The sequence below is a fragment of the Saccopteryx bilineata genome, chromosome 3 (genome assembly GCF_036850765.1).
Source record: "Saccopteryx bilineata isolate mSacBil1 chromosome 3, mSacBil1_pri_phased_curated, whole genome shotgun sequence".
NCBI classification, from domain to species: domain Eukaryota; kingdom Metazoa; phylum Chordata; class Mammalia; order Chiroptera; family Emballonuridae; genus Saccopteryx; species Saccopteryx bilineata.
This window is the reverse complement of record NC_089492.1, coordinates 55,811,014-55,883,102: the sequence shown is the minus strand read 5'-3', so window position 1 is coordinate 55,883,102 and position 72,089 is coordinate 55,811,014. Positions and strand designations below refer to the sequence as shown.

Below are 72,089 nucleotides of genomic sequence, written 5' to 3'. Positions count from 1 at the left end.
AAAGGAAAGAATTATATTTTGTGACACTGAACATTATATGAAAATCAATTTCATTGCCCATAAATGAAGTTGTATCAGAAGACAACCAATACTTATTTGTTTATATATTGTCTATGACTGCTTTCACACCACAAGATGGAGTTAAATAGTCACAACAAAGAATGTATGCAGCCTACAAAGCCTAAAATATAATATTTACTATTTGGCCCATTTGCCAGTCTTAAGTATAAACCATCTGGGTCTAATAGTTTTTCAAAGGTTTTGAAAATATCGTTAAGTTTATGAAAACCTGTGCCCCCTTGAAAGCCAACATTATTTAATGACTTTTTCACACTGAAAAAATAACATTGTTATTTTTTTAAAAATACACTTTTAACAAATCTTCATAATTTTCTTGTCACAAGAGCTGTCATCTGAGAATTAACAATCTTATTGCTGAAGCTGAAGGGATAATTGTCTTATCTCTGAAATCCATCAGTACTGACCATTGAGTCAGTCTGGAAAAAGAACTGCCACGTGTCTAACTTTGAAGAGTCCTAAACTATTACATAACCATAGGACAGGTATATCATGTAACTGAACCCATAACAAGAAAACAATTTTTTCTAGGCCAGTGTTCAGGTTTTGATCTGTAGTTAGAAATCTCTAGCTTTTTAAACTTGCTTGTTTTCCCATTGAGTACAAGCTCAGAAGAATGTCAGCAAAAAACAAAGCTTTTTTTTTAAAGAATAGAGAATTGCCATTCTGTTCGTGTTGTGAAATATTTCACTTTTAAAAATAAATGGCATAGTCTCAGCATTAACATCACAATTTGCAGAAATGAACAAAGAGCAGTTGGGTTATTTGATATCCTAAGAGAAAAAGTATGTGATTTTTTTTCTTCTAACACCTTAGAAAAATTACCACATTTAATGCCTCCTCAACAACGTGCTAGATTTTTTTTTTTATTTCCACATCTGATTCTGCATTTCAAATGTATAGTTGAGGACTGGCTTAGAACTCAGACTGCTCAACATTCAAATTCCTCTCTGGTACTTAAGTTGTGTGACTTTGGGTAACAGTAGATATAATGTTCTATATCTCAGTTTCCGGTTCTGTGCAATGAGGTTATACAATGCCAATGTCATAGTTTTTTATCTGAGCATTAAATGGGATATGACATGGAAAGTCCATAGCAGTGTCTGGCACGCAGAAAATGGCGAATAATATTGTCCAGGATTAAGAACTGTTATTGTCTCACTGGAGAGTAGATGGACCAATAGAAATCTTTCATTTTGATGCTGTAGCAAACACTATGACTGCATGTTTATAAAATGTAGACGTAGTGTCAGAGACGAACAACAGTCTTTGTCTGTCAGCAAAACCATCTGTCAGTGGATTAAGCAAATTCAAACAGAGCCTCTTCTGTTTATCAAGGCACAGGGCAAAATATATTAATTATATGGACAGCAACATTACAAGTACTAATTTAAGTCAATACAAATAATCATTTTGCATTAAGCTGTCTTAAACTCCTAGGAAATCTTAGAATTTATCCAGTTCAACTACCTGCCTAATTAAGTCCTTCTGCCCCATTTCACACTGTTTCTTAAAGCAACTCATTTCATTTTGAGATTCTTCCTCAGATTCTTCCTTCAAGATTCAATTCACTACACCACACAATTTGTGGGACCTTCACCACCCTCCCTGGCCACATATCCTACTGTGATGTAAGTGCAAGAACAACTCCTTTTTTTTTTTTAAGTATAACACAACTCCTTTCTTCTAAAAATAACTCACCTTCTTTGAATTCTTCCTTCCGGTAAATGAACAACTATGCAAATTCACCAGGGTGTGTACCTAGATAAAGTATTATAAATATATCCTCAGGCCCAGTCTTTGTGTTTAAGAGCAAAATTCAAAGAAAAAGTATTCGATCTCTTCATTGGGTTCTATTCTGGAAATCATACATAGCAATAATATTGAAAAGCATCTAAGAACTGGAAATCTAACATGCAGTGTCTAGATAATTTAAAGTGGGGTGTCTTGTTTATTTAGTTCTCCATGCCTCTAAATGGGTTGGAACAATATGGAACTGAACAGTTAAATAAATGTGCTTTTCCTTCCAACATCATGTCAAGAATGGTGAGGGGTCTGAGGTTTTACTCCACTTACAAGCTACCAAGAGAGCCTGCCACAGTGTCACAGATGCTGCCGGAAGACATAAGACTCCTGGGTCAGAGAAAAAGAAGCTTATTTTCCAAGACACAGCAAATAGCACGAGCATCATATTCCTGTTGTTTCTGCTTGTCCTCCATGTCCCACGGGTACAAGGTGGAATGGCACATTTAGATACTGAGAACTCAGTGGTTGGCATCGCCGCTGAGAAACCCTGAGCTTAAAATTCACTCGATTTTTTATTATGGGTTGCAAGCAAACTTACCCAATTTTTTTCCTGTAGGGTGATATTATCTTCACTTTACAGACAGCAAACAAACATGCCCTCTTTTCCAGTAGAGTCACTATCTCTATTTTCTAGGTTGTTCAACTATACAAACTTCCTTGAAAAGGAAATCTAAAACAAAAGCTATCAGTGCCTACGCTCCTGAGATGTATGAAGTACAAAAGACCAGTAGAGAATGGTCTTCACGTAGACTGTAGGATTTAATAAAATCCTGAATTTCTCTAGAACATTAAACTAATCAGTAAATATTTATTGAATGAACACTGTGTGCTTAGCCCTTTTGTAGGTATTGTGGAAGATGAAAAATCCATGGTTGCTAGATTCAAGAAACAGAATTTATCAAGAACTACTTGACCCAAAACAATAGGGATCAATACAAGACAAGCTAAAGTATTATTAGGAATAATTTATTTATTCACATACATAAATATTAAATTATTAGCATTAAGACTAAAATTTACAGAATGTTGACTGTATAATAGGCACTAATCAAAGACCTTTATACCTATTAAAACAAGCATATGCTTTATATCAGAATAATATTCCTGTTTTGCTGATGTAGAAATAGAGGCAAAACATGTCAGTACCTCATTCATAGTCACACAGCTAAGAACTTATCTTTGTGCCCAGACAGGGGCTCCAGAAACGGCAGGCTTACTCTGAACCCTCTACTAAAGCTAGAGCTCTAAAGTCAGGAGGGGGACAGCCTCTGTCTCCACAAAGCTTACAGTCTACTAACTGGGACACTTACTCATGGGTATTAACTTGATTGAAAGGTTGAGGAGATGGGCCCTGGCTACTTGGCTCAGTGGTAGAGTGTCAGCCTGGCATGTAGGAGTCCCGGGTTAGATTCCCAGCCAGGGCACATAGGAGAAGCGCCCATCTGCTTCTCCACCCCTCCCCCTCTTTCCTCTCTGTCTCTCTTCTCCCCTCCCGCAGCCAAGGCTCCATTGGAGCAAAGTTGGCCCGGGTGCTGAGGATGGCTCTATGGCCTCTGCCTCAGGTGCTAGAACGGCTCTGGTTGCAGCAGAGCAATGCCCCAGATGGGCAGAGCATCACTCCCTGGTGAATGTGCCGGGTGGATCCCGGTTGGGCGCATGCGGGAGTCTGACTGCCTCCCGTTTCCAACTTCAAAAAAAAAAAAAAAAAAAAAAAAAAGGTTGAGGAGATGTATTTGATAAGTAGATCACTTTTCAAGCAATCCCAATAACCCATGCAAGAAATGACAGCCAGACCAAGGGAAGGCATAGGAAATCAGGAAGAGGGGGCAGAAGAGGTGCAGTGGAAATAAAATGAATGAGATGAGTGACTAATTGGAGATTTAAAGTGAAAGAGAAAGAAGTGTTTATCAGGGTCATTTGTCTGGACTGAAAGCCTGCATGCCTATTATGTCACTGGACAAGATAAATCAAAGCAAAAGGAAGAAAATTGAGGGAGAGGGGGATTGATATCAAGTTGGACATGCCAAATTCGATATCCAGACCAAGGAGCCAAATAGACCCAGACCATGGATGATAGCTGCTACCATGCATGTGGGCGATGTGGCCCAAGGTGAGTCTGGAGCCTGAGGTGAGTATGGAGCCCAACTAAAAATCAAAAGCACACTTCGGGGACAAGCAGAAAGGGAGGAGATGATTTCATAGAAGCAAGAAATCAAGCAAGGCCTTAGAGGTCAGGAAGGACCCTGAGATATGGGCAGCCTGAGTTTTACTCTTATGTTTATTATTTCCTTTCTTTTGCTCTGAGTACAAGAATTCTAAAACCTTGAGAAATTATTACTGTACTTTGTCATAGGGAAGCATAAGCTAGTGTTAAGTTGTATGTTCAAAAGTTATTTGAAGCAGGTTTTAACAGAGATTAGATTGGTTGTCTGTTCCCCTCCTTAAGCTCCTAAACATGCAGTTGGATAAATTTGTAGCCACTTTCTCCTCAGAAAACTTTAAGGAAAATAACCTTTGACAGATCACAGAGCTAAAGGTCAGGAGAAGAAATGCTCCCTGCTTCACAATTTTAGAAGACATATTTTCATTTTTATTTTTTTTTATTTTTTTTCTGAAGCTGGTAACAGGGAGAGACAGACAGACTCCTGCATGCGCCCGACTGGGATCCACCCGGCACGCCCACCATGGGGCGATGCTCTGCCCACCAGGGGGCGATGCTCTGCCCATCCTGGGCGTCGCCATGTTGCGACCAGAGCCACTCTAGCACCTGAGGCAGAGGCCACAGAGCCATCCCCAGCGCCCAGGCCATCTTTGCTCCAATGGAGCCTTGGCTGCAGGAGGGGAAGAGAGAGACAGAGAGGAAGGAGGGGGTGGGGGTGGAGAAGCAAATGGGTGCTTCTCCTGTGTGCCCTGGCTGGGAATCAAACCCAGGTCCTCCGCCCGCTAGGCCGACGCTCTACCGCTGAGCCAACCGGCCAGGGCGACATATTTTCATTTTTAAAGCTTGACATTTCATTTTCATGTACATACCAAGAACATTGTTTTTCTTTCAGGAAAAATTCTGTGTTTTTTTTGTTTGTTTGTTTTTTTTTAATTTTTTATTTATTCATTTTAGAGAGGAGAGGGAGAGACAGAGAGAGAGAGAGAGAGAGAGAGGAGAGACAGAGAGAGATGAGGGGAGGAGCTGAAAGCATCAACTCCCATATGTGCCTTGACCAGGCAAGCCCATGGTCTCGAACCGGCAACCTCAGCATTTCCAAGTGGACGCTTTATCCACTGTGCCAACACAGGTCAGGCAGGAAAAATTCTATATACATATTTCAAAATCACAAGTCAGGGATTTTGTCTTGACCAGTTAAAGTAATCACTTCATTAAAAAAAATACTATTGAAGAAAAAATTGCTTAGGGCAATGTGTCATCTATTAGTTTTATTGCGTGAACCACTTAAAATGATCAAAAGAGAGAAGCAATATTTATTTTACCGACTACTGGCAAATTGTTTGATTCTAAAAAGGTACTCATTAAAAGAGTACTGGTATGTATGTGTGTGTGTTCCCAATTTTAGATAGTGGCCTGATTAGAGGTCATGCCTCCAAATGTTGGGAGCTCTTCAAGGTCTTCTGAGGCCTTTCTGCCCCTTTTAGTCTCTGCATAGAAAGAGTTCACTTATTGTGTAGCTGAAATCAGGAATAAGAATGACTTTCCCTAAAGTGAATAAATGATCTGCAGTAAATTAAAAATAATAATATCAACTATTAAGATATTTACATCCCACTTAAATTTAAAAATTACTTTCTGGATACCACTAATAGCAGCAATATTATTTACTCACCCTAGACTCTAGGGCCTAGAGTAAACACATTTTAATAAACAACGATAAGACAGTGCCATAATCATGTGTTAAGAATGACAAATGAATAGTAATGCTAAAATCATGCATTTTTATTATTATAAGTTCTCTTTAAATAGAAACTGAATCAATCTCATTCTGGGCAATGAATTTCTTACCCAAAACTGAAGTATCAAAATATTTTTGTAGTAGTATAGGATCTTTGGTTATTTTTAAACCTATATTAAATCCTTTAGAGATACAACAATTTCTTACAAATTCTGACAGTACATTTTAAGATGCTATAATTTGAAGGGTATCTCTTCATGATAAAGGCCACCTTGGATGTCATTACACACTTCTTTCTAAGAAGGTCTGAATGTATTCAGTGGTGCTCAAGCACTGCTATTGGGCTTTACTGAATATGCAACTTGCTCAGACTACCTTCATGTACCTGGCAATGGGAAAAGAGCACCTCAAGACCCCTTTTCCTGCCAGCCACAACTCTATCCATTGACCATTCTACCAACTCTGCCAGGAAAAGTTGTAAGTTACCCCTGAGTTTAGCAGATGATCACTGATGGCAAAAAGAACAGAAGTGCATCTTGGAAAAGGTTGGCTTAGCTGCTATTCTGGTGTTTCCTCCTAGGCTTGCTTCACAGAATTTTTTCCCAATACTTATCTTTGTTTGGATATTCCATTTTTATTTTAACTACTATAACTTGACAAAAACCAAGAAGAGAACTACAGAAAGATTACACCACAACAGAAATTTGAATGTTTTGGTCTTTGTCTTAGATAATCACAAATAATAGAATCTGTCAGGAAGCTATCTTTAAATTATATTCTTTCAAGAATTAAGATTAGCACCTATCATATGTCTTTATTAAAATACAGTACACTAAGAAACAGCATAGGAAAGTGGTGAAGAATATGTGTTTTGTTTCATGCGAACCCACGTTTGTACTCTGGCTTTTCCATGCACCAACTTTGTGTCCTTGGATAATTAGTTAACCAAAGGCTCAGTTTCCTCAGATGTAAAATAGGTAGAAGAATAATGCTTTATTCATACTTTAGTTATACAATAAGATGCCTGACAAGGAGTAGTACTCAATAAGAGTTAATTGTGCTTATTATATTTAGTCAATATTTAACTAACATATTTATGTATTTTAAAAATATTCACTGGGCATCTCCCAGGATCTAAAGACACCAGGGTACATAAAACAATTGCTGAGAGTTACCATGGTTTGACCATGTGCCAGGCACCGTGCTAAGTATACTGCATGCAATGACACATTTCAAACTCACAATTCATTAGTGTGAACATCATCATTTTATAGATGAAGAAACTGAGAAGAAGTTAGACAGCAATAGGAGTGGAGCCATGATTTGAATGTAGGTGCCACACCGTGAGAACTTACTCATCATGCAAGTTTTAGTGCATGAATCACATACTAAACACTACATGAGTGAGTAAATTCAGACACTAATCAAAGCTAGCAAGAAAATAAACCTCAGGATAAGGCAGTAGAGAATGAGGATGGACTAGGGGTGTGGAGGTCAAGGAAGGTATCTATGACAATGTGATGTCAGAGCAGAGGTCTGGTAACATGAAGAGAAGAGCCAGGCTGAGGTCTGCCAGAACAGCATTCTGAGGGAAGGAAACAGCATGAACAGGTAAAGTCCCTGTGGCAAGTGCTTCAGCTTCATACGAAAATTAATTTTCTGTCTAAATTTTCTTAAAACCCCATGCCTAATTTAGTTGCTTCCTCTTTCCCCAATACTTCCATTTTTCTTTATCTCCTTCACAGCCCCCCTTCTCTGTTTCTCTCTGCCTTCTTTTGCTAAGTTTGTACATTGCTCTCATGAAGGATGAGCATAAGGAGAGTGGATCAGGGAAAGGAATGAAGAAAATGTGAAAGGAAGACTTAGGATATGACAGATCAGACTACTGTGGGTGCTGCCTGCTGTCATATAACAAGCTTGAATTCATGTAGCCAGTATCTATCAGGAACCTTACACTCATCCCCTTCCTTTTTTCCCCAGCTCATAAGAAGCTCAGAGATGAGCTTTGTGCTCAGTCATAGAAACTTTCCTTAGCTCAGGTATTCTGCTATAAAGAGTTCTTAAAACCCTGTAACTTCATTACTGCAGTCTTATATATTAGATTTGTGCTTCTTTTACAGGTAAAACTTAGTATTTTGGGGTGCAGTATTAACAGAAAACATTTAAATGAATAGATAAGCACAGTACAGTTATTGCTTGCAAAGTGGCCACCATCTCTGTGGACAGGCCCACAAGTAGGGTCTCCCACACTGATTTTAGGGGGATTTCCATTTATTTAAATCCTTGGAACACTTTACCCCATATGAATAAACATGAACTAACTTCCTGGTGGAGGGTTCCAGTCTTTCAGCTTCTCTTACCATCCTGGGCTTTCAGATCCATAAGTGAGGCCATCCTTGACCCTCCAGCTAAAGCTGAGTTGGACCAGAAAAAGGCATTGTCTACCCAGCATCTAGAACAATGAGAAATAATAAATGTGTGTGTGCATTTTTTAATGCCACTATTGGAATGGTTATACAGCAAAAGCTAATTGAGAAAAGCAATAGTACTTTCTCCAGGTTAAATACTTGAAAGCAAATATACTGTCATAATCTAAAATATATTCTTAAAAAGCTACTTAACTTCTTACTAATGTAACTGGTTCATAATTTTTATTAACAAATTTTCCTGAGAGTTTAGAGGATGCTTATTAAATGTGAACAGGAAAGGAAATTGAGAATGATATTAAGATGAGATAAATATTTGAAAAGCCAAAATCATAAGATGCATCCAACAAGTTGAAATGTATTAATATCAAACATGGAGTCCTATTTTTTGTTGAATAGTATCTCCAGTATACATGGAGCATGGCTTTCTGTGTCTTGACTGAAGTATTTGAAAATAAACACTTAAGGCAAATTTTCTCCCTTGATGTAGAGGAAATGAGGAAAAAACACAAGAAAATACCAATGTCACCTAGAGAACATCATTGAACACTATATTAGTTAAAGTTGGCTAACTGCTCTAATACATAGATTCTAAAATATGTAATTGCTGACACACAAGAAGGAACTACTTACTGCTTATGTAACAGTGCTGGGAAGGTAAGCAGATTTGTGGAGTGGCCTTCCTCCATATATCCTTCAGGGATCTAGGCTGGTTGACTGAACTCTGCCATCTTCAGCATGTCCTTGTCCCCAGTATGTATGTATATATGTATGTATGTACGTATGTATGTATGTATTTATTTATATTTTTTTACAGAGACAGAAAGAGAGAGAGAGAGATAGGGACAGACAGACAGGAATGGAGAGAGATGAGAAGCATCAATCCTAAGTTTTTCGTTGCAACACCTTAGTTGTTCATTGATAGCTTTCTCATATGTGTCTTGACTGTGGGCCTTCAGCAGACCAAGTAATCCCTTGCACAAGCCAGAGACCTTGGGTCCAAGCTGGTGAGCTTTGCTCAAGCCAGATGAGCTTGTGCTCAAGCTGGCGACCTCGGGGTCTCAAACCTAGGCCTTCCACATCCCAGTCTGACGCTCTATCCACTGCGCCACCGCCTGGTCAGGCTTGTCCCCAATATTTAATTCAATCTGATATTCCTTTTCTATTTCAGCTTGCCAGAGGATCCTGTATGGGAGATACTTATGTGGCTTTGCAATAGCAAGCATTACTCTCTCATTCCATGGGTTAGAAAATAAGTTACATGACTAACTATAACAGAGGCTGGAAAGCCTAATCTAGTGATATGTTAGGAAGAAAAGAACAAAGAATTGATGAACAGTCAACGTTTGCTTCCCAGCATCTAAGTATGCACACCAGCCCACCATCCTTTCTCATCCTAATCTTCTGATGGATCCACTCCTTTCCCTGCCACAACTTTGCAGCTTGAGTAAGACACTGCCATTAATATGCAAGAGGCTACCTTACTCAGCTGAGTTGCAGAGAAAAAACTGTGAAGACCACATTAGCTCAGAGAGCTTTATTCAGTAGAAATCAATAGTGGATGTGAGTGCAAAAAAGCAAAAGGAGTTCTCTAGTATCAATATAGCATCTGGAATGAGAGAAATGATCAATTTTCTCTTCAATGATGATCTCAGGCATGAAGTATTTCAGTCAGTTGTTTATGTCACACCTGCAAAGGATAAGGTGGGTCAGGAAACCAAACCATAAGAAGAGGAGCTAAAAGAACTGGAGTTATTCAGATAGAAGACCAAAGAAGGATCAATGGGGAGGACATAATTGTCTTTTAGTTTGTATTTTTAAAAATAAACTTTTTCTGACTATAGTGTTGCCAAAAGGAAAAGAGACTTCATCCATACTTCTATCACCCAAAGACAAGCACTGTTAAACATAATTTTACTTATAGTTTCTTCTGGACTATTTTCCATGCACAGTCTTTTCAGATGTTCTTTTATTTGATCTATTTATCTAAATTTTTGCACACCTTTGTCATTTATATGTGCATAAGCATTTGCTCATGTTTTTAAAAGTCTTCATAAATGTCACATACTGTTTCATTGGGAAGACATTATCATAGCCACTGACTTGCTGCTGAAATTTAGAATACTTCTAAGTTCTCACTCACTATCATAAATACCATTGGGGTGCATATTGCTGTGCAGAAGCCTTTTTCCAATTAATTTAATCCAAGTGCTGTCTACATATATTGAGTCTCTTCATAAATATGTGAAACTGCTTTTTAATAGTTTTCTACCACTGGGAAATGGCTAAGATCCCATGGTTTACCAAACCTTTAGCATTTGGTATTATTTAAAAAATATTTTCTAATAGAGATGAAATTCCTATCTTGTTTTGTATAATCTGCATGGCTTTGATTATTAGTGAGGTTGAACATTTTTCTAAGTTTATTAATCACTTATATGTCCTCATTTGTAAATTCTTTCTTAGATAATTTGGCCAATTAGTTTTAGTGTTTTTCTTATTGACTTGTATAACATCATTATGCCAAAATTTTAGCATATCTGTCAAGTACTTTTTAAAGTTTCTTTGTCTTTGTTATTTATTATTTTGTCTATAGAAGTTTTAAATTTTTATGTATTCAAAAATTTAAACTCTCCTATTTTTTCCCAATATGTTTTAACCTAAGAAAATTATTTCTAATTTAGAGGATAAATAAATACACATTGATATTTTCTTCTGTTTTTTTAGGGTTTGTGGTTTTATACATTTAATTTCTTAATTAAGCTGTAACAGTATTTTGGAAATCTCAGGTTCTTTAAAGCTTTATTTCAAGCTTAGTAGTGACTATCAAATAGTCATCTTCAATTATTTAACAGATGTTATATGTGTAGAATGTGTGTTGGAAAATTAAATTGTCTTTGCATAACTCAGAGAGGAGTAGAGCCAATGAGTTAGGTTATAAATTTTGGTTTCATAAAAGAAAAAACATTCTAAATGGGGATAATATTTAAAACATTTAAAAACTGATATGCCATTTGCTTCAAACATCCAAGTGGATACCAGCTGTGCAGAACTGGTGATGGCATTGAAGTGTGACAGTATGCACATCAAGCCTGTTTAATTACCTGAAGAGGAAATGGATCACCTTGGGGTTAAAGGTACAATCAATGTAAGCCTCAGTTAGCTCAGGAGTTTTGGTTTATTGCTGTTTATGCTTCTATGACTTTTTAAATATTCTTTTTTTCTTTTAACACTTTCCCAATTTAAATAGCCCTGGTTAAATTGTACTCCTTCAGTGGAAGTATTCACCTAAAGTCTTGTGACTAACTTGGTGGGTATGGAATAAGAAATTCTGCATTTAATTATAAGACTGCTCTAGTGGTTTTCCAGGTCCTGCTGTTGGGTTCTTGCCTCCTCTGATACATCCAGCTGTGCCTTGGCTCTTTTATCCTCTCTACAGATTGATGCATACTTGTGGGACTGCATATATGCTACAGTCCTTGTAGAATATAGTTAAAGAAAAATTGTAAAGAAATGTTAGGCCCTGGCCAGTTCCTTCATAGTGGTAGAATGTTGGCTTGGCATGTGGATGTCCGGGGTTAGATTCCCAGCCAGGTCACACAGGAGAAGCGCCCATCTACTTCTCCACCCCTCCTCCTATCGCTTCTCTCTCTCTTCCTCTCATCCTCTCCTCTTGCAGCCAAGGCTCAATTAGAGCAAATTGGCCCTGGGTGTTGAGGATGGTTCCATGGCCTCTGCCTCAGGCATGAATAAAATGGCTCTGTTTGCAACGAAGCAAGGGCTCCAGATTGACAGAGCATTGCCGCCTAATGCGCTTTCTGGGTAGATCCCTGTCAGGACGCATGTGGGAGTCTGTCCTGTCTCTGCCTCTCCTCCTTTCACTAAAAAAAAATAAAAAAAAATAAAAAAAGAGAGAAAGAGAAGAAATCTTATTCTTATTGCTAGTAGTAATAAAGCATCCAAAATCCCTCTTTATTTCCACCATACTTATCTTTTGGCTTTTTTTTTTTTTTTTTTGTATTTTTTCTGAAGCTAGAAACGGGGAGAGACAGTCAGACAGACTCCCGCATGTGCCCGACTGGGATCCACCCAGCACGCCCATCAGGGGGCGACACTCTGCCCACCAGGGGGCGATGCTCTGCCCCTCTGGGGCGTCACTCTGCCGCGACCAGAGCCACTCTAGTGCCTGGGGCAGAGGCCAAGGAGCCATCCCCAGCGCCCGGGCCATCTTTGCTCCAATGGAGCTTTGGCTGTGGAAGGTGAAGAGAGAGACAGAGAGGAAGGAGAGGGGGAGGGGTGGAGAAGCAGATGGGCGCTTCTCCTGTGTGCCCTGGCCGGGAATCGAACCCGGGACTTCTACACGCCAGGCCGACGCTCTACCACTGAGCCAACCGGCCAGGGCCTCTTTTGGCTTTTATCCGAACGTTTGCCCTACAATAACTTTGTTTTCGTTATCATTGCCTACAACTGGGTTACATGACCACACTCTAGCTTTAAAGAAGCTGGAAACAAAAGGGAAAGTATTATTACAATTATTTAGAGGACTCATGATCCATAATGTAAGGGTTGGTACATATCTGTTCCTTCCTATAAAAAAATTGGGGTCCGTTAGCAAGGAAAAAGGAAGGACTGTGTTAGAAAGAAGTAGGTAATTTAAAGTATTGGCCACACTGTGCTGGCCAGTGGTACAGTTAGGGAATGCTGAACTACCTAGTTTAATCCCAGGATAGCTGGTTTGAGACTGGAGAGTGTATGAGAAGCAATCAATGGGTGCGCAACTAAGTGGAACAATGAGTTGATGCTTCTCTCTTTCTCTCCTCCTCTCCCCTTGTTCAAATCAATGGAAAAAAATAAAGTGTGGGCTACAGGGAGAAAGGAAATGGGTTAGATGAACACATTCTGAGTATATCAAGGTGACCAGAGGGTCAGGGGGGAGCACTGGAAGAAAAAAAACAGACAAATATAGCATTCATGAGGCCAATTAACCAAAGGAGAAATTTTACTTCTAATACCACTACTCTTTTCATAAGTTGAATTATAATTATATTTCCAAAGCATTCTCAAGATGCTTTAGTATCCCATACATGTGCGTACATGTGCATGTATGTGTGTGTGTTTGCCCAACTAGACAAGAGAGGTTAAGCATCTTGCCTAAGATCATACTGCCTGTAAGTGGTAGAACGCAGATTTCAATTTAGATAGCCAGCAATAGACCCAGTTTCTTAACTGCGGTCATAAGCTACAAAATGAGGTTTTGGTCAACATAACTGTTGGTCTCATAAATTATAATGTATCTGAAAACCTTTTGCCTAATTACATCATAGATGTCATAGCCATCATGAAGTCACAGCACAATGGTTCCAAAAATCAACAAGTTTGTGGCTGAGATGGCAAACAACTTTAACCTGGGTGTGGATAAGGATGACATTGAGGATAGAGGTTGTTCCTAAGGCACTGGTTAATAAGGAGTTGCTGGAACTGAAACAGAAATGCAAAGCTCAAGAAGAGGCGAGACAAAAATGAAACTGCAGGACAAGAAAAAAATGAACTCTCAAGAAAATTCACAATGAAGGGGTTAGCAAAAGTTTTTTCAGATATCAACAAACTCCTTAAAAAGTTTGGACATATAGACCCCAACACTGAAAGGTTTCCATAATAGAGAAGAATGTTCAAGGTGCATTATCTGCTTACAAGCAAGTCTAAGGTAAAAAAGAAAAAAGCAAATCACCGTAGACTTATTTCTGAAGAGGTACACTTCCTCAAGAAGAGCCTTAGGCAGTAATACACATGAAAACTCCATGTGTATGATTGCCCTTGAAGACCTTCCAGTGGGACAAGGTGTGGAGGTAGAAGCCACTCATATCGATGACCCTGACCCTGTGCCCAGTGTAGGCCTAGGATAACATATGTGTCTTAAATTTTTAACCAAAAAAGTTTAAAATGTAAAAAAAAAAAAAAATTAATAGAAAAAAGTTTCTAGAATAAGGATATAAAGAAAGACAATACTTATACAGCTATACAATATGCTTGTGTTTTAACCTGTGTTATTACAAAAAAGCTGAAAATCAAAAATTTTAAGAAAAAAGTTACAGCAATTAAGTTTAATTTATTGTTAAAGATAAGAAATATTTTTCTATAAATTTAATGAAGCTAAGGGTACAGTGTTATAAAGTCTACAGTGGTGCACAGTAATATCCTAGGCCTTCACATTCACTCACCACTTACTAATTTACCCAAAGCAATGTCCATTCCTGAAAGCTCCATTCATAAGTGTTTTATATAAGTGTACTATGCTTTATCTTTTATACTATATATTTACTGTACTTTTAAATGTTTAGATATGTTTACACACACATATATATATTTAGCATAGTGTTATCACTCCCTTCAGTATTCAGCAGAGTAACATGCTGCCATGCTTGTAGCCTAGGAGCAATAGGCTATACTATATGGCTTAGGTGTGTAGTCGGCTGTACCATCTAGGTTTGTTTAAGTGCACTCTGTGGTGTTCACACAACAAAAGCACATAACAATGCATTTCTCGGAACATATCCTCATCTTTAAGCAATGTACTCTTCTAGAGACTGGTTCCACTGACTCTAAGATAAGGGATCCATTTTGTAACAGCAGCTAACATCTAACAGGCAAGAACTGTGCAAAATTCTCTACATAGATTATCTCTCTTAATCCTAGAGAAAACTCAACTATTACCTTGCAATTATAAAGGGGACATTGAGATTCCCAGACTGAACAAATTGTCCAGGTTGTCAGTTCTATAAATAGCAGAGCTGGAATGTGTGCCTAATTCTGTCTTCCCTCAGTCTCTCTCCAACTGGCCTTGTAAAACTTTCTTTCCTCTTTCATTCACTCTTGCCTTTCTTCCTATTCTTAGATAGTCTATATAAACCCTTTCTGGAAAGAAGTTTTTTAAAAGGCCTTTAATTCTAAGACACCCTTCTTAGTACTCAAACTTACATTATATGTTTTCTCAGTAAGTACAAAAAAAGGTTTTAATAAAATATTTAAAATGTATTTTATTTTTAGATTATACACAAATTAGAAGAAACCTTCCTAATGAAATATGAATAAATATTGAGAGTTAAGAGCTCTGAGTCTCAGAATTTGTTGTCTAGATCACAATGTATTTAAACTAAGCAGGAAGTCAAGAACTTGTATTTCAAGTGAAGAACCTACTGGTGGGCAAGGGTGATGGTATATGGTTCTTACTATGGGGGCCAAGATGGAGACCAAGAACTCTACAGAGTACATCAGGAGCTGAGAGTCTAAAGCACAATACCATAGAATTGTCCAAGACCAGCTTTTGTTATAGTAATCAAGAAGCTACATGGGGGTAGCATCCACCACTGATAACATGAAGGCTTCTGCATAAAGCAAGTTGGGTCACCTGGAGTCTAGTCTAGACTGACAGCCATACTAAGTCAGACAATGTGTTTTGTTTAAAGCACACTGTTTGGACTTAAACCAGTTTCCTTTCTGCTTCAGTGACTGAAAGAAATAGTTCTCCAAGTTCAGGAGTTCCTGACCTCTGAATTTCTTCTCATTAGTGTTACCCTGTGAGGATTGTCCTTCCCACATGAAGTTGGACATGTAGCTAACAAGTAATAATATTACTAGGAGCCAATTTACCAAAGCAAATACAATGTCAAGAAAATGTTTCTATATTAAGGAAAAATACATTTTAAGAGTAGGTAAAGCCATCTGAGAATTTTAGAAGTTTATTTATGAGAAATGCATACATATACCAATAAGTACAAAGATAGTGACAGGGACTTTGAAAGAGCATGTCTCTCAGCCATGAAGAAGACAAATTCGTTCTCTATGTAGGTTTATGTGCTAATCAGGTGTTTCCCTTTAGCTATAACCATTCACCATCCTTTTTGTGTGTATTTATTAATCTTGTGATTAGTAGTGGATCATCCAGAAAAAATGAAACAAGTCCTGAACTTTCCACATTACTTTAAATATCAAATTATTTTTACTTTACTGATCACTGGGACTGTCATGATAACCTGGCCTCATTTTTGCTTTAGCCACTGGCCACCATGTTCCTGGTGTTATGGATTAAGGCTTAGTATGGTGCTCAAAATGTCTTCCAGTATTAAAGTGAAATATTTAGATTCACCAAAGCAGTTATGTTTAAAAAAACAAAGTAATAACTGATTTTGATAAAGATTCCAGTTCAATCCTTCCATGTTTAGTTGCAATCATGTTAAATAGGTCTGCTGGGAAGTACCACTGCATATAGTGAGGCCCAAGTCATTAGCTGAACCCACCATTGTTAGACATCACTCTCTCTTCCTACCCATCTCAGTTTCTCTTTCTTTCTCTCTGTTGCTCACTTTTGCATTTCTTCCTATTCTGAAGGTAGTATATATAAACATAAATAAAAGTGCACATGTAAACCTATATGTTTACAAGTTTAAATATATATTTGAAATATGTGCCTGCCAAATATACAAATGAAACATAGACAAACTAAAAAATGTCTGTCAAAGGAAGCATTTTTTGTGTTTAGTTGACTCTCCAGTCCCCACCTTTGAGGACAGCCTCAGGCCCAGACGCCCACCGGGAGAAGGAGAGGCCAGGCAGTCCCACTCCTCTGACACTAGCTAGGGGCAGAGGGAAGAAGAGTAGTGGCATACAGAGGTGGGACACAGCACTGTTCTGATTGACTGCTGTTCTCTGCGTGGTGGGCATTTCTGTTGGTTCTCAGTAGCCTTCCATAATCCTTATTCTCCTGCTGGGCACATGTGACCCTAGTCCCCTATCATGTATGATGTTTTCCAGCCTCTGTCTTAGGAAACGTTTTCTCCCAGAAGACCAGTCACCTTGACCTGGCAACCAGGCTGTCCTCGTGCACAGTATCTCAAGAGAGCCCTAGGCTGTCTACCTTCTGGGCAACTGCTTTGTCTAGCGCAGATATCCAGCCCAACTTAACTGTGAATTCAGGTTACTTTATGTAGGCCTCTCTCTTGATTGTATTCTCCCAGGTGTCATCTATCAACCTCTTACCTTACACACTCTTCGACTCCCTGTGCCCTCACATTCTAGGACAATGTTTTTCTTTGTGTGTGTGTGTGTGTGTGTGTGTGTGTTTCTGAAGTTGGAAATGGGAGGCAGTCAGACAGCCTCCCGCATGCGCCCAACCGGGATCCAACCAGCATGCTCACCAGGGGACGATGCTCTGCCCATCTGGGGCATTGCTCTGTTGCAACCAGAGCCATTCTAGCGCCTGAGGCAGAGGCCATAGAGCCATCCTTAGTGCTCAGGCCAACTTTGCTCCAATGGAGTCTTGGCTGTGGGAGGGGAAGAGAGAGACAGAGAGGAAAGAGAGGGGGAGGGGTGGAGAAGCAGATGGGCACTTCTCCTGTGTGCCCTGGCCGGGAATCGAACCCAGACTCCTGCACGCCAGGCCAATGCCAACTAGCCAACCGGCCAGGGCTCTTCTTTTTTTTTTAAGTAGTTTCATCCAAACCCTTATCCTTCTGTCTGAGGTACAGATGGGGAAATTATGGTGAGAACAGCATCTAGCAACCAGCTTTAAAGGACTCCTCACTCACCCCTCTCTACTGATCATGCTCCTGGTCTCTGTGCAGGTGGAAGGGAAGGACTGGCTGGGTGCCTTTGGGGATCCTGACAGTATGTTTGAGGAGATAGCAGGTAAATGACTCTCTTGAGAATACAGTATATGGAGTCTTCATTCTTATTGTTCTCAGCTTTTGAATCTCAGCCCAAACTCCAAGACAGTGAGCAAAATTCCACCTAATACCCTGTGGCACACAGTTAATGAAACTGGGCACCCACTGCCCCCATCATTTTTCCCAGTCATAAGTCATCTCGTAATCAATCAACAATTAAATCTGGCCAGAGCTTGTGCCAGGCGCTCAGAAAGTTATGTAGGAAGACTAGATTATAAGTCTTTGAGAACTAACTAATCAGTTCAATAAATAAACAAATCACTTCAATTTAAAACACATTTAGTCAAAAGCAAACCAGCTGGCACAGCCCAGTTATAGGTTGGTCAGACCAGGCACATGTAAACTGGGGTAGGGAGCTGGCTGCAAGTCCAGAGCTCCTGGATGGAAGTGGTGGGAGGTGATCTCATCTTTGCTCATGGAGCATTCCTGAAGAATCACAGGACAGTGGCCCAGGGGCCAATGGCAAAGGGAGAAAGCATGGGGAAGGGAAGCAAGGGCAGCCCACCCTGCCCTGCAGGATAAATTAAAGTGTTCAAATCCAGGGAGCCCCCTGGTCTCAGCCAGTCCAGAGTCCAATAGGTCATGGCAGCCTGACCCAGAGTCCCTTGTCCTCAGGAAAGAACCTTTCTCAGCCAACTAGCCAAAGAAGGCCAACATGCACAAAGTATCTGAGGAAAGTAGATGGAAAAGTGTGACCATCATAGTGTATGAGAAATGCAAATAAAGAATGAGCATTTGAGGAAAACAACCTTTTGGTTGCTGAATTGTGTTCTTTGATTGCATGAGACTAGATCATGCTGGTGGAATGTAGTGAATATTGTGCATAAATAATTAAGAAGACAACACAGTGCTTAACTGAATAGTAAAAGTTTGGAGCACAAGAGACATTCAGAGTGGACTGATGAAAGTAGGCTGGAGTGGGAAGAAGGCCAACTCCATGGGCTCTGCCTGCTTAGACTTGGCCAGGCAAAGAAGGGCAGAGGGTGGAGCAGAAGGGAAAGCAGCTTCAGCTACCAAAAGAAACACCCATTGTTTAAAGTTTCTAACTGTTATTAAGGGAAAACAAAACACTCCACATTTCTGCTGCATCTTTGTTTTCTCTCTAGCCTCAGCCTCTGGATCCCTTTCCTAGACATCTAAGCTTTGGCTGAAGCCTGCCTAAGTGCTCCAGTTAGGAAGCATGCAGAGTGCCTTTCCAAGTTCTTTACTGTGCATCTATCCCTCCTTTTCTTTCTTTCTTTCTTTCTTTCTTTCTTTCTTTCTTTCTTTCTTTCTTTTTTTTTTGTGACAGAGAGAGGGACAAATAGGGACAGACAGACAGGAAGGGAGAGAGATGAGAATCATCAATTTTTCGTTGCGGCTCCATAGTCTCCTTAGTTGTTCATTGATTGCTTTCTCATATGTGCTTTGATGGGAGGCTAGAGCAGAGTGAATGACCCTTTGTTTAAGCCAGTGACCTTGGACTCAAGCCAGTGACCATGTGGTCATGTCTATGATCCCACACTCAAGTCAGAGACCTTGCTTTCAAGCAGGTAAGCCCATGCTCAAGCCAGCAACCTTGGGGTTTCAAACCTGGGCCTTCTGCACCCTAGTCAGACGCTTTATCCACTGTGCCATTACTTGGTCAGGCTATCCTTCCTTCTGTTGTAGCCTTGCTGTGATAGATATTGATATGTGACTTCACTTTTAAAAGTTGCCATAGTTTTTCTCATCTAGGTCAGTCTTTCAAAGACCTTAGGTCACAAATCCAGCCAGACTGGGAACCTAATTCACCCTCATGATTTATATTAATTTTCCGTGTGCCCTGTCAAAAAGAACATCGGTTTGCCCATCTCCTAGTCATATGCATTCTAGTCTGACTAATCGAAGGGTTACCTTTTTTCCCTTGCTTATTGATGTTTATTTCTACCTTCACAAGTCAGTGTGGAGAATGGGCTTGCAGGCTCTGCTAGACAGAAAGAGAAGACATTTCTTATCTTTTAAAAACAGTACAGTAGGATCATCCTGTCGAAACATGCAGTTAATTGTAACATTGCATAATCACAGCAGCAATGCAGATATTAGCTCTGCCCCTCTTCTCCAATTTGTTCCCTGAGAGTTACATCAACATTACATACAGAATTGGTTTCTTAACTTGGTTTCTTCCTTCCTTCCTTCTTTCCTTCCTCCCGCCCTCCCAATCTTCCTTCCTTCCTTCCTTCCTTCCTTCCTTCCTTCCTTCCTTCCTTCCTTCCTTCCTCCCTTCCTTCCTTCCTTTCTTGTTTATTTCTTCCTTCTATCCTTCCTTCTGTCCTTCTAAAAAATCAGTTTTTTGAGGTATATTCTATGTACAATAAAAATTCACTGCCTGACCAGGCAGTGGCGCAGTGGATAGAGCGTCGGATTGGGATGCAGAGGACAAAGGTTCGAGACTACGAGGTCGCCAGCTTGAGCACGGGCTCATCTGGTTTGAGCAAAAGCCCACCAGCTTGAACCCAAGGTCACTGGCTCCAGCAAGGGGTTACTCAGTCTGCTGAAGGCCCGCAGTCAAGGCACATATGAGAAAGCAATCAATGAACAATTAAGGTGTTGCAACGCGCAACAAAAAACTAATGATTGATGCTTCTCATCTCTCTCTGTTCCTGTCTGTCTGTCCCTGTCTATCCCTCTCTCTGACTCACTGTCTCTGTAAAAAATAAATAAATAAAATTTAAAAAAAATTCACCAATTTTAAGTGTTCTATTTGCTGAATTTTGTCAGCTACACAGAATCAGGTCAGCCCTCCCACCAGCATACCATAGAATACTTCTGCCTCTCCAAATGCTCCCTCAGCCCTTCTTGCAGTCAGCTCCCTCCTCCTAGCCCTGCCCCTGTCACACTTGGGCTCTTTCTTGAATATGAACAGGGATGTGAGCATAGACATATAAATGTGCTCTAGGGTTTCTAGTTTTTAATCTACAGTAATTGCACCTTTCTCATTATTTCCTAATAGGTATCCTAAAGAATTAGGAATCATTAAAAATCTGTTTACTTTTTGCTCAGTTATTAGAAGCCACCAGATAACTCATCATCTTTGTTGAATTGCTCCATGTATATCAAAAACATGTTTACTTCATCTTTCCAAAGATATTTCACTATCATTGACATCACCTCAGAGGCTGAAAGACAGAAGTCTAAACTTAAGGAGAAGGAGATGCACAATTGAAATTAAATGTAGGCTGACCAGACGGTAGTGCAATGGATAGAGCATTGCCCTGGGATGCTGAGGACACAGGTTTGAACCTCTGAGATCACTGGTTTGAATGCAGGCTCATCCAGCTTGAGCGCGGGCTCACTGGCTTGAGTATGAGATCATAGACATGACCCCATGTTTGCTGGCTTGAGCCCAAAGGTTGCTGACTTGAGCAAGGGGTCATTGGCTCAGCTGAAGCCTCCCTGTCAAAACACATATGAGAAAGCAATCAACAAACCACTAAGGTGCCACAACTATGAGTTGATGCTTCTCATCTCTCTCCCTTCCTGTCTGTCTTTCCCTGTCTGCTTGTCTATCTGTCTCTCTCTCTCCTTATGCACTTTATATATAAAAAAAGAAATTAAATGTAATGACAATCTCTAGGTCCTATCTTTCTTCCTATTACCTTCAGAGTAGATACTGATAAGTTTTTGTGTCTGAGAGACAAACTTGTTTTATTAACCTATGGTAGTCAGAAGAAATAAGAAGTAATAAATGAGGTTCAGAAAGGAGTCAGGCTGACAAGCAATAACACTGCAAATGTGGTAGGGTGAATAAAATGTATTATAAGCCACTTTTTGAATATGAGTCAAGCATAGTGCTGGGTTCTGGGATACCACACCAAAATAAGCTGGAGGTCTAGCCCACAAAGAGCTTATAAATCCAGTATGGAAGGCAGTCAGGTAATCGGGCACTGACAATACCTTGAGATGTACACAATGACTGTTTGCTCTTAGAGCACACACAAAAAACATGAAACCTAGTCTTTGGTCAGGAAGCCTCCTGGAGACTGTGATCTGAGACCAGGGTTGAAAAACAGGCAGAGTATAAAACCTGAGAATTTGTTTCTCAGTATTGTTTATGGTAAAAAGGGATTCATAAAGTAGAAGTTAGCGATTATTTAAAGGTAAGTTGTATCATTCAAAAGCATCAAGAAGTGATAAAAATTAAAACTGCAATGTGAATCAGATCATACACAAGTATAAAGTGATTCAATTGACCTGACACAGAGAACATGCCACACCATGGAAGAGACACTTGACAGGTGCTGAAAGCCCAGGCCAGTACTCTTGCTGCTTTTCTAAGGAGGGTTATATTGCCTACATCTAAGCATGTGGTGAGAATCATGCTGAACAAAAAGTGAGAGACCAGGGTTCTTAATCTTGCTTTGGGGAACTCAATTTACTTGCCTATAAAGTCAAGAGATGGAGCTGAGTTATTTCACTAGTGCTTTTAATCTCTGGAATTTTCTGATTTGATGTTCACCTGGCAGGTATTTGTAGCTTTGTCATTAGGAATAAGGATGTTAAGATGTTACTTGAGGGATTTAATAGATGAGGCAATGATGGCTCTATCTGCTTTGGATGCCTGCAAAGGAAAACATCAGGCTATTCTTTTTCAAGTAGCTATGGCTTTTACCACGTGTAGAGTTCAAATGAAAGTAACCCTACTACCTTGGCTAAAATAACTCAGCCAGAGCCAAAGACACTCATGTAGATGTGCATGAGAACTATAGCATGAGATAAGGAACTTGGGATGAAACACTGCCAGTGTGAGTGATTCAATTAGAGTTCCCTGTGGTGGAATGAACATGAGGCACAAAAGAAATACTGGATCTTTGGGGCTGCTTTGTATTCTACATGACTATGAGTCATCCTTGAAGCACTTTATGATCTGCTGAACATTACAGTTTTAGATAGAAGCACTGAGACACAGAATGACTCTAAGTTGCTGAGTGTGTTCCTAGGGTTCCCCATTCCTGTGGGTATTCTTAAATAAACCCTTATCACCAGTAATCTGGGTATGTTTTGTCTTTTCTAACTGTGAAAACCTCAAGGACAGGCAGGAGGTTCTCAGACTGAATGAGGCTCATGGGTAAAGACATGAGTAAGGGATTTTGTTCTGTGAAAAGAATAAAAATGGAAAACCTTGTTGTGTAATCCAGTATTAGTATTAGTAAATTGATGCTGCAAAAATATTTTTTTATTTGCTTTGCAACTACAATGAAGAAATAAGTTTGTAAAGTTGGCTTTATGACTTAATAGATGATATGGGAATTGTGACTGTCAAGAGCTCTGAAGAGTCTAAGATTTCAATCGATTTGCAGCTCACATGCCTTCCAATTTCATGGATGCTGGCAGAAGACACAAGACTCCTGTCTCAGAGACAAAGCAATTGTGATATTCAGGGTGTTGGCATTTGCATTTGGTTCTCAAGCCCCAATTCCCACAGGGTGATCCTGAAAGGGTTTAGACTCTTGCACTTACAGTGGGTTGCATTACAGGAGAGGAACTTTGAGTGTGGGGACCTTGAATCTTTTATAATTGGCAGTAAGTCTGCCTGATATATGGGAAATAATGTGTCCCTTGCTCAGAAGGGAGAGACCATCCCTGCCATTCAAAGCTGTTTGCTATACAAACATTCTTGAAAAGGAAGCCAGTGTCTCTGCTAGAAAGAGAAGTAGAAACAGACTCATGAACTCTCTCCCACATGACTTATTAATAGAATAATGAAATCAATTTAGAAGGTTTAAAATATAAAAGAATATTTCATGTAGTAAGGGCAAGAATTGATTAGTGAAGCTTTTCTTTTATGCCTACATGTAAAAAATTTTACCCTTTTCTCAATGGCAAAAATTTGAGACACATTGGCTAAGATATTACCAAATATATAGAGTTCTTACATTCTAGGTGAATTATGGCTTATATAATACTCACATATGTGCAATAGCAATGTGCATTATGTTGGGGTTCTTCCATAACATACAGCCGACCCTTCAACAATATGAAGGTTATAGGTGCCAAAATCCCCACACAGTAGAAAATCTACTTTTGACTCTCCAAAAACTTTACTAATAGCCAACTGTTGACTAGAAACCTTACTGAAAACATTAATCAGTCAATTAACACATATTTTGTGTGTTGTATGTATTATATAAATATATTGTATTCTTCCAATAAAGAAAGCTAGAAAAAGGAAAATATTAAGAAAATTGCAAGGTTTGTCTACAAGTTTCTTTTAATTGTCACAAATTCCTTCCAAATTTCCAATATATGTGTTGAAAAAAATCCAAGAATAAATGGACCCACACAGTTTACCTGTGTTGTTCAAGGGTCAACTGTAAATTATAAATATATAAATAATTCCATAGACAATATATCGTATTTTTCACTCCATAAGATGCACCTGACCCTAAGATACACCTAGGATTTTAAAGAGGAAAATAAGAAAAAAAAATTCTGAACTAAATGGTATGTTAAAATATTTAATAAAATATCATATTTTACACTCCATAAAATGCACAGGCATTTTCCCCTGCACTTTGGGGGGGGGTAGTGCATTTTATGGAGCAAAAAATATGGTATTCTACTCATAATTAATGAATCAATTCAAATGTTATTCTTTGAAGGCTAGAAAATTTTAGATACTGTATTTTTTTTTAACTAAAAGGACTTTTAAAAAAATGATTTTACCTTAGGTTTTAGGTAGATAATGTGCAAAATATGCAATATGAATTTATACCACTTGAATTAAATGTGGAAAATTGTACATTATTAACTAAATCAATGCTTTGTCAAGCATCAAATTTAATAAAAAAGCACACACAAAAATAAACAAATATTTAACATCTTCACAGCTCCAAAGCAGATATTTATTTCAGCTGACTTACATGTTTGTGAAACTAATGTTTTAAACAGACAAAATGAATGTTGGGTTTTATATATTTGTTAAATTCAAAAGTTTTTAAAACTTTTTGCACAATAAACACAATTCTGTTAAAACTAGTTTTAAAAGTTCAATTTGCCTGATTAGGCAGTGGCGCAGTGGATAGAGCGTCGGACTGGGATACGGAGGACCCAGGTTTGAGACCCTGAGGTCGCCAGCTTGAGCGCGGGCTCATCTGGTTTGAGCAAAGCTCACCAGCTTGGACCCAAGGTCACTGGCTTGAGCAAGGGGTTACTCAGTCTGCTGTAGTTCCCCGGTCAAGGCACATATGAGAAAGCAATCAATGAACAACTAAGGTGTCACAATGAAAAACTAATGATTGATGCTTCTCATCTTTCTCCATTCCTGTCTGTCTGTCCCTTTCTATCCATTTTTCTGACTCCCTCTGTAAAAAAAAAAAAGTTTCATTTAATAAATATTTACTGAGTTTGTATGTGAAAAAAATCTGAGTTAGGTCAGAGGGCATAAAGATATGTAAAATACCTACCTGACTTCATGTTGTTCATATAGCTGAGAGTAATTATAATTTCAAAGGGTAAAAATGATATGTAGTTTTCTATTGCATATGCCTACAGCATTGCCTCTATTTAATAAGTATTCACTATTATTGTTGCTAAGATCAGGGCCACAGTAGAAGTTATAATGTTAACATAATTATATTACGTTAACTGAAAAAGCTACCCAATAGTGGAGTACTTCTAAATCTTGGGGAAAACAATTTTAAGAATAGATGTAGATCAAGATCCATCCATGTTGCAAATAGCAAGATTTCATTCTTTTTATGGCTGAGTAATATTCTATTGTGTGTGAATCATACCTTCTTTATCTTTTATTCACTCATCTATTTCAACCATATAAGTAATGTTTCATTTAGGATGACCAGCTTGGGCTCTTTTAAGTCAAGCCATTTTCATTCAGTATCTGTTAAACTTTCGATTCTTTTCTTTACAATCAGGTATAGTTTTTGCTCCAAACCTATTTTGATGGCAATTTTTGTATTTAGTGATTCACTTTATCAAGTCATCCAAAGCTTTCAGTTTTATACTTATATTCCTATTTGGTTGTTTTATAATATTTAAGTTAGATATATATTTATAATAATAACCACAATGGCAAAATGGGGTTGAAATAAAACTAACTCAAGAAGTATAGAAAGTTCTAGTAGTGGGATTGAAACAGAGCAGGTGCCCCAAAGCACTTAGCCTTCCTTAGGTGTGAGCACACAGATGATGGGGAGCAGTGTCTGACAAACCAGTTAAGTAGAAGGTGGTTAAAGAAGTTTCTACTGTATGTCAATTTTTATTGCTATTAGTATTTACAGAGAAAAAATATTAGGTACTCTTCATCTTCCCCAACAACTACAGAAAAGTTTATTTTTGAAAGACAAATTTGCCTCAATTCACAAACCACAAATTATTTTACATTTACTTTCATATAATTTTCACTACTATAAATACATATTTAAAGGTTCTGACACCTTGTTACTGAAAAAAGTATGTTTTTTTATTCAAATTTCTATGGAGGTTTTAAGACAATAATCATTATACCACATGTAACTAATTAAATTTTTTTCTTCTTGTTATGAAGTTGTTAATGATTATGTTATCTTTTATCAATTGTCACCTTAGCACTAGAGCACCTCTTGAAACTATGATCTTTACACTCACTCTCATTGGCATTTCTTGGCATTTTTCTCCCCTAGTTCTTAAATCCCTTTTTTGTAGTGTAAATGATCCAGAGCTTTTAGTGTCTGTCTCTCTAGTTGTCTCACTGAGGCTTTGCAGTGTATTAGTGATCATGGCTTGATATTCCTTTTCAATATCTTTGAAAAACAAAATTCCGTTTATTTTTACAAACTTCAGCCCAGGTTTTCCAATGATGTTTCTAATATTTTCATAACTACTATCTAACTCATACATTTTATTGATTTCATAGTACAGTTTTAGGTGATTCTGTTGAATTTACACTGTTATACTTCAACCCTTAAGCTATTTTTATCCTTGGATTTAGTGACCTTCACTTTGTTTTCTTCTCAGAGGAGCTTTGCTTACTTTTAAAAATAATCCCAAAAGCTGACATGGACAGTGCCATTTTCTTAAGATCTAGTGATTCTAACACTCCAGAAACTATTCTTTCATTGATTTGAATTTGCACTTGAATTTGTTCTGTGATTATTTTTAAAGTCCTTACAGATTGCTGGCAGGAAAACCAAGCAACCATACAATAATCTTTGTTTATTGTATCTGTATAATCATATGTTTATTGTATCTCTATAACTATGAGTACATTCTACAGATGCTCTGAACTCTAAGGAAGTGGTAAAGGTCAGGGTGCCTCTAATGACTTGCTTACCAATGGATGTTCATAATCCATTTTCTGTAGCTGCAGATTTTAAGGTTAATATTAAAACACACTTAAAACCAATGAGATTTGGCTATGAACAGTAAAATAGACTGCATTTTAAGTTAATTTTATTAACTATTTTAACATATAAGAATGATACTACACATTTTACTATTCACTCTTTTAAGATGGAAGATGTGTCAATACTAATTATAATACCAATTAAATTTAAGTATTCACCTTTCTTGTTAAGACAAGTGGCATAGTAGAAGGCAGATTTTTTATATTAAATGCTTTGTAAGTGCATTTGGAGGGCCTATGTTGACTCAAAGATTATATAAATATATTCTAGCTTGACTGACCATCCTAGGACAACCTTTATATCAAGTGGACTTGCTCAGGCAATTCCTCTCCCTCCTGGGGAGTATAAGTATCCTTGGAAGTGAGAGAAGACCAGAGTATATTTTCATTATGAAAGACCAGGATCAAGGCATGTTTTCAGCTACATACAGCAGAGATTTTCAAACAGCATGCCATAAGAATTTTTAAAACATGCAATACTTGACTATTTAGTCAGAGGCACTGACCTTTTTTATATTCATACTGTCAAATTTTTAAAAAAATGACAATAACCAACACAACGATAACCATCTGGTGAGAATGAATTAAAATTATAACTATTTTTTTTATCAGATTGGCATAAAATATATTTTTTGGTGTTCCTCAGAATTTTAGTAATTAGTTTATGTGTGCCATGATTGCTAACATATGTAGAAGATGGTTTATATACTGTCATGTGGAAGGGGGTGGATATCTAAATATACATACCAATATAAATGCATAAGCATTTAGATTACAAGAGATGCCAACAGAATAAAGAATGAGGCAAGGAAAATTCCTCCTGTCACCGGTCACTTCCTGCTCTGCCAGCAAGAACGCAGACAGGCGATTTAAAAACACGAGCGCTGATGAGAAAGACATACAAATCTCTATTAATATGGCTTTCATTTTCCTCCATTCTTCAACAGTCAGGACTGTCACCAGGGCTGTATTTCAGCCATACATTACCATTCAAAGGGAGATTAAATTTTCACAAGGTACTCAGTACCCTTCCCAGAGTGGAAACCAACTTCACCACATCCAGGAGTGATTTGAAAACCCAAACCAACAGAAGAGGAGCAGCCTGTCCAATACCCGCAGGAGTACTTAGCTGGTCGCTCCGCCCCCTGGACCCGCCCCGGGGGAGGAGCCCTCTCGCCCGCCCCGCCCCCTCGCGTAACCCGGATACACACCCACGCTACCCTTTCACCTCCCGGCAGTTGGCTAACGTGGACGTGAGACCCGCTGGCCGGCTGTGGGGCTGGAGCTGCGCTGCCCGGGGCAGTAGGGCACGCGGGGCGGCGAAGGGGTGCTTCGCTGCGCGGCTTAGCCTTTCCCGGGGAAAGAGCTATGGGGAGCGCGGGGGAGCGGGCGCCCGTGTAGTTCGTGCGGCGCCTGGCCGGGCAGCGCGGCGGCGGCGGCGGCGGCAGCGGCGGGCGCAGGGAGGCCTGTGGAGGCCGCCGGCCGGAGCGCCTGGCCTTTGGCGCCATGGCACCCATGGGCATCCGCCTGTCCCCGCTGGGGGTGGCCGTGTTCTGCCTCCTGGGGCTCGGCGTGCTCTACCACCTTTACTCGGGCTTCCTGGCCGGCCGCTTCAGCCTCTTCGGCCTGGGCAGCGAGCCCGGCGGTGGCGCGGCTGCGCCCGTGCCCGCGGCGGACGGCGGCACCGTGGACCTGCGCGAGATGCTGGCCGTGTCGGTGCTGGCCGCCGTCCGCGGGGGCGACGAAGTGCGGCGCGTCCGCGAAAGCAACGTCCTCCACGAAAAGTCCAAGGGGAAGACGCGCGAGGGAGCCGACGACAAGATGACCAGCGGGGACGTGCTGTCCAACCGCAAGATGTTCTATCTGCTCAAGACCGCCTTCCCTAACGTGCAGGTGGGTGCCGCGAGCGCCGGGACGGGGGTGGGCTCCTCCCAGCAGCCCCGGGTCGTGGGGCTTTGGCTCCCATTTTACAGATGGGGATAGAGGTGCCCAAGGTCATACGGCCCGTGGGAAAGCCGGGTCAGATTGCTGGTGGTTGGACTCAGGGCCCGTGCCCTCTGGCCCCTCCCCGAGTGTGTGCGGCTCCGTACTGGGGATTCGGAGCCCTATGTTCTGGGTCGGCTGTCCCATCAGAAGGCTGAGGTTAATTTCATTCCCTGCTTCAAGCTCCTCTGTAAAATGAAAGGGATTGTTCGGGAACCCCCAAGGTCCTGTTGCCTTCGTTGATTTCATTACTGTTTAATTACTGGGAAGATGACTGTGTAATATACGTTTTGGGGCCCACCGACCAGGAGCCAACTGAAAGCCAGCAACTGCAGAAATGTGGCTGCCCGGCCTTGGTGGGGTGGACGCTTATGAATTACTTTAGTTGTAGTGTTATCAGTGCCCTCTTAATGGCACATATTTTAGGGACCCTTCAAAGAAATGTTCGGTAGTTCGGTAGTTTTCTGGTATTTACTCCAGAAAATAAGTATGAAGAATATTTGCATTTCTTTGGGTAGGTTTCTGGTAAGGAATTGATATTAGGGAAATTCAGACATTTTGGCTACTGAGAAGAAAAAATATTTCCAGTGGATTTTAATTAATTAGATAAACATTAAACTTTAACTACAGGCTTCTTTGGAAGGTATTTGACCTATACTATTGTTTTTAGAAGAGTTAGGAGAATATTATCATTGTAGAATTATATATCATGTGTGACCCTCCTCCTAGTCTATCTTAATATTCCTGTGGTTTTCTTTCTCTTTGTCTTTTTTTTCCTTTCCTTGACTTTTTATTTTTAAACAGTGGCAAGGAACATTGGCTTTCTTTTGTGAGCTGAATACCAGATGTAATCGACACAAGAATTCTCAAACAAAACACATTTTCACTTTTTCTTTTGCCGTATCCTGCTTTATCACAGATTATTCTTACATGTGTTTGCATCTTTCTCGTCTCCAAAATACAGTGTTCTTCCCTAGAGTTTGTGGAGGAAGCAGGAGTTTCAGAGAAGTTGACGTGTAAGAGTTAAAAGTAGCAGTAGTAATGATTTATTGAGTGTATTCCAGGTGCCCAGATATTGGCCACACAGGACTTCATTTGATCCTTACAGCAACCTTTAGAGGTAAATTTTATTTATGCCCACTTTACAGATGGGAAATCTGAGGCTCATAACACTTCACTACACAGTTTATATCAACTATCTATTTCTTCATTTTAGTTAGATTTTTAGGAGGCTACTTAAAACAGGTCTTACAGTATGGTTTCCTAGGGAAACATAAAATTATAGAAGTTTAAAAGCAGTAATAGTGAAATATAGAAATCAGAGTTGAAGGGTTTTTTTTAAGGTAAATATAAAGATATTCTTCTTAAGTATTGAAGACATAATCTGTTTGTGCATAAATGTTCACATGCAAAATCCACCCTACTCCATCTCTGCCAAACTTGTGTCTTGGTTAACTTCCACAGTATTCTGAGTTTCCTTTTTCACTTATTAGCAAATGCTAAGGGAATACCTGCCAAGAGTAGTGAGCTGTATTTTATTAAACACTAAAGCTAAGCTCTTTGAATTGTAGATGTTGAAGTCTCTGCCTTTATATAAAATGACTTTGTTTTCTTAGGATTGTTTGAATGTTTGCATGTACATATTTAGTATTCATGTTGGATGGTGATTGGTGGAATAGAGGAGGTTATGTTCATTTACACAGTGGTCAAATAGGATGGTGTCATGTTGAGCTGTCTCCTTTTGTCACTATGTTGTTAGACAAGAAGCCAAATGTTGTAGCCCTCTAAGTAGAGACTTAGCAATAGAAGCTTTTCTTTCTTCACTTCCTTCCCCAACATCCAAAAGTACTGTCCTAAATGTCTGGTTGTTTTTGAGCCTTACCTGAAATTTTTGGTAAGGAACTTAAATCTCACTCACTTTATTTCCTTATGTAAAAATTATCATCAGAAAGCCACAGTTAATCTTTTCTTTTACACTGGTGCCTTGTGCAAATGAAGAGAGGTCTCTTCTCCCGTGACTTTCCTAGAGTAAGATATTGAGCTTTTCCTGTTTGATGTTCACCTCTCAGAAAAGTGCTATACCAGGTGCCACTCTAGAGCACTAAACTGGGGACAGTTTTGACCCGAGGGGACATTTGGCAGTGTCTGGAGACTTTTTGTTGTCACAGCTGGGGGCAGAATGCTGTTGGCATCTGGTAGGTAAAGGGTCAATGACCCACATGTGGAGGAAAGACCTCCATAACAAGGAATTATCTGGCCTAGTTTTTCAGCTGAGGCCCAGGTTGAGAAGCCTTATGTGTTGTTCTAAGAAAACTCAAGTTTGACCTAGAATCCCTGCATTCCTTTCTGTTTTCAATCTTTCTCATGATAGGAATCTTGGGAGAGTCCTCAGGGCACCAATTCTCTTTCTAAACACATTGGCAGTGCTTGATTTCACTGTGTGAAAATAATGGTAACTGCATCATTGGTATGACACTGGTTTCTCATGTCCTTGTGGATAATGACAGAAATGAAGGCTGAAGATAGTTTATTGGTGTAGATTTGCAGACAAACAGAACAAACTTAAATGTATAGTTTTGATTCAAAGTAAAGGGAATTCCTTATTTGAGGGGCTCCTGTCTTTGGTTCGGTCAGAGTTTTAACAATACTTTATTTGAAGATAAGGCATAGTATTCAAAGCTGTTAGGACTAGCTTGTGTTTGTGCCTTCCTTGACCTCTGGGCTGGGAATTAAATTCTTTCAACAGGAGTACTCACTGGAAAAGTTTGAGAAGTTCTGATATAGTGCAAAGAATACTTGCCTTGACATTTTGTCCAATCTCCAGCCTGGGTGATTCTGGCCAGCCATTAAACTTAATTGTGTTACAGTTTCCTCTCCTTTAAAATTGAGATAATTAGTAATGTGATAATCAGTGCAGACATAAATATCTATTGCAGACAGAGAAAAGAATGAGAATTCAATGGGGCAGGCTCTGTAGAGGTGGTACTGTCATAAATTCAAGTAGCCTGATGATTCTGAATCAGAAGTGCATGGGAGAAATTAGGAACATAGACAGGAGCTACGTCATATGCTAAACTCAAGGAAATTTGGATCTGATCTTTAGTTTAATCCTAGAGTACTAAAAAATTTACCTGACTTTTCTTGAAACCTACAGTGTGCCATAGTTTGTTTTGGCTTTGGGTATTTAGAGGTGGGTGAGACCAGTTAGGAGACTTTTGAAATAGGCTGTGGGAAAGATGAGAACCAGAACTGGGGTGATGGGAAAGGTATACTTAGCTTGTTCTAGTAACTAACACTTACTTAGTACTCAGTAGGTGGCAAGCATGAAGGAAGTTTCTTATTGCTACCATTAATTTACTCTTGACAAAAGCAGGAGGTGATACTATTGCCTCTGTTTTGCTGATAAATTGAGACTTGGAGAGACTAAGTAATTTTCCCAAGGATATAGAGCTAGAATCTTAAGTTCACAGAGATTCACTTAATGATTTGAGAATTGTCTCAGATCTGTCTCATTTTGTATATAAGGGTGTACTGTAAGAGCTATAACTAAGGTGTACTCTTAAACCACAATGTTCTGAATGATTGGAAGGGCTCAGGGTAGATGCTTAGAGAATACTTTAGAGGGGGTAGACCAGTTAGGAGGCTTTTTCAATTGAGAGCTGATAACATTTTGAATTGAAGTGATGGTTGTAAAGAAGTTAGATGTGGAAGGGTATGAGAGAATTTCTACGGAATATGTCAAAAAATGACTCCCCTGTTTGTGGCTTTCATAACTGCTGTTTTGCTGATGCTGGAAGAGAGTGAGTGATGACAATTACTAGGGGATAGATTAAGAGTGACATTTTAGACTTAAGGTGGAGGCGCCATTGGTATGTTCAAGGGGACATGTTAAGGAAGTAGTCGAATGTACGTATATGGTTCTGAAGCTCTTCAGATTTCTGAATTAGAAATACAAATTTGTGAGTCATCAGTGTTATGATATATTTGAAACCAGTTGTGGACAGGATTGCTTAGTGAAAGAATATTGTATGAAAGGGGAAGATGAAGACCTACAACCAAGAATAACGAAGTCTGAAAATAATCACTTAACAAGAATAACAGCAACCAACTTTTATTAAATGCTTACTCTCTGTTAAGCACTGTACTGTTTGTTTTACCTTTTCTATTTCATTGAGTCATCCAGAGAACCCTATAGGGAGATATATTTATCATCCACTTTTACCAATTGGTAACTGCTGTTCAGAAAAATTAGGTGACTAGCCTAGGTAAGTCACAAACCCAGTAAATTAAGGAGCTGGAATTTTGATGATAAAATAATGGTTCTGTATGTAGGTCATTGGCGAACTTTGTGTGAATTTGCTTGGTGGCTTGATGAAAGGAAACAAAATTGAAAAAGATGTGAGTAGGGAAATGGAGATGGTAAGAACAAGTTTTTCAAGAAATTGTGCTTCTAAGGAACTTGGCTAAGGTATTATATGGACTAACAGAAGGTTCTATGGAATATTTTTTGGAGGGATGCTTGTTTTTAAAATGTGATGTACTAATTATAGGAATATGTTTGAGAGGTAGTAGTTGATAATAAAAGGTTTCTGAAAAAATAGGAAAATAAGACAGATAAAGCAATGTTTGTCCATTTAGAAAGTAGTTATTGAGTGCCTGTGTGATAGGCACAGTGTGAGTAATTATATCCAAAAATATATTAAGATTTAATGATTTATGGAGAAATGCAGTAAATGGTACCTTAAGGTATTAATCAAAAGCCTCTTTAACTCCAAAGTAACTGACCATATAAATAGCATTAATTATGTTTTGGAATCTTGATTTCTTACTCTTCAATTCCCCGTTGAAGACTGGGACAGATAGGCAGTAATGATGAGGGAGGGAGAGTAAATTGAAGGGGAAATGTTATAGAGAAGAAATAAAACTACATTAATGAAGAATAATTAATATTTAACACCTATTATTAAGGCACTGGTCTAGGCAGTAATGAAGGAAACTGTGTCTTTGAACTTACACGTCTAGTGGGTCAAGATGGATAGTTAAATGTAAACAGATAAATTGACTTCATACTAATAAGGGCTTTGAAAAAATAAAAATAAGAACATCTGGGAAGAGTGATTGGATGATCCCGCTTTGGCCTTGGCTAGTCAGGGAAGGCCACTCTCAGGCACTGTCAGTTGAGCTGAGAGCTGATTGATTAGATGCAGACCATTGTGTAGAGATTTGATGAAAGACTATATAAGCAAAAGAGTATAAGTGCAAAGGCACTGAGGCCAAAGTAGCAGAAGACAAAAAAGTCTGGAGTGTAGTAAATAAGAGTGCAAATGGAGAAAGGTTAGTTACTGGGGCCAGACCATCTAGGCAGGCCTTACCTTGTAGATGATAGTAAGCAGTCTGAGTTTTACCACTGTGTAATGAGAAATTACTGGAAGGTTTTAAGTAGGGAGTAATATAATCTCGTTTAGGAAGATGGCAGGTTGCTGGGTTAAGAAGGGTCTCTCCATGAAAGCAGTAATTTTTGTGTCTTGTTCATTTTTATATTCCAGAACCTAAAACTTAGAATATGTGGTCATTAAATTGTTGTTGAAAGACTGAGTGAATCAGAGAATACACTATAGAAGGCAAAAACGATCAAAGGCTATTTTATTTTATATATTTGGCAGAAGCTATTTTAGGAATCCAGGTGAGGGACAGATGATGGTTAAACCAGAATTTTCTTAGTATACTGTGCATGGTTTATTCTGTGGTTTTTGCATGGTGATACTCTTACAATTCATTCATCTAAAGTTAGCCTAATGTTATCATTAAAACTGTGGGCTCTAAAATTAAAATACTTTTTAGTAATGTCTGCAAGATGGCAGGAGTTCTTTACTGTCATTTCCTCACAGAACATAGATTTTGGCCATTACTTGTGGACAAGGGTACCCTTCTGGGAGGCTGAGAGTCCAGTGGAGTAGTTACAGCACACCACTATAGCAAAATAAAAAAAAAGATTCACTAATGTTTTTTAATGTATTTAATATATTTTTATTATGTTTTTGTAAATCTTGGGTACATTTATTTCTAAGTAATTTATTTTCGTTAGTGTAAGTGGTTTTATTATGTTAAACATCTTTACTATTTATCGCGTATATATAAAAATGTAGTTGATTGATATAGCAACTTGGCTAAATTTTGTTCTATAATTATATTTTAAGATTTTATTTATTGATTTTAGAGAGAGAGGGAGAGAGAGAAAAAGAGGAAGTGAGAGTGTAATTACTTCACTTTAGTTGTTAATTGATTGATTGCTCCTCCTACATGCCTTGACTGGGCAAGCCAGGGGCCCTGAACCAGGGGCCTCAGCATTCCAGGTCGAAGCTCTATATCCACTGCATCATCACAGGTCAGGCTTGTTCAATAATTTATCCACAAGTTCTTTTGAATCTTTTCAACAATCATATATCAGTTGCATATTTTGTTTCTTCCTTTCTAATCCTTGCTTCTCTCCCCATGCCCAAACCCTTCTTCAGCTTTCCACAGTGACTAGGACTCTCTGCACATCCTTAACAGTGGTTATGAAGGAGGACATCAACTGTTGTTCCCAAAGGGTCCTTCATCTTCTGGCTTCCGTTACTCTCTGACCTAGTAGGACCTTGTCTTTCTCTCCTTTCTTGGCTCACTTGCTCTAGCCATGCTGCCTCCTTGCTGTACTCTGAGTACACCGGGCTCACCTCAGGGCTGTCGCATTTTTTTATTCCATGGGCTGGAGTGTTTGTTTTTCAGACGCCTGCTAGGCTCCCTTCCTTGACCCTAATACCACCTTTTCAGTGTTGCCTTCCTTAGATACCCTGGGGTTTTTTTTAAAAAAAAACAAACAGACTAAGGAGCAAGAACTTTATTGCAGCATGTTTTAGATTTCATAAAATTTGCCCATTTCAGATGTCCAGTTCAGTAGTTTTGGGTGAATTTCCTGAGTTGTGCAACCATTGTTATTAATCAGTTTTAGAAAATTTTCATCACCCTAATAATATCCCTGTTCTACCCTGTGCCCCAGGCATCCACTAATTTACTGTCCCTATAGATCTGTGTGATCTAGACATTTTGCATAAAAGGAATCATTTAGTATGTAGACTCTTGTGTCTGTGTTTTTCACTTAGTATAATTTTGGGGGGTTCATCCATGCTATAGTATGAATCATTACGTCATTTCTTTTTATGGCTGAATAACAGTCCATTGTGTGGATGTACCACATTTTGTTTATCCATTCATCAGTTGGTGGACATTTGGTAGTTTCCAATTTGGGGCCATTATGAATAATCCTAGCCATGCTATCTTAAAGAACAATCCTTCTCTCCAACAAAACATTTCCTGTTTCTCCCTATTTTATTTTCTCCAGCATACCACATGATTTACTGATCTATCTTGTGTATTATTTATTTCCTTCACTAGAGTCTAAGCTCCACAGAGACAGAGGTGTTTGTCTCACATTGATCACCATTCTACTGACTTGCACTGTGTCTGTTATATAGTAAGCAATCAGTAAACATTTCTTAATCAGTAAAGGAAAAAGTGAATGGACGAATTGGATGTTTACTGTACACTGTACTAAAACTATTTTATGACTTAAGTGACTTGATGTTTCAAGAATATTACTATTTTTAACCTCTTCACTGACAATTTAGGATATTTCAAAGTACTACTAGAGATTGCTGAGAGTTGTAGGTTTTCACCCTCTTTGACTTTTTTGCTATGTACTATCAGTGTTAATATCACACGGACACTGTAGTATGGGGTCGGCATGGCATCACATTCCGTGTAAAAACATCGATGTACCTTGAAAGGGAAGCTTTTCAGAAAGCACAGTACCCTGCTTGTTTTTTTGAGGCTTACTTTGTATTTCCCTATGTTTGGACAACAAGCTAAGCTTGAATGTTAGATTGGAAAGCACTTGAAGACAGGGTATTGCTGGAATTCCTTTTACAATATTTCATTTTGCAATAAAATGCCTTAAAATAAACAAAAACATTGATATATTTAGTTTCAGTTTATTTGATTTTGTCTGAAGTGTTTTTCCTTTTTGTGCTTTCTCAGGTAGTTATTTTTTCATACTTTAAAAAACTTTTTAACTATCACCTATTTTTGATGCAGATAAATACAGAGGAACATGTCGATGCAGCTGATCAGGAGGTTATCTTATGGGATCGTAAAATTCCTGAAGACATCCTAAAGGAAATAGCAACCCCTAAAGAGGTACCAGCAGAAAGTGTTACTGTCTGGATCGACCCACTTGATGCTACACAGGAATATACAGGTAATTTTAAAATGAAAACTGATCTCAAATTTTAGATTGCCATTATATATTTGACAACCGAAATGAAGACAGGTAGTATAGTCAGAATATAATATTTACACGTGATAGTGGGAATTTCAGTTTTATTGCATATACATCTGTTGTTGGGATTCAAAATACTAAACTCTAGTCACCCATAGAGCAACTAGTAAACAAAACAGAGAATTACCACCCCATACCCTATTTTTATTTTTTACCTAATCTTTGTTCAGATTTTATTTCTGTGGATCCTCTCCCATACCTTGTTCCTTACCTAGAGATACCTAATTCTTGCTTTTTCTCTATTCTTTTGGTATATATGTTAAAGTTGGTTGCTTATGTATTTGTCTTTCTTCTAGATGGTAAGTTCTCTGAGTGTGAGGCTTCTACTTTTTGTCACCTTGGTATTCTAGAACTTAAGTATTGAACTTGAACCTTAATAAACACTGTCGGTAACTATACTGCTCACAAAAATGAAAAGATATTTCAAAATGAATATTAAGCAATAAAATTTCCCCTAATTTTTGTGAGCAGTATATTTGGAAAACAGAGAGGGCACTAGGTTGTGTATCTAATAGTAACTGAAATTACAAAACAGTTTTTTGCGGAGTTGATAATAGAAATACAGACTGTCAAGGGGGTTGTTTATAAAATGTTTTTCCTAAACTGAGATTGGCCTGGTCATATAATAGTAATGATGTTTAGTAAGTTAATCTCTTGTGCAGAGACTTTTAAGTAGTTGATTTTTAAGCTTGATACTAAAACTTAAATTTATTTTAATATTTAAAGATAGATACTTAATTAATACCTGTATTTTACAGATGAGGAAACTGAACTTAAATAATTTGCCCAAAGAAATTCATCTAATTAAATGGTAGGCTGGGAGAATAACCCAGGTTACTTGTGTACAAAACCAAAATGCTACTTCCTTAAGCTGGCTCTCACTGCTAGACTGTTTGCTTGAGAGGTTGTTGACTACCAAAGGCATTTCATAAAATGTACATAAATGTTTAATGAAATAAAGTATAGCATTCTATCCTGAGTTTATATTTGTTACTTTGACAATTGTGTTTATTTCTCGTAGAGGATCTTCGAAAGTATGTCACTACTATGGTTTGCGTGGCTGTAAATGGTAAACCTGTTCTAGGAGTCATACATAAGCCATTTTCTGAATATACAGGTAAGAAATAAGCTCAAGAGGTAATATTATGAAATCATTTGTCTTGTAGTACTTATCGTCCTGTCAGAATCTCAACCATAGCTCATTATAGTCAGTTCCCAGCCCTACCTCAACCCTTCACTGGATCAGTGAGGATTTTATTGTTGGTACTTAGAACACGTGACAAAGCAGGGCTTTCTAAACTCTCCTTAGAGGTTAGAAGCTGTTCAATGAAGAGGAGAGATTCTTAGTGTACTGAGGACTACAGCAGTTATAATGCCCTAGCAGCTGAGGTCCTCTCTGTTTCTCTCATGCTGTTGCTGGAGATAAGGTGCATTTTACACATTGGATTCTGAGGATCATCCAGAAATGGCCTTAGCAAAATCTGCTGGCATACCAGGAAATGAGCTTGATCTTATGAGGTTAAGGGCATATTAATGGTGGTTAAGGATAATGTGAATCTTAGTTTCAAAAACAGATGGTGTCACTGTGAAAGTCTCAATAATCAGGCTAATAATCCCTTTGTAGCCTGGAAGCCCTTCAGAGCTTCTTTGGACTCTTGCTTCCCCACCTTCTTGGTGCAGTCATGTTTGTTAGCTTCCTGCAGATGGCAGGTCAGCTCCTTGATGATTGTGTTGGCAGTGAGAGTATAGAAGAGCATACCAAAGAGCTTCCATTCAGTTTAGGAATGACCTTGCCCAAAGCCTGATTGGTACTAGTTGATTCTGGAATGACATTTTGGAATCATTGCAGCTATTATGCTGTAGTTGCCTGTTTAGAAAGGCCATGATCTTAAGTCCACAGTGATACCTTGAGTTGTCATTGTGGAGAAGTTTAGGGAAATAGTGGTGTAAGCAATATTGCTGACAGTCTGAGGGGAATTGTTTACATTCTGTTGTTAACTCCCATCAAAAACGCAGGGCAAGTATCATGCCCTTTTGGCTCCACTATTTTCCAAGATAATGAGGTCCTTTTTTTTTTAAATTTTAATCTATTGTGTTAACATGAATTCAAGTGTGCCACTCAATATAACTCCCTCACCCCCACCCCCATGCTCCCCAAACCCCCCCTCCCTTTGGGATTTGCTGTCCTGTTATCTGTATCTATATGTTATATATATATATATAATTTCACTGATCCCTTCACCTTCTCTGATCCCATCCCCTCATCCCTCTTCCCTCTGACTGCTGTCCCTCTGCTCCCTGTGACCCAGCCTCTGCCTCTATTCCATTCCTCAGTTCATTTTGTTCATTAGGTTCCACATGTAAGTGAGATCATATGATATTTGTCTTTCTCTGCCTGGCTTATTTCACTTAGCATAATAATCTCCAAGTTCATCCATGCCATCGCAAAAGGTAAGATTTCCTTCTTCCTCACAGCCACGTAGTATTCCATTGTGTATATGTACCACAGCTTTTTAATCCACTCGTCCACTGACAGTTGGGCTATTTCCAGATCTTGACTATGTTAAACAATGCTGCAATAAACATGGTAATGCATATGGTTTTTTTTTTTTAATATTTTTCTGAAGCTAGAAATGGGGAGAGACATCAGACAGACTCCCGCATGCACCCTACCGGGATCCACCCCACACGCCCACCAGGGGGCGACGCTCTGCCCACCAGGGGGTGATGGTCTGCCCCTCTGGGGCGTCGCTCTGCCGCGACCAGAGCCACTCTAGCGCCTGGGGCAGAGGCCAAGGAGCCATCCCCAGTGCCCGGGCCATCTTTGCTCTAATGGAGCCTCAGCTGCGGGAGGGGAAGAGAGAGACAGAGAGGAAGGAGAGGGGGAGGGGTGGAGAAGCAGATGGGCGCTTCTCCTGTGTGCCCTGGCCGGGAATCGAACCCGGGATTTCTGCACACCAGGCCGATGCTCTACCACTGAGCCAACCGGCCAGGGCACATATGTTCTTTTGATAATGAGGTTCTTGATGGTGACTGTATCCTCTTTTGCTGGTGTTGAAAGCAGCCCTAATAACTAGGTTTGAATAATGTCTGCCACAATTCCATATCTAACCTTATATTATTAGTTTCCTAGGACTGCCATTTCAGAGTTATGCTCATTGTAAGGGAGAATCTTTCCATGTTTTTCTCTTAGCTTCTGGTAGTTTACAAGCTATCAGTCCATGGTGTTCTTTTGCTTATAAATACATCCCTCCAGTCTCTGCCTCAGTTATCTTTTGGCATTCTTTCTGTGTCTCTGTGGCTTGGGTCTCTTCTCTCCTTGTAAAGATACCAGCAGGTATGAGCCTTCCCTACTCCAGCATGACCTCATCTTAACTAATTACGTCTGCAAGGACCTTACTTCCAAATAAGCTCAATTTCTGAAGTGCCAGGGGTTAGGGCTTCAAAATGTATTTTTGGGGAAATAAAAGTGAGCCCATAACAATGTGAACTTCAGATTGTGACCTTATTTATAAATAGGTTTTGCAGACGTAATTCAGGTAAATACCAAAATGAACTCATCCTGGACTAGGTTGCATCCTAATCCTTATAAGAAACAGAGTAGCCTGACCAGTGGTGGCACAGTGGATAAAGCATCAACCTGGAAATGCTAAGGTTACTGGTTCAAAGCCCTGGGCTTTGCCTGGTCAAGGCACATATGGGAGTTCATACTTCCGGCTCCTCCCCCCTAGTGTCTTTCCTCCCTCTCCCTTCTTCCCTCTCCCCTCCCCCTCCCCCTCCCCCTAGAATGAATAAATAAAATCTTTATAAAAAACCAGTATACAGACATATAAGGAATAAGTGATGTGGAAGTGGAGACAGATTGGAGTGATGCATTTAAGCCAAGGAACACCAGGGTACTGGCAGCCACCAGAAGCTAGAAGAGAGGCACAAATGGATTCTCCTTTAGACTAGGAAGGAGTAAACCCTGCTGACATCTTGGTTTGGGACCTCTGTCTTCCAGATTGCAAGAAAATAAATTTCTCCTACTGTAAGCACCATGTTTGTGGTAATTTGTTACGGCAGCTCTAGGACAGTGTTTTTCAGCGTATACTCTTCATACATCAGGGTGGTTAACTCTTTCGTGGACCAGCAGGGAATTTCTGGCCCCAGTTTGCAGACTGGCAGTTGAAAACCACTGCTCTAGGAAACCAATACACCAGTCATTCCTATAGTTCTGTCATTTACTCCAACATCTCTGTTGTGTCTCCGTGGTGTGGCTGACACTGCAGAAAAAGAGAGAGCCTGACCTGTGGTGGCTCAGTGATAAAGCATCAACCTGGAACTCGGAGGTCACTGGTTTGAAATCCTGGCCTTGCCTGCTCAAGGCACATATAGGAGCTGATGCTTCCTGCTCCTCCCCCTCCCCCCTATAAAATGAATAAATAAATAATTTTAGAAAAAGAGAAATAGAGGCAAAGTTAAGTTTTGATTAGTCTAAATTTATCAATATTTGCTTTGCAGAATAACACTGTATCCACAATTCTGTCTATGACTATTGGCTCTGCACTTTAAAACAAATCTACCTGGTAGTATCTAACATTATATCTCATTTTTATAATTCACATAGTATTTTAAGTTGGCAGTTTGATGAGCTACAAAAGTTTTATGTCATTACTGTGATAATGTGCCTCAAGATTAATTATATAATTACTTTATGGTTTATGGATTGCTTTCACATATTAATATTTGATTAATCAGCAGTAATTAGGCTGCTATAATAATATGCACCAAAATACAGGAGGTTGAACAAGAAAGTTTATTTCTCTCTTTTCTAACAGCCTATATAAGCAGGTCAGGGCTGCCATGGCAGCTGCCTGGCACCAGGCAAACAGGCCGTTCTGCCTTCTTGCTTTGCTGTGCAAAAATGTGTTGCCCTCCTCTGCTTGACTAAGAATGGCTCATGCTTCATCCCCATTCCACCAGTAGAGAGAGTAAAAATGGAGAGTTGGAGGACATTTCCCACTGAGGGTTGACCTGTAAGTTTTGCACATCAGCTCACAGCCCATTGATCAAAGCATAGCTAGAATCTAGACTTAAGGGAGGCTAAGAAATGTAGTTATTTTCAGTTGCCATCCACACTAACTCAGAGATTCTAACACTCAGGAAAAATAGTAAGAGTGGATATTATTAGAATATAATTTAGCAGTACTACTATACTTAATTCAGCTCGTGAGTGAGGGACACAATTACTATTAGTATTCCCACTTAGACATGACAAAATGAGACTCAGAAAATTGATACATTCCTCAAACTTATCCAGCAAAATTAGAAGAGGAATCAACCCAGGTATTTTATGCAAATCAGTACAGCACATCACTTTTATAGTAATAATTCTGTGATTCCTAATGTTTGTATAGTATTTAGCAATTTGCAGTATACTTAATGTTATCTCGTTTGAACCTTTTGATAACTGTGTGACAAGGAAAAATATTCTTTTTTTTTATAGATAAATACCATACATTTAAAAATGTTGCTTTAAGAGCTTTTTTTTTAATAGCTCACATTTGTTTAGTACTTTCACAGTTTATGAAGTGTATTGACATAAATTTACTTTAGCCTTAAAAATAACTCTGGAAAGAATATAAAACAGGAATTATAGTGACTTTTTAATAAAAAAGAAAACAGGCACATCAAAGTTAAGTATAGGGCTTAAGTCTTTGAAGTCCTCATTCTTTTGATAATGTCCCACATTGCCTTTTCTAATCAGGATTACATTTAGCTGCATATAAATAAATTTAATAACAGTGGTTAAACAAGTAAGAGCTTTATCTTTCTCATCTAATAAGATGGGTAAAGAGTAAGAATTATTCAATGGCTTTATAATACTGTTAAGCTAAATTTTCTGGTTTTGCTTTTTTCTTAGAAGATGGCTTTATATTTGCATACTCAAAGATGGCTGCTTCCAGTTACCATGGGTCTGTTCTAGGCAGCAAGAAAGAGGAAAGAAGAAAGACAAAAGATCTATCCAGCTATTCTTTATATTAACTTAAGCTCTCTGCTTTATCTCATTGGCCAAATGTCACATGGCACCCTTAGCTACAGACAGCCTGCTACTTCAAAGAGAATTAGAACCGCAATAAAGGGAATGCAGAGGAAATTGATATCAGATAGGCAAATAGATTCACATTCTTTGGGCTATAGTTCTCCACAGCTGCTCATTTTGGGGGAGAAAATTAAGATAATATAATGCCCATTTTTATTTGTTTAATTAAATTTATTAGGGTGACATTGGTTAATAAAATTACATCAGTTTCAGGTATACAATTTTATAATCATTGTATCGTGTGTTCACCACTCCAAGTCAAGTCTCCTTCCATTACCATACCCCCGAACCCTCTAATGCATGGCCCCACTCCCTTTTCAAAATGCCAGTTTTTTAAGTCTTTATAAGAATATGTATTTCTCCATATGGGATTACCTCCCTTAGAGTGAAAAAGCCAAAAGTCTCTAACTTGTAGAAATAAATTGTGTTCCAAAACTCATCTTTGTAAGTCACTAAAAATGCCCTGTTCTTCTGTGATGCAGCTTTTTCTCCCAGCATAATACATCATAAGGTACTTATAAGATAGCAAACATTGAAAAGAATCAAATAGGTGTAGACTGACCTTCTATTCCTGGATCAAAGGTTAGCTTGGTTTGCCCTGTTCTTGGACTGTTATTTTCAGATCCAGACTGTATATTGATGGTAGCAGAGTACCAACTGTCAAATACCATGTGTTTACCAGAATTTAGTAACACTTGACCAAAATGAATGAAAGGTAGATACTGCTGGCAGCACTTAGGAGTGAAGCTAATCAAAATTCTTATCAAATTTAATTAGAATTAATTTATTGAGTTGAAATTCTTATAAGCAATAGATACTTGAGTAGTATTTTTAATGAAGTAATGTATACATGGATATGTATAGAGTATCTGTTGGTTGTTGAAAGGGCACCAGGTATTAGACCAGTCAGTGAAATCAAAGTGGACTTCAATTCAAAAACCTTGGCACTTGAGTTCTGGCTGAGAAAGAATTCAGAGTCAAAACTCAAACTATCAGAAAAAGTTTTATTTAGAAAGTCACAGAGGTAGTAGTGAGCTGTAGAAAAAATGGGCTCTAGAAACAAGTTTCAGAAGCAAAGGAATGGCCCCTGGAATTTAGGAGAAAGAGCGAGGCAAAGAGAACGGTTCTAGGGAAGAGATTAGGGGAGGGCCCAGGGTCGGATGCTCCCCTGAGAGAGCCACTAGGTCTTCTGTCCTAAGGACTTTAAGGGTGGAGATTTTAGGGGAGGTCCCAAGGGAGGGTCTCTATAGAATATTCATCAGTTTTCTAGGTGTGTCCTTTTAGGGTTGTGGTTGGCCCCAGGGCAGTGGGTAATGCAGCTGGTCCTGATGTCAGCCACGGACTTGCTTGTCTGGTTTTGCTGTTTTTCTGGGCCTGGAGCTGGAACACAAATGAAGCCTAGATGCATTTGATGCAGGTCAGAACCTCAGTGTCCTGGGGGCTTAACAGTAAGGGCTGTTCTGCTCTCTGTTCTTTCCTCCTCTAAGGGGATCTAACCCTCATGACTGACAACACGCCAGGGGAAAAAAGGTCAGGGGAGGGTCTGAAGTGCATTACCAGTGATGTGAAAGGTTCAGGGGGTCTAAACTGCATGACCAGTGATGTGCTGGGGGGAAGAAAGGTTACCTGGGGGGAGAGGTTCTTCTTTTCCTAGTTTTGCTCATTGCTAGGTACCCAGGGCTTTCTACTCTGGTGACATTTCATACTGGGCCTGTCGTCCTCCTCTGCTCATGCCTATCTGACTGCCCACCATGTATCAGTGACAATTTTTAGCTGTTAAAAATAAGTTCCAATGTCTGAAGTTTGTGTAGCTAAGTGCCAACCATTTTTTATTTTCTGCTGGACTTTTTCTTAGCATATTTTACAGAGAGAATAAACACATTCTATTAGCTGTTATTTTACTTTAACACTATTATCTCATCATCATCGATCATTAATTCTTATTTAAACACCTACGGTATTTTTTAAGGTGACTGAAATAGTTTTGTCTGTATTATGACTAAATGTATGGAGTTTATATAACATAAAACATTTTTTAAAACATTAGTAGTTTCTATCTAAAATTATGCTGGTGCTATCAACGGAGATACTGCTGTCTTTATTCTCTTACCCAGTAGTGACCTCTAGAGATACAACATTGTAAATTCACTGAGAAAAATCATTTTTGGATCATTTCTAAAAAGAATTGAGAAAATTTTTTTTTCCTTTCTCATTTCTTTTTTTTAATTTTATTTTTATTATAAATAACTTCAAACATAAAATTGTAATGATTTTTTATATACAGTAGTCTCTCCTGTTGCAGTTTGATTTCTTTTGTGGTTCAGTTACCCTAGATCAACCACAGTCCAAAAGTATTAAATGGGAAATTTCAGAAATAAACTATTCATAAGTTTTAAAGTTGCTCTCCCTTCTGGGTAGTGTGATGTAATCATGTCGTTCTGCTCCGTCCCACCCAGGATGTGAGTCATCCTTTTGTCCATCCTTGTAACCACTCTACACACTTGCCACCCATTAGTTACTTAATATTCTTCTCAGTTATCAGAGAGAGACTACTTTCACATAACTTTTATTGTAAACTGTTATAATTTTTCTCTTTTATTGTTATTGTTGTAAATCTCTTATTTTCCTAATTTATAAATTAAACTTTATCTTTTCCTATGTCTAGGAAGAAAGCATTGTATAAAAAGAGTTCTAATACTACCTGCTGTTCCAAACATCCAGAGAGGGCTTTGGAATATATCCCCAGCTGATAGGGTTGGGTGGTGGCTGTACTCCTTCTAGAATTATTCATTTTTATTTATTTATTATATTTTATTTAATTTTTTTAAATGAGAAGCAGGGAGGCAGAGAGACAGACTCCCGTATACGCCCCAACTGGGATCCACCTGGCAAGCCCGCTATGGGGCAAAGCTCTGCCCATCTGGGGCTGTTGTTTGTAAATATATGCTATGTGGTTGGCTGCCTTTTTGTTTTGTTGTTGGTTTCTTTTGCTGTGCAGAAGCTTTTTAGTTTGATATAGTTCCATTCATTTATTGTTTTTACTTCTCTTGCCTTTACTTCCCTTGCCTTTGAGGTCAAATTCATAAATTGTACTCTACAACCAAGGTCCATAAGTTTAGTATCTATGTAGGTCTTTGATTCATTTTGAATTAATTTTTATGCATGGGGACAAACTGTAGTCTATTTTTATTCTTTTGCATGTGGCATTCCAGTTTTCCCTGCACCATTTATTGAAGAGGCTTTATTTTCTTTATCGTGTGTTTTTGGCTCCTTTGTCAAAGACTATTGGCCCATTTTGATATGATTTTATTTCTGAGTTCTTGATTTTGTTCCATTTGTTGGTTTGTTTTTCTGCCAGTACAATGCATTTTTTAATACCATGGCTCTGTAGTGTAATTTGAAGTCAGGTAGTGTTATACCTCTGGCTTCATTCTTTTTCCTCAGGATTGTTTTGACTATTCAGGGTTTTTTTGTTTGTTTATTTGTTTTGAGACAGAGACAAAGAGAGACAGGGACAGACAGGCAAGAAAGGAGAGAGATAAGAAGCATCAATTCTTCAGTGCAGCACCTTAGTTGTTCATTGATTGTGTTCTTATATTTGCCTTGACCAGGGTACTACAGCAGAGTGAGTGACCCCTTACTCAAGCCAGTGACCTTGGGCTCAAGCCAGCGACATCACGTCTATGATCCCATGCTCAAGCCAGCACCCCACACTTAAGCTGATAAGCACACACTCGAGCTGGATGAGCCCGCAACCATGCCAGTGACCTCAGGGTTTCGAACCTGGGTCCTCTGTGTCCCAGGCCAATGGTCTATCCACTACGCCACCAACTGGTCAGGCTGGCTATTCAGCATTTTGTATGGTTCCATACAAATCTGTTGATTTTTTGTTATATTTCTTTAAAAAATGACAGTAGGATTTTAATGGGGATTGCGTTAAATTTGTATATTGCTTTGGGTAATATGACCATATTAACTATGTTGATTTTTCCAATCCATGAACATGGAATACTTTTCCATTTCACTGGGTCTTTTTCAATTTCTGTCAATAATGTTTTGTAGTTTTCAGTATATAGGTTCACATTTTTTATTAAGTTTATTCCTAGGTTTTTTATATATATTTTTTGTTGCAATTGTAAAAGGAATTTTTTTTTAGAGTTCATTTTGTAAAGTTTCATTGTTGGCATAGAGGAAAGCGGGAGACTTTTGTATATTGATTCTGTATCCTGTTACTTTACTGTACTTGTTTATTGTTTCTAATAGTTTTTTGGAGGAGTCTTTGGGTTTTTCTATATACAGGATCATTTCATTTGCTAAAGTGATATCTTCTTTCCCTATATGCATGCCTTCTATAAATTATTTTCTTAATTGATCCAATATTCACATTTCTCCCAACTTTTCTAAAGTGAATTTTACAATTGGTTGTTTCAAACCAAGATCCAATCAAGTAACAAGCAGTTATTTTGGTTGTTAGGTTGTTGTGTTAACTTCTCTTAATCTAGAACAACCTTCAGCCTCCTTGTGACCATCACATTGATTTCCCTGAGAAGATCAATCAGTTATTATAGAATGTCCTGCATTTCAGATTCTTCTCTTTCATCAGGGTGTCATTTATTTTTATGTCTTCTTTTTCTTATGAAGTGCTGATTAGTTCTGGAACCTTAATTGAATTAAGATGAAGCATTTTTGTCTAAAATACATTGTAGATATTCTTCATGTACTTTCTACTGCATGATATTAACATGACATATAATATCTTGGCCATTATTAATGATTCTAAGATGGTTAAGGTGGTTGTGACCAGATCTCTGTTATAAATTATTTTGATTCTTTTGATATGAACAGTTAATTTGGAGAGATTTTGGCAGTATTTGAAATTGAGATCCTATTAAAATTTTCACATAATAGTTTAATGATCTATTAAAAATGTAAAATGAAAATTTCTAATTGTTTCTCTTTTTTTCCTATGTATACTAGCTAGTTGGAATTCTTCTATAAAGGAAATTGCTCCAGTTGAAGTTATTTATCTTGAAATCTATTCTTACCAAATAAACTTTTAACTCTTTTCCTACACCAGTTTTCCATTAAAGAATTAGGGTAGGAAGTACCTCCAGTGAGAACAAATATCATATTATTTGGGGTCAGGAAGAAGGAGCAGGCTTTCTCCTTTTTTTATATAGCCTTATCTCATGGCTTTTTATATATTTAAAGTGGTTCAAAGTAGAGTTATTTATATTGAATTGTTTGTTGTTGTTGCTCATTTTTACTAACATCTTACTATATATCATTATGTTGTCCATTTCTTTAGGTATTATCTGTTGGCTGTCTCCTGTAAGCAATAGTTTAGTCAGCTTATTATAGCCTCCTTTCAGCTCACTAATCCATTTTAGTCAGTCATATCCTTTTGATGTTTATCTTTCTACTCTGTTATTTAAATCTTCAGATTTAAATAATATCTTTTGACTCTCGCCAATCAACTATGATATAACATTTACACATCTTTGTTCTTCCACTTTATTCCTATCTTTGGTTTCCTCTTAAATTCACAGTAACATTTATTCAGTGAATCCATCTTACAGTATACCCTTTTTTCTTGGTTATGTAGAAGCTATTGATTATTTGTATGGGCACATGTTGATTCTTGTCAAAAAGGCTGGTAACTTGATTTTTTTTCCTTTGGAAGAGGCTTAGTCTTTTTGTCTTGATTGCTGAAGAATTTTATCTTTAAAGTATAATAATAGAGGTACGATGTATCTCAGATACAGAGTTGACATTCTAGGCAGATGTCTACATAGTATGTCTTTCAGAGTGAACATAGGCATCTTTTATATCAGGGACACTTCTTGAATCATAATTTTAAAGATTAATTCTATTTTATTATATTGTTATTCTTTTTTAGGGATTCCTAATGTATGTTTGTTGACTCTTCTTTCACTGACTTTTGTGTCTGTCTCTTTCTTTCTGGTTCCATTTATCTATTTACTTGTTTCACTTTTTGCTTATGTCATTCCTTGCTATGTTTTTGGACAAGTCCATTGTCCTTTGTGTATTTTTTGACTTGCTACTAAGTTTTCAGTAATTTTGTCTTTATTTTCTTTCCTGTGTTATGAGTTCCTATTTCATGTCTTCCTACTGTTTGTTCCTCTTTTCTTGAGCTTTTTGTTTCATAGCATTCATCTTATTTTTGTTGTTTATTTTTAATCATGTTGGAATGTTGTATTGTAGTTTTTCTCTGCTTTGTAGAAATTTTCAAGTAGCCCCTTAATCTCATATTTTCTAATGTTTTTCAGTGGACATTGTGGTTTTGCATTTTTTTGTTGTTGTTATTGGGGCCAGCTGCTGTTGAATCAGACAGAGGCTAGTGATTCTCAGTTCTGGAGCTGTCTTTACTGTTAGCATGAGGAAGGCATTGTCTTTGATCATCAGGCATCTTTTTTGTTTTCACCTTTCTTCTTTCTTGTTTGAACCAGTCTTTATTCACCCCCTTCCTTCTCTAGTTCCGTTAACCAGTCTTGTTCCAGCTCCTTCTCTTTAGTTCTATTTGCTGTCTTTCAAATTGCGTCTTATTTGGAGAAACATCCTAAAATATGTTGTACATCATTATTTTCTTAAGACTTTTTTTTTTTAAAGTGAGAGGAGGGGAGATGGAGAAAGAGACTCCTGCATGCACCCTGACCAGGATCCATCCTGCATCCCTCTCTGAGGTTTATGCTAGAATCAGTGGAGCTATTTTTAGTACCTGAGGCTTATACACTCGGAGCAACCAAGCTATTCTCAGTGCCCAAGGCCTACGCTCGAACCAGTCAAGCCACTGGCTGAGAGGGGAAGAAGGAGGGAAGGGCTAGTAGGAAAGAAGCAGATGGTCACTTCTCATGTATTCCCTGACCAGGGATAGAACCGGGACGTCCATACGCCAAACCAACACACTATCCACTGAGCAAGCCTGCCAGGGCTTCACTTCTTGTTCCATGTCTTCTCCAAGCTTCTTCTCACTGCTCTGTTGCGAGGTTTCAGGCCTACTTTCAGCAGTTCTCGTTTTAGATGGGACCTTTTCCCTCTGGGAAGAATCCCTGGCTGATGTTCTGACACCACGGAGATCCTCTGACCTTTGGAACTTCTGTGAAGCTCTTGTCCTATTACTCCTACTTGGGTCAGCTGCAGCACTTACTCAGCTGATATGCAGTATTTATTCCCCTTGGGTTGATAGCTGTCCTCTTTCTTCTACTTATAGGTATTGATTAAAGGTGTTTGTATTCACTTTCCTCCTTGCTATGTGGAGATTTTAGAGAGAAGTGTGAGAAGAGTCCAGAAGACTTTCATCATTCTTGCAAACTCAGAAACATGGACTCTGTTAATTTCTTTGATTTTTCTTTTTCTGAAGCCAGAAATATATAATAATGCAGCTGCTTTTATTGCTAGCCATGGTCAACTATAAATATATTCTGTCCCATAGTGAGTGATTGCTAGCTAGAAAAAATAGTCTAAAATGAGATAATTCTGAGTAAGTTTTGTTTTCTTATGTAATTTAGTAGATAGTGAAGAAAACTTCCAAACCAAGAAAAACATTTAAAGCCATCTCTGGAGTCTTTTCCACCTTCCTAAAACTTCTTTCTATACTGAGAAAGCAGATACGTAAACATAACTCACCACTTTAACACTTTTATAATTTAAAGTATCTAGGGTAATTAGTTGTACTTATATCATAGACTGATGAGTTGAGTTCTCCAGGAATCCAATTTAAAATAGAGATTAGCATGCAGAATATTTACTAGAGGTGCTTTTGGGATTAAATGTGTGGAAGAGAAGGAAGGAAGTTGGATTAGGGACAAGGAGGAGTTGCACTGCAATCCCAGTGAAGACTCAGCCACCACCCCACAGGGAGCTCTGGAGCCTAGGATTCTTAAGCCAAGTGTTTAATAGTTATCTCTGGACCTGGCCTGTGGTGCAGTGGATAAAGCATCCACAGGAGCACCAAGGTTGCTGGTTCCATCCTGGGGTCGCCAGCTTGATCCCCAATCAGGGAATTTATGAAAAGCAATCAATGGATATACAACTAAGTGGAATGACAAGTTAATGCTTCTCTTTCTCTCTTTCCCTTTCTTTCTCTCTCTCTTTTCCTCTCAAAAAAAAGTTACGATTCTTGGCTAGGCAGGATTACTTGGTCTTTTTTTAGGTTAATACATGCCTATTTTAATATAAAAAAATAAACATATTACTCTATATTCAGAAAAAAATAAAACTTCTGTTTTGGAAAAAAATACAGGTAACTCTGTGGAAGAGAATTTTTTTTTCAGTCACTCTTGGTATTTTGAGTTACATTTTTTAAAATTCCAATGATATTAATGGATATTATATTTGGTTTTCAGCTTGGGCAATGGTAGATGGTGGGTCAAATGTGAAAGCCCGCACTTCCTACAATGAGAAGACCCCAAGGATTGTTGTGTCTCGATCCCATTCAGGAATGGTTAAACAGGTTGCTCTTCAGACTTTTGGAAACCAGACTACAATTATCCCAGCTGGTGGTGCTGGTATGTTTCTACTTCCTTATTATGCCTGTGAAGTGTTCTCAGCATGGTCAAGGCTAGTTCAGGAGAAAGATTTGGTTGCCACATTCTTGAGAAGGAAATGAGAGTAGACAGTGTACAGTGGTCCCTTGTCTATCGCGGAGGTAAGATTCCAGAACCCCCACGATAGGTGAAAATCCGCAAAACAGCAACTTTATATTTATTTTATTATATATATTTTAAGGCTTTATTTCAATTTAATATTCTTTTAATGTTTTAATTAGTATTCTTACATAAAAATTATTTTCAAGTTTTAGACTAGAAAATGCTTATTTTACTGCAAAAATAATTAAAATAATAAATATATAAAAATATTTATATACCACAAAATCCTGTGACATACCACAAAATCCTGTGACATAGCATAAAAATCCGTGATACAAAATTAGATATATACACTGCTCACAAAAATTAAGGGTTCAGAGAACATGCAGATACTCCAGTACTTTCAGCCTTTTATATAATGTATTTTCATCAGTGAAATAAAAGTTGGTTTTGTATCTCATTTGCATAATTGAACAACTTTCTTTGACGTCGTTTGTTTTTCTGATGTTCTTATTTAATAAAAAAAGAAATCCAATGCTTTTTTTAAATCACTTCATATTCATTTTGAAATACCCCCTAAAGTTTGTGAGCAGTATACATTTTAAAAATTTGCAATATAGTGAGACTGCAAAAAGTGAACTGTGTTATGGCGAGGGATGACTACTTTCAAGACAGACATGGTCTCCTACTTGTTTATTTCTAGGGTGGGATTTCAGTCACACATGCCTTCTTGTTAGAAACAATCTCCCAATAAAAACAAAGTTTCACAATAGTGTTTTCTGTTCCTAGAATACTACAGGAGCATCTTCCTGTTAGTGACGTGCTGTCCATGGTGGTTTTATGTATGATCTGATTTCAGAGTAATTCTATTAGGTTTACTCCAGGAATATCCATGAGAGAAATAAAGATCCAAGTACATTTACGATGCTTCCTATGGCAGAAGGATGCTAGGACTCATCGTAAGTGTTGTTACAATGGCTCGTCTCTGAATCACATTTAATACCCCTGAACTCCTCAGCTTGCACATCTAAGATGAGCCAGAGAGTCTAGTGCCCACCTAGCTAGCTTAATGCATATTCTGTACTATTGCATTGACCATATTGTACATCAGGGGTCAGCTGGCTTTTTCTGAAAGGACAGATAGTATATATTTTAGGCCTCATGAGCCATAGATGTTTTATATTGCATACTGGTCTTTGTTTTGTTTTGTTTTTAAACTACCTTTTCAAAATATAAAAGTCACTTATAGCTTTTGAGGTCTATATAAAAATAGGCCATTGCCTGGATTTGGCTCATGGGCCATTTGCCCACCTTGTTTTGAATACTGTTTAATATAAAAGTATTTTAATTCAAATAAATAGCAAATCATGGTTAGAAACATTTGTGTTTGAAAACTTTTTCAGCAATGCTTATTAACTTATAAGCCTAATAGTTTTACTTTATTGATTTTATGTATATCTGCCTTTTTTAATATGACTTTATTATTTTCATAGGTTCTCTTTTAGGTTGGTTAGAAAAGGCAGTGGTCAAAATACCTAGTAGAAATGGGATAAACCAGGTTCTAGACCTCATTTTCTTTTGAAGTTGTTTTATTTTGTTATTTTTAAAATCTGCCTTATCTCAAAGAAGACATAAGATAGTAGTGTTGTTTTGTATTCTGTTCTTCCAAATCCAGCCTTTCTAGATATTCAAATGAAACCTGTGGGTATTTAGTTTCAGTTTAATAGTCCATAGGAAGCGAAATGTACTGAATGTAGTCTTTCATAGAAAACAACCACAAAGTAGTTATAAATTTAAAAAATTATAGACATATATTTGGTTGTACTTGAATAACTTAATAAGTTACTTTGCAGTATATGTTTTATTCATTTGAGTTTAATGTCTATGCTATTCTTTTAAATATATATATTTAAATAACTTTAGACTTAACAGTTACAAAGAGTAGAGAGAGCTCCTCCTGCTCACCCTATGCTGTTATTTTTAACAAGGTACTCAAAAAAGTAAGCTGCTTTTTAAAAATTTTTCCAAAAGTAACAAATTCTGTGTTTATCTTTTAGGTTATAAAGTTTTAGCACTCTTGGATGTGCCTGATAAGAGTCAAGAAAAAGCTGATCTATATATTCATGTGACATACATCAAAAAGTGGGATATATGTGCTGGTAATGCCATCTTAAAAGCCCTTGGGGGGCATATGACTACCCTGAGTGGTGAAGAAATCAGTTACACTGGTTCTGATGGCATTGAAGGAGGGCTGTTGGCTAGCATCAGAATGAACCACCAAGCTCTGGTCAGAAAACTCCCAGAGCTAGAGAAGACAGGACATAAATAAGCAAAGTTGATGGTAGATCACAGCTGTTCCAGAGCAGAATGGTCACCCTGAGATGCTGAAGACTTAAAATGATCGGTGGAGACTCTGCATGGTTAAGGCCATCAGAACTTTTTAAAGTATTTATGAAGCATCAGAGACTTATTTTCCCTATAATAGGATGCAAAATCAGGGAAGATGGGTTGCTTCGTGTCTCAAGTATTGTCTTTATTTTTGAGACTATTTTCATACAATTGTCATACACAAGGCTCACATATATGTATACATATATATATGTGTATATATATGTTTGTGAATTAAAATCTATAGCTGAGTTTACATTGTTCTGAGTCAGCATTTTCACACATCGTGAATCTTTCATGTAGAATTGGGCTGAAGAAGGGATTGATTTCATATAGATGTTTACTATCACTTTATACCTACATCTCATTGAAAATAAAGTAATTTGGGGGTTTTACCCCCAATTTAGATGGAAAGCACAAGAAGCCACATGTTCATTAATACGCAACAAATGCTCTTATCTGTTTCTGAATATTTCTTACGGATTAAAATAGAAAAAGCTTAAATTGTTTTTTCTTTGAAATTTCAAAAACAAGTTCACCAGCCACTAGAGAATAAGGATATATGATGGCTGCATTGTAAAATCTCTGTGTGTGTGTTTGTTTCTACAAAGAAAAATGTGTTTGTACCCATGGGCTCAACTTTTGACATCTTGTTTTTCTTTTGCCCTTTAGACAGTGCATGATTCCATCCTTTCCCTCTTGACCATCCTTTTAGTCTTTAACTTGTAAGGTTTGGATTAAGATTTCAGGGTTAGCACTAGCATTTTGGTGCATTTTCTCATTAGGGACAAAATATGATATAAGGCACTACAAAAATGTAAACAATTCTATTATTAATTGAAAGGTATTTGACACTGTGTGAATCTAGCTAGCTTTCCTTACTTTCAAATGCTTCATTTAAGTACTTTTTAAAAAAATTGCCAGGTTTGTATATAGGGATTCTCTCATTGTCAACAATGAGTTATGGTTGCTCTGGCCATTAGTAAATGAATCTAACCTAAACAAACTCTCAAAGTAGCAAATTTTGAGACATTTTATAATTGTCCTTCGAATTCAAATAATGAAAGTTAAAGTTAATTTTTGAAACATTATTTTTCTATTCAGTATACAGAATCTGGTTGGAAGAAAAGTTGTGGCATATTCACTGTGTCTGTCACTGTGATTAGAATCTTGCTTTGTGAACTATCATCGGGATGTCTCATTGTAGTATCTGAAAACTTTGTATGCAAACAATACCATTTTTTCACGTGACTTTGATGTTCTTGTATTCTGTAACACGCTGCTAAGGAGAGGGATTTCTCATGGTTTCTTTCGTTTTTGTTTTAACATTCTTAATCCTAAAGCAACTTTCCATTTATTTTCTATCTTGAAGGTAAAATTGACCAGAGTGGGCATCCTAACCTGGTGGAATGTGCATACAACTTGAGGTTTGCGTATTACACTATCTAAGGCCCTTCATTATCTACTAGGAAATCGGATTTAGTATGATGCACGTTTCCACCCACTCTTTAGCAGCTGGTTACGAACTTGATAGAGGAGTGGGCCTCAATAGGTGGGCTTTTGTTTAGTGAAAGTTTATTCAAGAATTTTGGTAGTTGGAACACTTGATATTTAAAAAGGACTTAAGAATCCTGAACAGATATTAAGGCCTCATCTTTTTATTTTGTAATGAGATGAGGGAATCCTTTTTTCTCAGGAGAGATGGCAAAGGTATACGCTATTTCTAGAGTCCTGTGGTATAAAAGCATTTCTGTCATTGTACTGTGTCCGACTTAGGGAAATAGAACTGGCAGAGTAGGATATAGACTTTATTTAATTGGAGTAGGGTTTTTTCTCAATATTATGCAGAAACTTTCTGATTTAATGAAAATGAAACTAGTTCATATTAGCAAGCATGATTGCTTTGGTTTTTTTAATTTTATTAATTTGTGTGTAGATAATGACTTTGTGAAGGACTTGTATGCAAAAATTAAGATATTGGCTACACAGTTAAATGCATTATTTTTATAATTTGTTGGGTATAGTCTAGTTCCTCGTGGTTTTTTAAGTGCTTTAAAGAAAGTTTAACATTTTTTGTTTCTAAAAGCCAATATACATTATAGAACTAATATAACTGCAAAAAACAGTATTTATATTTATTTATGCGAGACATTATTATACCAGAACATGCCAGTTGAACACCTTCATGAATATGTGAGGCACGTAATATCTCCCAGAATTATTCCCAAAATATAGCAAAATAACTAGAATTTACTTTTAATGACTCTTACCTCCCCAACTGGTGTTCCTTTCCCTCATCTGTGTCCTTATTTAGAGGGTAATTTTCTCATGAAATTGACTTTTACACATCAAATTTAGTAAAGCAGTGGCATCAATAATCTCAGTAGCCACCAACTGCCCCTTTTCTCTGACTCTCTTCATTTCTACCTCATTCCCTAGCTCCTGAATGTTCTCATTTATTTCTGCTCCTCTTAACCAATATATGCTTCCCAAAACTTATCCAGGAATTCTTTCATAGATCTGTTTCTCTCAAGATTGGCTATTGAACTCTTCCAGTGGAATCGATACTCTAGGAAGTTTCCAGTGAGAGAATAATTCTGCAGGAGTTCTAGCTGACCATTACTTTTCAGACTCCCCTGAAAAAGTAAAGGAAAATCACCTTCAAAACCACAGAGCTTTATGTTGTCAAATCTAATCCAATTCTCTGTCTTTACAACGCAGTTCTTCCAACCCATTCTTCAAAGAATGAAAATGAGGAAAATACAAGAGAGTTGGTTAATAAGCGTGTTTGAGAAAACTTGCTTTTTCTATTAGTTTTCATACTTGAATCCTTATTTCATTTGAGATTATAAAGGCCTACAAGATAGGTCATAGCTGTCCTTGGTATTCAGTTGTCCCTTTTTCCTCAATTTCACTTTATTTTAAATTAATATTCAAATGACTTGTTCATAACTGTATAATAAAATAAGCATTTGGTCTATGTGTTTTAAGTAACAGTTGTGCAAACTCTTCCTGTTTGTTGGCTACACTCTTTCATTGTTGGGCAAACTGGGGCAGAGGAAGTGGAGGAGGGGCAGTGGCTAAGGAAAGGGTGGGAAAGAGGGAAGAGAGTTCAGAAGGGTAGCAGAGGCAGGATGCAGAACAAACATCTGCCCTGACCCCTGTGATCCGGAACTCTGCCCTTGTCTCAGATGTTTAATTCAAAAATTGGATTTCATTCAGGCTTTGACGGTGACATCTATTCCTGGTAGTTCAAGCATAAAAGAAAGTGGAGCGCTAACCCTTTTCCTCAGAAAAGAAAATATCCAGCTTGCCTCTCCTTGATAACACCTTGAAAATGGCCTTATACATAATCATTGGCAAGTCAGAAACTAAGTATTTGGATTGTTCTAGCTGCAACTACTTATTTTGTTTCTGTGCTGATTGCTCCTGGATAGAAGCAATGGTTTTTCATTTCTGCTCTTGGTTAAATTGCAGACATGTATAATTATTCTCAGTGTACGCCTATAAAAAGTCTGTCTTGTAACTGTTGTGTAAAATAAATCTAATCTGTGATTTCATTTTTCTCCTAAAAAAGTTGTGCCTTAACAATAGGGCATTGTATGTTAATAAGGGAAAACAATCTTTTTTTTAACAGATGGGGAAACTAGGAACTTTTTGCCATGAAAGTTTAAGTTCTTTTAATGTTTTTAATATTAGAGTTGGGAAAATGCATTAAAGTTAAATAAAATTGATATAAAATTATTTTTGCATAATCTAGCATTTACAACTAAAGTACATTTTTATAACTGGCATCTATCTTGATGTATATAGGTTTGAAATGATACTTTATCCTTTGCTTCTTAATTTTAATATAAGGCCAGGATAGATTACATTTTAAAAAATATTTACTTTTAAATCATTTTAGTATGTTATTCTATCTGTTCTTGTCCTGAGTCACTTTGGTTTTAAAAAAAATAGCTATTTATTCATTGTGCCATATCAGTAATTTATTAGTGTTAAAAAATACTGTATGTTGTATTATATATAAACCAGAACAGTTCCTGGATAAGGGAGGGTTCTGATCACTAGTTACTGCCAGGGCAAGAAGAATTAAACTGTACTTCAAAAGAGGTTTAGGCTTTATGAGGTGCCGGTTATGTAGGTTGTTGATTTTTATTTCCTCAAAGCCTGGCAGGTGTTTGCATTGCAGTTTTCCATTGGTAAAGGCTTACAGGAAAGTGTTTTCTTTTAATTGTTTTTAAAGTTTGGTGGTGAATTCTGTGAGAAAATGAGATAAAGTTTTCCTTTGAGATAAAATAAGCAGAACTTTCATAAGTTAAGGATAATGAATAACATAAAACATCTTGCTATATATTGTTTGTTTGTAAGGGTTCCGGAAGTATTATGATTAAGGTAATTAGTGTAACTGCAAAAGCAGAAACTGATGTTTGATTATTATGATGTTCTGTTAAAGTTCTCTTTAGGTATATGTTATACACATTGTAAATTATTTAAGAAAGCTCTTGTATTTTTTTTTTAATAGGAAATACAGTATACATCACCATTAGGTCAATTAGCCTACAAAGACTTTATTTTCCTCCCTGAGATGAAGCCCTCTTCTTCATTTATGTTGAGTTCAGGAGGGAATGTTTTTGGCATTTAATTTATGTGTAAAATAGGAACTTAAATTTCCATCTACCCTTATGTCCACCTTGGCGGTAGCCAAAGCTAGTTTTATACTGTAACAGGAAAGACCATGTATGTCATGATGAACTGTGGTGCTGCTGGTGACTTTTAACCCACTTGATGGTGTTACTACCTAAGCTACTAGATCAGGGGTTGGGAACCTATGGCTTGGTGGCTCTTTTGATGGCTGCATCTGGCTTGCAGACAGATCTTTAATAAAAAAAATAATAACGTTAAAAATATAAAACATTCTCATGTATTACAATCCATTCATTTCCTACCGCTTATGTTCATGGTTGCGGGTGGCTGGAGCCAATGACAGCTGTCCTCCGGGACAACAGCAAATTTTTATTGGATAATGCATAACGTACACGGGTCGTTGTATGACTCTCATGGAATTACATTTTAAAATATGTGGCGTTCATGACTCTCTCAGCCAAAAAGGTTCCCGACCCCTGTACTAGATGCAGATACAAAAGGGGTTGAATTTACACTAAAACTTTGCAATGGTATTTCCAGTCTTTGTCCCTGCCTCTTCAAACTTTTTTTAAATCCCTTGTATAATGGGCTGTTAATGATGAGAGGGATTAAAATAAAAATAGCTTATAATACCCATTCCCACTCAGACAGTTTAAGCTGTAAAGGAACTAGACCACTCCTTGTTGCTAAGACATGCTTAGACACCAGAGTTTTCTTTACTTGGCCTGCTGTACCCTGCCTCAACAATATCACCAAATTTAAGGGGGTTCCCAGCTTCAGATTTCAAGCTCTACTGAGAAGTAAAACTTTCCTTATCCCTGTTTTTACAGCAATTTGTTTTGTTGTTGTTCCTCAACTATATATATATATATAACACTGATTTGTATATGTGCTGTTGTAAACTTTTAAGGACAGGGATTACGTATTTTGGTAAATTTTGTTTCCTCCTCAACCCCGGCAGCTAGCCCGATATCTTGAACAAACTAGGTGCTTAATATATGTTGAACTAAATTGAATAAAGGATTACTACTAGCATTAGTATTTTTCATGCCTCAGTTGTGTAAGCTGGTTGCTTGTTTTGTTACCTTTGCAAATATTTATTATCACCCATGATTTTTTAATATTTTGCTTCAGATACTGCCCCTCAGCCAATTAGCTCTAGAAAATGTGATTGTCTCTAATTTGAAATGATTATCCCAAATTCTCTGCCCCTGGATATACTTGCCAAACAAATTTGAATTTTCTGAATAAATTGGTCATGTGTGAAATGGTGTGTTGCATCTGTTTTTTCTCCCATTTTTTTTTTACTATAGTAAACTATAACAAATTTACTCTTTTAACCACTTTTAAATATACAATCAAGCGCATCAAATACATTCACAATGTTTTGCAAACGTCACCACTATCCATTTGAAGAACACATTCATCATCCCAAACTCTACCCATTAAACAGTCACTCCCCATTTCCCCTCTCCCCAACCCCTGGTAACTCCTGCTTTCGGTCTGTGGGATGCATCTACTTTGAACTCTTAATTCTATGGAATTCTCTGTTCTTTCTCACCGTTTTTACAGAAGTCATATGTTTGAGAATGGGTGTAGGTGATAAACAGCTATAATAAAACTGTAACTTGAATCTTTTATTAGATTTTTTTGAAAAGAGGGATGGAGAATAGAAAAAAAATTATAGAAAGGTGGTAATAGAAAAAGTACAATGAGAAAGATATCCAAGGCTTTTGTTTTCCTCAGTCTCCATCCTAGATGACAAAAGAGGTCATCCAGCTCCTTTAAGATGTTTGTTTTTAAGTTGGTTTCTTCTGAGGATAAATCAAAATTCAGAAGAGTAAGACATACCTTTTATCTTTGGCAAACTGCACATCTCTCTACCTCCACTGATAGTTGCTTTTTGTGACATTGTTTTAAGTTCATTAGCTACACTTTTTAAAATTAATTTAATTTTTTAAATTTTTATTAATTTAATTTATTGCATTGACATGGATTCAAGCGTCCCACTCAATATAACTCCCTCACCCCACCCCCTTGTCTCCATTATACCCCCTTTGCCCTCCTCCCCCAAACTCCCTCCCCCCTTCCCTCTGGAATTTGCTGTCTTGTTATCTGTATCTCTGTGTTATGTAAATATAATATATATAATTCTACTAATCCCTTCACCTCTGATCCCATCCCCTAAACCCCCTTCCCTCTGACAGCTGTCCCTCTGCTCCCTGTGACCCTACCTCAGCCTCTATTCCGTTCCTCAGTTCATTTTGTTCATTAGATTCCATATATAAGCGAGATCATATGGTATTTGTCTCTCTCTGACAAGTGGATTAAAAAGCCATGCTACATATACATACTGGAATACTACACAGCCGTGAAAAAGGGAAATTTTTGCGATGGCATGGATGGACCCAAGATTATTAGGCTAAGTACACTTTTAAAATATGAATTGACATTCTTTCAAATGCTACATGATTTTTCTGAAACTTTGCTTGTTATATTTTCTGAGTCTTGAAAATTTGTCAGCTTTACAGATTAGCATTCCCCCACTTAAGTTGATTATAAAAATGGCAGGGTGACAGACAATATTCTTACTTTCAATTGTACAACATAAATGATTTGACCTGTAAGTAAGTACTTTACAGAGTAATAATGGTAGGTCTAGTAACCATCTGTCACTACATCAAGTTTCAGGATTTTCTTGACTATTTCTTATATGTCAACTAGATATATATGTATTTTTTTTCATATTTATTTATTTATTTATTTATTTATTTTACAGAGACAGAGTGAGTCAGAGAGAGGGATAGACAGGAACAAACAGGAACGGAGAGAGATGAAAAGCATCCATCATTAGTTTTTCATTGCGCGTTGCAACACCTTAGTTGTTCATTGATTGCTCTCTCATATGTACCTTGACCGTGGGCCTCCAGCAGACCGAGCAAACCCTTGCTGGAGCCAGTGACATTGGGTTCAAGCTGGTGGGTTCTTGCTCAAACCAGATGAGCCAACGCTCAAGCTGGCGACCTCGGGGTCTCGAACCTGGGTCCTCTGCATCCCAGTCTGACGCTCTATCCACTGTGCTACCGCCTGGTCAGGCTAGATATATATGTCTTTTTAAATAGAGTAGGGAAGATATATGGGCTTGCTCTTAAAGCTGTTGAGCCCGGTTCTGGGTGGGAATTACTAGGTGGTTGTTCTACTATTTCCAGACCCAGTTGGTCTCTAGGCCACATTTACATATGGAAGGCAGAAAATACCTGATTACCTAAAGAAGCAGATGTCTTTGTGATGCTTTTTAGAACTCGAACATACCTGATTTTACATTGTCTGAGTCCTTCCCAGTACTGGGTTTTTCTTAGATACTCTATAAATATACCTTAATAGTTGTACTTATTATAAATGCTCGCCCAGGAAAGGGCAGTGTGTGAGTGTTGTATTTTGTTTATTTAGCTACCTTCCCCCTCTCTTTCCTTAACCACTGAGGAAATAGAAAAAATTTAAACCCCTGGCAGCTACTTCAAATTCATGCCATTTAGCCAGAAAATATCAAGAGTTTCCATGAGTGCCAGTGAGCTTTCTCCATAGTACATTTAATTTCATGGAATATTGGATCGGCTCTGGAGCCTTCCTGTGGCTTTTCTGTTGCTATGTTATGTTCATATCCTAACATGAAAAAAATATTTTCTGTTCCTTGGAAGCCAGCATAAGCTAGTGACTTCATTTCTTATAGCCCTTGTCTCCTCCAAAGTAGGTTAGAGTCCTTGGAGTCAAGCATTTTACACTGAAACAGATTTTTGTCATAGATTACGTGAAAAGTTGTACCTGGAATAGCCAAGATCAAGGAAGTTCATAAGATGATCAAAAGAGCACAGCAGGCATTCAATTATTTGAGGAAAATAGGTAATATGTACACACAAGGGAGGGAAATCAAATTATGTGCATCTGAAAATGGCTAGATAACTTCCTATGTGTGGTATTTTTATTTCTTATTTCAATCCCATTGAACACCACTGAAGAGGAAGGCTAACTCCCATTTCAGTGATGGTCTCCCACCTCCCACACTGTCAAATGCCAGTGCCTTTCTGGCTTGGGTTTTGCTGGGGTTGATTGTCTTTACCCTTTTGATATCAGTAAGCTAATTTTCTTCTGGTTTTCCTCCTACCCCTTTACATCTTTGCAGCTTCTTTCCTGGATCTCTACTGTCCATTCCTTTGATGTTTGAGTTCCAGAGGTTTCATTTAGGGGCTTCTGTTCATCATATTAGCACATACTCCCAGGACAATTTTAAACCACCTCTTATGACCTATCACCAATGACCCCAGCTTCATATTGCCCATTTACAATGTCTCCTATGCTCTAAACCTGTATTTCAAAATGCCTATCTTTAATTGAATATCCTGCATGCTCCTCCATTGAAACTAATTATGTTCCTATATATAAACTCTGGCGGCCCTGGCCAGTTGGTTCAGTAGTAGAGCGTCGGCCTGGCGTGCAGAAGTCCCGGGTTCGATTCCCGGCCAGGGCACACAGGAGAAGCGCCCATCTGCTTCTCCACCCCTCCTCTTCTCCTTCCTCTCTGTCTCTCTCTTCCCCTCCCGCAGCCAAGGCTCCACTGGAGCAAAGATGGCCCAGACGCTGGGGATGGCTCCTTGGCCTCTGCCTTAGGCCCTAGAGTGGCTCTGGTCACAACAGAGCGACCCCCCCCCCCCAGGGGCAGAGCATCGCCCCCTGGTGGGCAGAGCGTCACCCCCTGGTGGGCGTGTCGGGTGGATTCCCCCCCCCCCCATCGGGCGCATGCTGGAGTCTGTTTGACTGTCTCTCCCCGTTTCCGGCTTCAGAAAAATACAGGGGGGAAAAAAAAAATTCTGGCAGTCTCCTTAGCTAAGGATATCAGTGTCCCCAAATTTCCACAATCTAAAAAACAAAAATATTTCATCAGCTTTTTTCCTAGTTGCCTTTCTCTGTTGTCACCCAGGCTCAGGTGCTTGTCATCTTGCCTACTAAATGTCTTAAGAATCTCATTTCTATTTTCACTGAGCAATTTTAGACTCTATCACTAAACTGGTTTAAGAGATTTTAAAATTTATTGTAAGGCAGGGCTAGAAATACTTTTTAAAGTAAAACATTAAATTATAAACATAACACGTGCTTACAAAGAAAAGGAGTGAAACATAGACACAAACTAAAAAATTAAAGCCTCCCTAATCCTCCATTTATAGGTACCCATTATTTACACTCTAATGGGTGTTTTTTGTTTGCATGTTTGTTTGTTTTTCCCATAGAACATAGATTATATACACATATTTCCCCCTGCAGTATAGATTATATACAAATAACAGAAATGTACTTACATATTTTTACTCTGCTTTGTTAATTTAGCTTTTTTCATGCTAGTACTTTTTTATGGCATATTTTAATAAATATCTTATTCAACAGCTGTATATTTAAATTATTTGCTATGTTATTTATTATAAATAACACTACAATGATAACCGATATGTGGCTACTTTCTTAAATTTCTATATCAAATGACACACGTTTAAAGAGTATAAGCAATAAATGCATTCTTATTAAGTCAGCAATATATGTATATTATAGGAAATTATTATTCAGCCAAAATGGTAGAATCCCATTCACATAATCAAATAAAATTAACATACTTGTTGCAAGTATGTTAATGTTTGTGAGGTCTCAAGACCACTCTCAGTTTCAATGATTTGCTAGGAGGACTCAGAACTCAGTAAAGCTGTTATACTCATGGTTATTGTGTATTAAGGATACAGATTAAGATCAGCAATAGGAAAAGGCACAAAAGGAAGGGGCCAGAAGGGTTCCATGTATAAGCTTCCAGTTGTCCTCTTCCGGTGGAGTTGTGTAGGCAGTGCTCATTTCTCTCATCCACCATGCGCAGCAACATGCACAGAGTATTGCCAACCAGGGAAGCTCACCCAAGTTTCGGTGTACAGGGTTCTTACTGGTGGTTAGTCATGTAGGGAAGATTGACCATTTTTATGGCTGGCCTTAGTCTCCACCCATCAGGTTGATACCATATGACCCAAAGAACTCACCATAAATCACATGGTTAACAAAAACTATCCAGTAAGGACCAAGGTCTCTAGTTTTTTTACATGTCTAGTACCTGCTAATGTCAAGAAATAATTATTTTGAGCCTGACCAGGCAATGGCACAGTGGATAGAGCGTCGGACTGGGATACAGAGGACCCAGGTTCGAGACCCCAAGGTCTCCAGCTTAAGCGCGGGCTCATCTGGTTTGAGCTAAGCTCACCAGCTTGGACCCAAGGTCTCTGGCTCGAGGAAGGGGTTACTCGGTCTGCTGTAGCCCCATGGTCAAGGCACATATGAGAAAGCAATCAGTGAACAACTAAGGTGTCACAACAAAAAACTAATGATTGATGCTTCTCATCTCTCTCTGTTACTGTCTGTCTGTCCCTATCTATCCTTCTCTCTCACTCTCACTCTGTCTCTGTAAAAAAAAAAAAAAAGTATTTTGAGCAATGAAAGATTTTCTTTTCAACAGAATTTAATTTTTTAAAATCTGTATTTATTTTTGAGAGAGGCAAAGGGAGAGAAGGACAGGAACATCACGCTGCTCCTGTATGTGCCCTGACTGGGGAATTGAACCAGCGACCTTTCGCACTCCGGAATGATGCTCCAATCAACCAACCTATCTGGCCAGGGCTTGATATTTATTGATTTTTAGAGAGACAGAGAGAGGAAGAAAGAGAAAGCGGAAGGAAGAAAGGAAGCATTCATTTGTCGTCCCACTCAGTCGTGCATTCTTTGGTTGCTTCCCATGTGTGCCCTGACCAGGGACCGAGCCCCAAATCCTGTCGTTTCAGGACAGCACCCTTAACTAACTGAGCTAAATGGCTGGGGCCTCTTATCAACAAAATTGTAAATTAGAGTAAGAGGGCACACATCCTCTAGAAGACAATATTTACTATTATATTTAATTATCTTATTGAATATCAATATTTTTCCCTTGGTTGTTAAGAAACATCAGAAAATTATGAGAAAAGAAAGCATGGTCTAAAAATGTGGTAGTCTCTTTATTATTCTTTTTTGTTTCTTTACGACATTAAATGGTCAGGAGATTTATAAATAATCAAATTTTATGAATCACTGTTTTGAGAATGATTATGTATATACTTTCGAGATTAAATATATGTAGCCTAATCAAAATGTCAGGATGACTGTGATGTATATAATTTTAACTATGTAGCCTTTGGAATGTAGGAAATTTTATACTCTAGACTTCTGTTTCCTGAAGATGAACTTTCGCTAGTTTTATAATTTTCATGAACTTGAGTAGTATAATGAACTTAAAAGCTATTTACATTGTAATAATCAGAATAATAGTCAAGTTAGTGCCTGAGCTCTATTATTTGTGAAGGCAATGGAAAGTGTTTGCCCATAAAGAGTACCATTTTTTATTTTCAGTTTGTAATCAGGAATAAATATGATATATTCCTGACTTATTGATATTAATCTAGCCATAAAATAGAGCTAAATAGGGATGTACTAATAAAGTAAGTTTATTAATGGAGTCCTGTAAAATAAAGTTTCAGGTAATATATGTTAATCATGTACAATAACCATAAAGGCTATTTGGTGGGATTCTAATCATAATTTATTGTTTCATCTCATCTCTCAAAGAACTTTTCGAATGACAACAAACCTTTGTGGCAGGTAAAGCAGCCCAGAGATACTTTTCTTCTTTGGGAGGCGGTGAGGTGCAGTGAGGAACACAGGCCTTAGAGTCAGGTGGGTCAACTCAGCTCTAGGTGAGTGACCTTGGGCAAAAAGTTATCTTCTATCTGCTCCATTTATATAAAAAGAGGGTAACTGATATTTCCTCATAAGGCTAATCATGAAAATAAATTCTCTTATAAAGATTAGCTACCATTAATATTTCATTTTTTTAACTGCAGTTTTCTGTTTCTCTTTGATAGTTCTCCTTCTGCCCCTTTGTTCTTGAGGATCCATTTTCCAGCACTATATTATCACAGAGGAGAGGTTTTATTTCCTTGCTTTTGGAGAGTGAAAATCCTTCACACTGGGTGCAAGCTGGCTGCCCACTTGAAAGAGAAACAGACGTTCTGACTTTCTGTAGGATGGAATTAAACATGCTTCCTGCCTACTACAGCTCAGCTCAAGTTCGTTATTTTATCATTTAAATAACAATGATGATCACACCATCACTGGAGCCTTACAAGTGGCTTTTCAGGTCCCTTATGCTGACCTTCACCTTGAAATCTAAAGTCCTAACCTTGTTTAATTTTTCTAAAATTCTACAGCACACTTGAAGTAACCAACTGACCCCATATTATTTCCTTCTTAACCTAAAATGTTCTAGATCAGTGATTTTTAACTGGTTTGCTGCAACAAACTGGTGTGCCGCAAGAATTATTGAAACATGCAATAATACCCTGACTATTTAGTCAGGGGCACTTATCTCTTTTCCCTTTTTATTGTCAAATTAAAGAATGTTGCCCCTGGCCGGTGAGCTCCATTGGTTAAGAGCCCTGACTGAATAGCTACATTGGTTGGAGCTTTGTTCCGGAGCACCAAGATTGCTGGTTCCATCCCCAGTCAGGGCACATACAAGAGTAGCTCAATGTTCCTGACTCTCTCTCAAAAAAAAAAAAAAAAAAAGTCAACAGCCAACACAATAACCATCCAGTGTAAATGAATCAAAACTATGCATTTTTTTGGTCATACTGACAAAAAGATATCTTTTTTAATGTGCCACAAAATTTTAGTAATTAACTTAAGTGTGCAATGAGATGAGAAAGGTTGAAAATTGATGGCCCTGCCTGGTTGGTTCAGTAGATTGAACTTCAGCCTGGCATGTGGCTGTCCCCAGTTTGATCCCGGTCAGAACACACATGAGAAGCAACCATCTGCTTCTCTCCCCCTTCCTTCTCCATCTACCCTTCTATCTCTTTTCCCTTCAGGTAGCCAGTGGCTTAATTGGTTTGAGCATTGGCCCAGGGCACTGAGGATAGCTGGGGTGATTCAAGCATTGGCCCCAGACAGGGGTTGCCAGGTGGATACGGTCAAGGTGCATGCAGAAGTCTGACTTTCTATCTACCCTCTTCTCACTTAAAAAAAAGAAAAAAAATTTTTTGAACATTGCTGCTCTAGATAAGTACTTACTCACCCAGACAGTTCTCTTCTATAGGTAGTTTATTACGAGGATATACAAGTAATAATTTGTATCACTGAATTTTGCAATGCTTGCCATTTTTTTATGTGTCCACTTTACCACTGGAAAGAGGGACATAAATATCTCTAAATCTAATCAAATTGTTAAACCAACTCCATATAATCCAGAATCAATTCTAAGAACTCATTGTTAAGAGTCTGTTCCTCTAGAACCATTCTTCACATCAAATTCTGCATCATTCTGAGTTCAATCAGAGAAGCAGAACCACTGGGAATACATACATATGGACATGCATATATATGTGTATGTGGAAGTACCCGTATATATAAAATAAGAAAACTGAGAGTTGGTTAAACAGTCTCTCCGAAGTTGCTGTCTTTGTGCCAGTGCTGAAGATCAAAGTAGTCATACACAAGTCGCCGCACCGAAAACTGAAAATCAAAAAAACACCTCAGCATAAACTTTAATTTTAAAAAGCCGGGGACAAGAAGGATCTTAGGGAGCATTTGACTTGAGGACAAAGTAGAATGCTTTCCAATGCTATAGCAAGTGGGTTTTAGAAGAAAGTTAGTTTGGGGTGGAAAGGGTTGTTCTTGTGGATGTGCAGTCATTGTTCTAGAAATTTGGATTTCATCTGGCAAGGACCAGCTGGGGTCAAGGACATGCAGCAACCACAGTAAAAAAAAAACCTCTCAGTCCTTGTCTCTCTCCCAGCATTTCTGAAGCCAGAAGGGAGTTCTTTTCTTTTCCCCAGATAGAACCTGGCCTCTGAGGGCAAAGTATCAGCACAGCACCCAACACAGACTAGAGGCTCCAGTAAGTATTTGTTGACCTAAAATGCCATAAAGAGAGAAAAGAGGAAACAATTGGAGAGTAAGATCACAGAAGAGGAGTTGTCTAGAGCAGTGGTCCCCAACCCCCGGGCCGTGGACCGGTACCGGTCCGCAGAGAAAGAATAAATAACTTATATTATTTCTGTTTTATTTATATTTAAGTCTGAACGATGTTTTATTTTTAAAAAACGACCAGATTCCCTCAGTTACATCTGTCTAAGACTCACGCTTGATGCTTGTCTCATAAATTCGACAATTATATTTAAAAATACCACAGTTTTTATGCGGGTCGCATAATTTTATTTTGTGCATTTATCCATCCCACCCTAAAAGCCAGTCTGTGAAAATATTTTTTGACATTAAACCGGTCCGTGGCCCAAAAAAGGTTGGGGACCACTGGTCTAGAGCATGGATGAGGTAGGTTTGACCTGTTACATAAGGAAAGGAAATCTCTTCTTTAAGACAAGAGAGGAGAGGAGAATTTACATAAGAATAAAGGTATTGGAAGTAGAAAGCAAGCTAAAAGGGGATTTACTTAACAGCCCTGGCATTTTTATTTTTGGAGGAAGTAGGAGTAAAATGAAAGATTTTGGAGACAATTATAAAATGTTATCTTCAAAGCTGGTGTGAGGAAATGTATCTTTGGAGGAGAGGGCCCTTGAGGAGGAGTTAGCCCTAGTTACCTGCAGAAAACATCACTTTTATTTGAGAAAGCCATTCTAAAGGGACTCTTCCCTGTGCACATTCCTGTTCTTCAAGGAGTTATTGGGACCTGGAGGAGTCAAGTTAAGGCTCTCTGTCTCAATGTACAAGGCAATATTCACTCAGGTCAGAGTATATGAGCAATGTGGACAAGGAGGATTAGAACTTACAATAAAAAATCTTATGTACAAAAATGTTAACTCATTTCTAACCGAGTGCAACTTAGAACACCATCTTCTGGTTAATGGAGAAAAGAGTTAAACTTGTAAAAATCTGAATATAAAAATGGACAATGGTTCGATCATATACAAGCAGGACTTTGACCCACAAGCTTCATCAACCTGTGCATAAAACCAATGCCTTATCTACAGTAAACATCCCTTGAAGCCAGTGTGCTTTAAGTCAGACTTACAGGAATCCATTTTGTTCTCTCTAGTGACAATCCAGAAAACTTAATAATAAATTCTGTACCAATCAACCCCAAATGGCTAGGACTTCATTAATATCTGCCAGCTTCCCTAATTTTTGTTCCTATTTCTAGCTTAGGATCAACCAGTTCCTGTAACCAATCACATCAGATGCCTCACTGCTAGTCAGCTGCCCATAGCTTCACCAGGCCAATAGCCTCTGATAAGGGCACATTTGAAGACTTCCCTTCTCGTTTTTCTTTTTTTTTCTTTTTGTATTTTTCTGAAGCTGGAAACAGGGAGAGACAGTCAGACAGACTCCCGCATGTGCCCGACCGGGATCCAGCCGGCACGCCCACCAGGGGGCGATGCTCTGCCCTTCCGGGGCGTCGCTCTGCCTCAACCAGAGCCACTCTAGCGCCTGGGGCAGAGGCCAAGGAGCCATCCCCAGCGCCCGGGCCATCTTTGCTCCAATGGAGCCTTGGCTGCGGGAGGGGAAGAGAGAGACAGAGAGGAAGGGGGGGGGGGTGGAAAAGCAAATGGGCGCTTCTCCTATGTGCCCTGGCCGGGAATCGAACCCGGGTCCCCCGCACTCCAGGCTGACGCTCTAACACTAAGCCAACCGGCCAGGGCCCTTCTCGTTTTTCTACTGTACCACTTTTCCACTCCTCTGTGTGTCTTTAAATCCTTGCCCAAATGCAAAATGATGGTAACCAGAATAACTATCCTCTGCTTTGCTTGTTTCATGTGTTGGTCTGTTTATTTCTACACTTGCTGTAAAGCCAGAAGCCATGGCCACCATCACAGCAGTCCAGCCCATGCAGGTTCGCATTGGATTCGGACAGTCGGTAAAGAAACAACGAAGCCAAAAACTGGTGGGCCATACTCTTTAATCCTAGCTTGCACCCGGCGGGCAAGCAAAAAACACACACTGGGCTCCAAAACCCACTCACATTCAGTGCTCATAAAGCTACTGACTTATCCGAGTTTCCTAGTATCAAAGGTTTCTAGCTCACCAGACTTATTCACCTCTGTTCCCCATCTCCTTCCTTCTCCCTGCACAAACTCTGCCCAAACTGGCTTCTCTCTCAGCACTCTGCCATCTTGGCTGCTTCTCCTGACCACATGGCCTCTTTCTGCTCTCTCCTCTAATGATAATCTCAGGAACCAAGAGAGCAAGCTCCCGTTCTGCCCCTATTTTATAGTGTAGAAATCCAAACCTTTAATCCAATATACAAAATAGGGAAGTCACTTCTCTGAGGCATGATGGGATTGTACCACCCCACATCAGAAAGAGTGGGAAAGGCTTAATCCCAAACCCAAGCCCCAGGCTACAAGGATTCTTCCTGCCCACAGCCCACCCCCAACACACATTAATATCACCTGGGCAACAGCCTCTACGTGGGCAGCGCCATCTTTAACAAAGTGAGCATAATACATTTTATCTGCCCAACAATCCACCCCTATGCTCACTTTACTACCCACAATCTATACCACCAGCATCCCTGTGCAAGGAAATTAGAACATTACACAAATTACAACAGCAAAAATCATACAGTTTCAACAATTACAAAGGTACACT

At 38.3% G+C, this 72,089-nt stretch overlaps 1 protein-coding gene across 1 annotated transcript; it reads left to right on the top strand.

Annotated features, from left to right (window-relative positions):
* Window positions 1-28,516: 28,516 nt before the first annotated feature.
* On the top strand, window positions 28,517-60,643 carry BPNT2 (3'(2'), 5'-bisphosphate nucleotidase 2). The gene is made up of 5 exons (XM_066266159.1): window positions 28,517-29,182; window positions 37,403-37,565; window positions 38,668-38,763; window positions 52,098-52,259; window positions 54,398-60,643. The coding sequence occupies exons 1-5, from the start codon at window positions 28,796-28,798 to the stop codon at window positions 54,667-54,669; spliced, it is 1,080 nt and encodes a 359-aa protein (XP_066122256.1). The 5' UTR covers window positions 28,517-28,795; the 3' UTR covers window positions 54,670-60,643.
* Window positions 60,644-72,089: the final 11,446 nt, after the last annotated feature.

Bases quoted from the DNA above. Each gene is read 5' to 3' on its own strand.
- BPNT2 (XM_066266159.1), top strand. From the start codon at position 28,796: ATGGCACCCATGGGCATCCGCCTGTCCCCGCTGGGGGTGGCCGTGTTC. The intron at 29,183-37,402 runs GTGGGTGCCGCG...TTTTTGATGCAG, and splicing joins CCGCCTTCCCTAACGTGCAG to ATAAATACAGAGGAACATGT. The intron at 52,260-54,397 runs GTATGTTTCTAC...TTTATCTTTTAG, and splicing joins TATCCCAGCTGGTGGTGCTG to GTTATAAAGTTTTAGCACTC.